Consider the following 72089-nt stretch of genomic DNA (forward strand, 5'->3'; position numbering starts at 1 on the left):
ACCTCGTCCACGCCCATGTCTACACTTCATTCATTGAACACCGCGCTGAGAACTAGTTGAATAAATGCGCAGATTTGTTTCCTTCCACATCCTATACCGCTGCATAAAAGATTCTCACATTGTGAAAAGTGGGTATTTTGATTCGTTTGAAGGAAAGTTACATTCAAAGCATGACAGATACTCAAAAAATCGGTTTCATGCAATCGCAATAAGAAAACTCGAAGCAGAGGTGCTTCTTTTTTGTGCAGCGTACAGTGTAAAAGTAAGATCGGATTCGGAAAAAGCGAAATGAGTGACGTGCGTCACTGCTTGCTCATTGTTCAATGAAAGAAGGTTTCATAAAGTATGACGTAGCCAACAACAGCAACAAACTGCTGCATCTTAAATTAAAAAAAAAAGCAAAGTGCTGCACATTCACGGTAGAACATGCAGTTATATTGAAATACGCGTTATTTTTTATGAATGCAAAATAAAAACTATTTTACCAAACGCTTACCATTCATAGGGATGTCGATACATCTGTGTAGTGTCATTTATGCTATTTGGATGAAAATCCCTGAATTTCAACGAATTGAGTAACCTGTGGCAAAAGAGCCTTTTGAATTTTCAGTTTCGGTTTCTGCGCCACCGACGCCGCCGCCGCCGACGAAAATTGGCCGCACGCCGCCGCCGATGAAAAAACCGGCGTGCGCCGACAACGCCGCCGCCGCCGACTCTGGACGACCCCCACGCCGCCGCTGGTCAAAATCGCCTCGGCGCACACCTCTATCTATAGGTAGTACTACAGTAGTCTAGCCACTGTAGTAGTACACACATTTGCCTAGTCTTCGTACTTGCGGGCGGCGAATCATACTTGCGGCTCCGTTTATTGCTGTGTTTCGGCTTTGTTTTGAAAGAAAGATTGAACCCTTTTGAACTTCGTCAGCCAATTTGGAAAGTAAGTCTAAAAAAATAAAATGATGAAGCGCAACCACTGAACATTTGCTAATACTTGTTTTGTAAGAAAACAGCTACAAGCCACACGAACACACACGGAGCCAAAAGTAGGCCAGAAGCACTAATATTAGACAAATGTGTGTACTACCCATCATTCCCATGCTCGCTGAAGCACCGTGCGTTGTAGCTTTCATAGGATAGATGGATGCTATGAGCGTCCCCTTTATAACGGGGTGGTGACAAGTATGCCACCAGGCTCGACAAAAAAAAAAAAAACCTTTTTTTTCTTTTTATGTTGGCCTAATGCCTTTACTTCGATAAATTCTATCTTAATGGAAAAAAAGGTAAATTTTCAGCTTAAGTTCTCTGCCATTTACGGCACACTGTCCATATTTTATTTTTCCAATATTTATTTTTGTCCTTTCTCTCTAATTTTCTGCCACCAATACTCTAACCGTCTCTTACTTATTTCAATCGCGGGTGTGTTCAGCTTTCCATTGTTGTCCCTAAAACCCAAGGCTTCCTGTAGGCTCGTGCCCAAACGTACACCTGGGTGGATATCTCCACATTCAATCAGAACATGCTCCGCCGTTTCCTTATCTTTCCCGCAGCATGTGCATTGTTCTTCTTCTTTACTGAATCTTGCTTTATAACTACGCGTTCTAAGGCAACCCGATCTCGCTTCAAACAGTAAAGCGCTTCCCCTTGAATTATCGTAAAATGCCTCCCTCCTTATTTCATTTTTGCCCTTTCGGTAGTTACTCAAAGCCGGTTTTTTCTCCATAGCTGCCATCCAGTAAATCCTCTCCGCCTCCCTGACTTTTCCCTTAACGCTCTTTGTTGACATAAGGCTTACAATACCAGCCGTATACTTACTAGTGAGTCTTCTAGTTCTTTTTCTCCACTGTGTGTCCACGCTCTTCCTATACAAATAACGGAACACCTTCTCTGCCCATCTACTCTCCTTCATATTTCTTAGCTTTTCTTCGAACCTTATTTTGCTCTGCGCTTCCCTCGCCTCAAAACCTGCCCACCCCATATCGCCCTTTACAGCCTCGTTTGTCGTCTTCCCGTGAGCACCCAACGCGAGGCGTCCCACAGTCCTTTGATTTACATCCATTCCCGCTTGCACCTCTGCCCTCATGCACACCACTGAGTTCCCAAAAGTAAGCCCTGGAACCATTACACCCTTCCACAGACCTCGAAGCACCTCATACCTATTGTATCCCCACAACGCTCTGTGCTTCATTATTGCCGCATTCCTCTTTCCTTTTGCTGCCGAGGCTTTTTCCTGTACCTCCATGTATTTATCACTCTCATTTACCCATACTCCAAGGTACTTGTATTCACTTACCCTCGGTATTTCTTGGCCTTGTATGGACACCGTCTGATCACAGGGATCATTGAATACCATCAATCCACACTTCGTTACACTGAATCCTAGTCCAAGAGCTTCACCTTCCCTTCCGCATATATTCGCCAGCTGCTGTATATCATCTCGACTGTCCGCAAATAAGACGATATCGTCCGCATAAAATAAACCTGGAAGCTTCTGCTCAATCATCATGCCGCCCTGTTTGTGTGACAGATTAAAACCAATGTTGCTACCTTCTAGCGCTTTTTCCATACTCACCATGTACAGCATGAATAACAGCGGGGACAAAGGACATCCCTGTCTCAGACCCCTGCTAACCTCAACGTTCTCTTTGCTACGCATTCCTTCCCACTCTATGCAAACTGTATTTTCTCGGTATATCTCCCTCAAAAGCTGTATACAGTCGTCGCCCATGCCCATTCCTTTCAATATATCCCACAAAATTTCCTGATTAACGTTGTCGTATGCCCCAGTGATGTCTAGAAAAGCCACGTACAAGGGCCTATTCTCTATTTTGGATATTTCTATACACTGAGTGAGAACAAACAGGTTATCGTCTAACCGCCTGTCGACTCGAAATCCGTTCTGAAGTTCTCCCAAAATATCGTTATGTTCGGCCCATGTTTCTATTTTCATTTTTACTGCTTGCATCGCCATCCTGTATAGTACCGATGTAATGGTTAGTTGTCTATACGAGCGAATCTTGTCCTTTTCTCCCTTGCCTTTATAGATTAAGTTCATTCTACTTTGTCGCCAACTGTCCGGTATTTGTCCGTCCTTTAAGCTTTTTTCTACTGCTTTTAACAATGCTTCTTTAGTGTTATGTCCTAGTTCGTTAATGAGGCTAACGGGAATCCCATCTAAACCCGCGGCAGTGCGCTTTGGAATTTTTCCTTCGGCCTTTTTCCAGTTGAAATTATCAAGTACTAGCTCTTCCTCTGTTGCTTTCTCCGCCACACTTTTACTCACCGGGGAGATCCCCTGGACGCTCTTTTGAAACGAATCGGCTGTTACCTTTTGGATGTAACCTAGCGCTTCGTACCCTTCCAATTGATTTCCTCCTTCATCTAGAATATGTTGTTGCGTTGTGACAGACTTCCTACCTAGCGCCTTTATGTGGCTCCAAAAAATCCTAGGCGCGGCCTCCTTTTTTTCGTGTATCTCTGTCATCCAGCGTTCACTTTCACCTTTAATTTTTGCCTCTACCAATTTCTGTACAAGGGATTTTTTCTCTAAATATATTTCCCATATTTTTTTGACTTCGTCCTGCGGCCGCTTCTCCTTTTTTGCCTTTCTATGCTCCCGTGAGGCTTCGCGTCGCTTCTCGATCGCCTCCCGGATTTCCTTGTTCCACCAACTTTTTGGCTTCCTTTTTCCTTTCCAGCAAACAGTTTTCTTCTCTTTCCCTATCTCCTTCGTCATTAGATGTAACAGCTCACTATACTCCCAGTCCTTGCCTGGTATTTCGCCTACTTCTTCCTCGACTCTTGCGGCTATATTTATTATTTGTTTGTCATTTAAATACGAGCTGCCAGACTTTGATTCCATGCTCATATTTTCAGTTTCGTATCCCATTTGTAATGTTATTCGTTTATGATCACTACCCAAGCTGTTAATGCCTTCCTCGTCTATCCTCATTTCTGTCAGTTTGTGGTAAATTCCTTCAGTCATGAGACAATAATCAATACTTGATTGCTTGTTTCCGACTTCCCATGTGATCTGGCCGTCACATTTAGGCCCCGTGTTAACTATCTCCAGACTATGTTGCTCGCAAAGATCTAGTAATAACTTCCCATTGGTGTCTGAATATCCGTCAAGGTCATGTATGTGGGCATTCATGTCCCCTAGAAGGATGATTTCGGCCCCATTACCAAATTCCTTAATATCCGCACTCATGCAATCCACTATCTCCTGATTCTTTTCTCTGCAGTTATTCCCCGTCCACAAGTAGGCTACCCCTAGCCACGTTTCCTTTCCACCTACTGTGCCCCGAACCCAGAGGTGCTCTGAACACGTCTGTTTCACTCTAACCCATTTGGCTCCGCGGTGAATTAGCATTCCTACACCCCCACCTTTCCTTTCCGATATGGTCCTGTTACACCCTTCCCAAACATAATTTTTAATATGTGGTGGCTCTTCCAAGTCTCTAAGGTGTGTTTCTGTAACCGCATACACGCCTATCTGTTCTTTGTTTAAGTGCTCCTCAATCTCTAACCATTTTGCCTTCTTTCTGCCACCCTGCATGTTTATGTAACTAATTGCAACACGCGCCTTTTTCCTTTTTCTTTTACCTTTTTTCTGGTTTTTCGCAATTCTACCTGTCAAAGCGTCCTCCTGGTTGCTTTCCCTGTTACGAGCTACCCCGGACTCCGAAGGGCCCGTGAGCCCCCCAAAAAAGCTACTGCGCGTCCTGCCAGTCGCCAGCCCACCTCGTGTCCAAGCCTCTTATCGAAATGAATCCTGTCCCTTTGGAATCCACCCCACCTGTGCACTTCCCTGTTTAAATCCACTACCTCGAAACCCTTCTCTCGACTAATCCGCCATATCTCCTTGTTTGCGTCGACAACCGCTCTTCGCAGGTTGACGTTGCGCACCGGTACTTCCGGTACTGTGCATACTACAATTTGCACCTGGGGGGACACGGTGCGCATGTCATCCACCCCTCTCGCCAAGGCCGTCGCTAGTCCTGACGATTCTTTTTTCAGGACGTCATAGACGCTAGCGCCAGAGTTCCCTCTAGTAAGTATTGTGGGAAACTCTATGGCTCCGTAGACCGCCGCCAGCTGGGCAGGTCAGGAGTAGAGTAGGTCGTGTTTTTAAAAATGATGTGTTCGTTCCAAGGAGCATAGAGTTCCTTAATATACACTAGAGAGAACTCTGGCGCTAATGTCTATGGGAGCTGCAAAACACCACGACCTCCTCTTTTCACCTTTTCATAAACTCCTCCCTGGGCGCCGCCATAGCCCTCCTTGGGCTGTGAAAATTGGCGCGTTTCCTCGAAAACGCACTGGAAACGCTGCGCCTTTAGCCTTTGTACTTTCGCGCACAGCGGCCGCGTCTGCTACCACCGGGTGGAACGAACCTTTTAGGGTCAAAACCACCTCCGTGGCCAAAACGCAAGGTTCACCCAATAGGCGCCTAAAACCGGCTTGACTTGGCCCAAAATGTATGAATAGACGGCGACAGAATCGCCGTGTTAGACATTTTTTGGGGACGTTTACGTGGTGAGAACGAAAAGTCTACCGTAAGGTTCCTCACTAACTTGTGAGGATCTTTACCGTGGGGTGGTTATTTCTCCGTGGTCTTTGCTTGGGCGGGAGCTGTACGCATTCGCGAGAACCGCCTCTGCGCATGGATACGTGGTCTCGTTCTGTAATACTGTCTATAAGCATGTGGTAACGACTTGCCCGATCATGAACACCGTGCGTCATGCTATTTGTGGATGTATGCCGTACGTGTATGCCTGGTAAGTGCGTGTGTTGCGTAAGGATCGATGTGTCGCTTGGGTGAAGTGCATGCTTGTGCCAAAACTTTCATTGAAGCTTCGTCTTGCGTAGCTGCGTGAGACAGATACGAAATGCACAAGTTGGAAGCGATGGAGTATTCGCAGGCGTTCACACGACGTTATTTTCCCAGTGGCTTAAATATGCTGTCGCCGATTACGATAATCGGTTTTATAAGCTATGTCTGTTCTTGTGGTGTATACAAAAGAAAAAAAAAGGAAATAAAATTGAAGATATATTGGGAGCACTATAAATCTCCGGTCAAAATTGCCACCTTAAGCGTTTTCTTAAAATAAACAGTGCCGCAAGGCAGTCGTGCCTTGCGGTGAAGTGCACGCTGTGTATTGCGGTAAAGCATACATATTGCGTGCGCTCGTGTGTAAATTGGAAATGTAGCACTGACATTGGGCCTCGTGTGTGCACCTGAATTGTACACGCGCTATCCTCTGTCTCATCAATGACGATGCGGCAGTCAGTATCGTCATCATCTTCAGCTTTTGTAACAAGCCCAGAACAATTTACTTAGTAAAATACATTTTGTGGCAGGAAATTCGCAAAGCATTCAGTCTTTAGTTCATTGAAGGATTAATTCAAAATTGTTCAATAGCACCTTCAAATAAACGAAACATGCATATGAGAGGCTTCAATCGTGCTTCAAAATTTGTGCCATGCCTCAAATTGAAAATGATTATAAAGGAAATATATACTAAGGCTGGGTGTAGATTACCATTCACAATTCAATTACCATTCATATTTTAGAAACTTAAAAAATTTGTAGCTAATGTTTTCCTATCGAGTAAGCACGAAAATAACTGCTGAAGAATGATCTACAATTACTCACATAGTTTGCAAGAAATAAATCTTTGAAACCTATGTCGTGCCAGAACTAAGTGCAAGGTGGTTAGAGGAAACTGGTTATGACCCGACATAATAGCGCATGTTCGAACGTCTTACATGGGCTGCTTGTTGGCAAAATGGGGTGGTGATGAGGTAAGTGCCTGCAGGGATCTGCACCAAGAGACAAAACCTGCTACATCTTTTTCAAAAATTTTATTATTTGTGTCAAGCATGCGTGTACTCTTCGTTGTTGTGTTCTCTCAGGGAGCAAGTATATGACATACGCTTGAAATCCATACGTTACCCCGGCGATTCGGAGATGTCATCACAGTGGACATGAACGTGCAATGTAGTTGAAAACGTTCCTGGCAACAACTTTCTTAACAATTTGAACCCGCTTATACTATAAAAGTTACCAGGTGACTTCAGTCAGTTTGCAACTGTTGTGGTTACTGTCAGATAGGTAATAATGAGCTAGTTGTGCTTGGACAACAGTCTTGCTTGACTGTATTAAAATACAGTAATTTAGTACCTGCATATAGAACTGACCATTTACTAAATTTTTCTTAAATTTGTGGACCTATTTGTTAGTTTACATTCAAAATATTTCATACAGGATAGTTAAGTTTTAAGTCCATACAGTGGGCAAATTTTATCAGCAGTACCGCATGCTGTACAATCACTGTTACTTCTCCTAGAAAGCATGGTGTTCCACTATTCCGGTATGTCTCGGCTTAGCTTCTCGACCTCGAGGACTGTATATGTCAAACAGTTTGCCAAGTGTAACTACTTACTCCCTCATAGCTCTAAATTTTCTTGAGCCATAATAAATAATGGCCAGTACGGGCCAGTTACAAAACCTTTTTTTTATGAACCGCTCATTAATCAGGAACCTAATAATTATGTACATAAACGATGACAGCAACCACTTCTCCACACATTGAACGATTAGGTTGTACTAATAAAAGCAATAATATTGCCACGTTCCATTTCCCAAGTTTTGTTATCATCTCAAAACACTGCACAATTCTCAGCACAAACCGCGCCTGCAGTTTTCGAGAAGCTTCCGGGCTGTAGTAGATCATTTCGATAAGATCACGCCTACTCTGCAAACTGTACAGATTATTCTGGAACCTACGCCACCGCCAGCGATAACGCTAGAACATTCGACGGCAAGAGTATAAATGCCGATGCGCTTCGCCGCCTGTGATAAGTTGATCGACGGCCGACGCTCCTTTCGCCGCTATCAGTCCAAGACTGCTACTGTAATCGGACTTTCCGTTTACCGGGCACAGGTTCGCCCAAATAAACAGTTAAATTTCAACTCAGTCTCCTGTCTTCGGCCACGTCACGACCCCGTGACATCTGGTGGAGGTGCTGCTTCTTTGATGTTCCGGACGCCCCCTTCAAGCTGCGACCCCAGCCCAAGCGGCAAAGAAGACACGGACGCTAACCCTGAGCAGCGGAACAAGCCGACTCAGCCGTGACCCGACGCCACGCCCTAACTGTAATGCGAGACGGCGAACTAGCGACCTCGACGTTCTTATCGACGGCCACAGTGTGACTGCTCTCGTCGATACTGAAGCCGACTACTCCGTCATCAGTGGGTCGTTCACCGTGAAGTTAAAGAAAGTTAGGACAGCTTGGGAAGGCCCTGAAATCCGCACAGCCGGAGGTCATCTCGTAACGCCTGTAGGAATCTGCACAGCGAGAGTCACCATTAACGGCCGTATTTATCCTACAGACTTCGTAGTCCTACAGCGTTGCTCGAGAGATGTCATCCTTGGCATGGACTTCTTATGCCTTCATGGTGCTGTCATCAACTTAAAAACAAAGTCAATAACGTTATCCACAGAAGAAGCATTACCGCCGCGCACGCCGTCAGGAAACCATGCCTTGAATGTCCTGGAAGAACAAGTCACCATTCCGCCTCGCTCAAGCGTCATTATTTCAGTCGGCGCTCCTAAATCACCTGACTTGGAAGGCGTCGTTGAAGGCAGTCAGCATCTCTTGGTCACCCGAAATATTTGCGTCGCAAGAGGAATCGCAGAGCTGCGGGGAGGCAAAGCAACGGTTATGCTCACGAATTTCAGCAATGAGTACAAACATGTGAACAAAGAAACAACGGTCGCATACATCGAAGAAATTGTCGAAGCCACCAGTGCTTTCGTCCTCGCCGATTCTGCGGAACCTGCTGAGAGAAACCAAGCCCCTCTCATAGCTTTCGATGTCAATCCCAGATTTCCGAACCATAAGCAAGAACAGCTCAAGGCCCTGCTCCTGCAATATGAAGATTGCTTTTTGTCGTCATCAAAAATTCGGCAGACCCCAATCACGAAACATCGCAACATAACCGAAGAAAATCCCAGACCACTCCGTCAGAGTCCGTACAGGGTTTCGACGCGAGAACGTGAGGCCATGAAGAGGCAAGTTGATGAAATGCTGCGGGATGACATTATCCAGCCATCCAAGAGTCCAGGGGCCTCCCCCGTGGTGTTAGTGAAGAAAAAGGATGGGACCCTACGATTCTGCGTCGATTATTGCCGCCTGAACAAAATCACAAGAAAGTACATGTATTCTTTTCCACGAATAGACGGCGCACTTGATCGGCTCCATAACGCCAAGTATGTTTCGTCGATGGACCTCAAGACTGGCTATTGGCAAATCGAAGTCGACGAAAGAGACCGAGAGAACACGGCGTTTATAACACCGGACGGCCTCTTCGAGATTCAGGTGATGCCCTTCGGTCTTTGCTCAGCGCCTGCAACTTTTCAACGCGTTATGGATACAGTACTGGCAGAATTGAAGTGGCAGACTTGCCTTGTGTACTTGGACGACGTCGTCGTGTTTTCCTCGAGTTTCGACGAGAATCTTCGGCGCCTTGAAGCTGTACTTCAAGCCATCAAGACGTCCGGACTCACACTGAAGCCAGAAAAGTGCAGATTTGCGTACGAGGAGCTCTTGTTTCTGGGGCACGTTATTAGCAAGTCTGGAGTTCACTCCGATCGACGGAAAACAGCCGCCATCGCCGACTTCCCGCCGCCCACTGACAAGAAGGCGGTGCGCCGATTTCTGGGCCTGTGCGCCTATTATAGGCGGTTCGTGAAAAACTTCGCCCGAATCGCTGATCCTCTCACTAACCTTACCAAGGCCGACGTGGAGTTCAAGTGGGAAACGCCGCAGGAACACGCTTTCCAGGAGCTTAAACATCGCCTCCAAATGCCTCCGTTACTTACCCATTTCGACGAATTCGCCGAGACAGAAATACACACTGATGCAAGCAGCGTAGGTCTTGGCGCTGTTCTTGTGCAGAGGCCTGATGGACTTGAAAGGGTTATTATTTATGCCAGCCGATCGCTATCCAATGCAGAAGCCAATTATTCCACAACAGAAAAGGAGTGCCTCGCCATCATCTGGGCTACGTCGAAATTTCACCCCTACCTCTACGGCAGGCCCTTCAAAGTTGTGAGCGACCACCACGTCTTGTGTTGGCTAGCCACCTTGAAGGACCCTTCAGGTCGCCTGGCAAGATGGAGCTTGAGACTTCAAGAATATGACATTACTGTCATTTACAAGTCCGGCAAGAAACACTCTGACGCCGACTGTCTCTCTTGCGCGCCTGTCGACCAACCACCACCCGACGACCCGGTTGACGACTACTTCTTGGGACGATAACTACCGACGACTTCGCTGAACGACAGCGGGCCGACCCGGAACTTAAGGCCCTAATAGAATACCTTGAAGGCAGGACCGCCGAAGTCCCGAAGGTATTCAAGTGCGCACTTGCGTCGTTCTTCCTGTGAAACGGTCTTCTACAAAAGAAAAATTTTCACCGCTTTGAGCTAAGTACCGCCTTGTGGTGCCTTCAGCTCTGCGACCAGAACTCCTGCAGGCCTTGCACGACGATCCGACGGCAGGGCACCTCGGTGTTTCTCGCATGCTCGCGAGAATACAAGAAAGGTACTACTGGCCACGTCTTACCACCGACGTCACTCGTTATGTGAGGACATGCCAGGACTGTCAGCAACGCAAGACACCGCTGACAAGGCCAGCGGGACTTCTGCAGCCAATTGAACCACCTTGCCGACCTTTCCAGCAGATTGGTATGGACCTACTGGGGCTGTTCCCGACGTCGTCTTTCGGAAAGAAGTGGATCGTGGTAGCTACCGACTACCTCACCCGCTACGCCGAAACAAAAGCCCTTTCCAAAGGCAGTGCATCCGAGGTAGCTAAGTTCTTCGTCGAAAATATCGTCCTACGTCACGGTGCCCCAGAGGTCCTTATCACCGACAGAGGAACGGCATTTACTGCCGACTTAACTCAAGCGATCTTGGCATACAGCCCGACGAACCACCGCCGGACGACAGCGTACCACCCACAGACCAACGGCCTCACCGAGCGGCTTAACAAGACGATCGCCGACATGCTGGCAATGTACGTCGATGTGGAACACAAAACATGGGACGCCATTCTTCCGTACGTGACCTTCGCTTACAACACGGCGGTGTAGGAGACGACACAGATATCTCCATACAAATTGGTCTATGGAAGGAGCCCGGCAACGACGCTCGATGCCATGTTACTCAACGTCACGGACGAAGAAAACCTCGATGTGAGTGAGTACCTTCAACGCGCCGAAGAAGCCCGACAACTCACGTGTCTCCGTAAATCAACAGACGACCGACAGCCGCCGCTACAATCTTCGACGACACTTCCTGGAATACCAGCCCGGTGAACGTGTTTGGGTATGGACGCCAATACGCCAACGTGGACTAAGTGAAAAGCTTCTGTGACGGTACTTCGGACCGTACAGGGTGGTTCGACGTCTCGGCCCACTTGATTACGAGGTTGTCCCCGACGGCCTCACCTTCATCTTTAGTTAAAGCATTGGGATGATGCCTTATTGAGAGGGGGGCAATGCCACGTTCTATTTCCGAAGTTTTGTTATCGTCCCAAAACACTACATCATTCTCAGCGCAAACCGCGCCTGCAGTTTTCGAGAAGCTTCTGGGGCTGTAGTAGTTCATTTCGATAAGATCACGCCTACTCTGCGAACTGTACAGATTATTCTGGAACGTACGCCACCGCCAGCGATAAGGCTAGAACATTCGACGGCAAGAGTATAAATGCCGACGCGCTTCACCGCTTGTGAGTAGTTGATCGACGGCCGACACTCCGTTCGCCGCTACCAGTCCAAGACTGCTACTGTAATCGGACTTTCCGTTTACCGGGCACAGGTTCGCCCAAATAAACAGTTAAATTCCAACGCAAAGTCTCCTGTCTTCGGCCACGTCACGACCCCGTGACAATATAATCAGACTCTTTTTTTTTGGAAAGTAAATACAATGCATAAAAAGTCTTACCAGTCCGTGCTTCAATATTGTAGCTAAGCTATCACTGAAAGCCAGAGTCATTTACAAATACCATGTGAATTCCCGGAAAGCGCTAGGTAGGTTGATATAAATTGGGGATGGATGGATGATGGATGAAAAACTTTTATTGGGGTCCTGAAGGATTCCACCCCCGTTTTATAGGGGTAGGATCGCGGGCCGCTCCCACGTTGAGACGGGGAGGCCCAGCCTCACCGCCGCATCGTGGGCCTTCTGGACAGCCTTGAGTTGTTGTATGAGAACTGGACTCGTGAGCATTAAATGAAAGGAGTTCTCAGAAAATTCTTCAGTTTTTCTTTGTAAAGAGAGGCACCTCCAGAGCATGTGGTTAAAATCACTGCGATTCTGGCAGTCCGGACAAAGTTCTGAAATATCGGAGTAATGGCTACAGGTTACGAGGCTAGGGTATGTTCCCGTCTGAAGCATGCGAAAAGAGATTGCCTGTGGCCTAGACAACTTTTCGTGTGGCAATGGAAAGGACCTACGGCCTAATTGATAATGCTTCGTGATCTCGTTAAAGGTAGTCAAAATGTCCCTAAAATGAAGGCTGGTGGCTAACTCCTCTGTCTGAGAAGCACAAGTCCCGGCGCGGTAAGTGAAGCCTCGCGCCTTGGAGTGGGCTAGCTCGTTGACATTGGGAAGGCCTCCGACCCTCAAGCCAAGGTGAGCAGGGAACCAAATAATTGTGTGGTGGGTGAGTTCCTTGTGAGCGAGAATTCTCAAAACTTCCTTGCACACAGAAGCAGAAGCGAAGGCCCTAGCGGCGGATTTAGAGTCCGTATGAATATCAGTCCTTTGTGGATCAAGGAGTGCAAGTGCAATGGCCATCTGTTCTGCTTTGTAAGAAGAAGTGGTTCGAACCGACGCCGAGGATAAAATCTGACCCTTAGTATCTACGGATACTACCGCAAAGCGAGCGGAAACGCCGTACTGGGCGGCATCAACAAAGCATGAAACAGACGAGTGTTTGTGAGCTTGAGCTAAAAGAGAGGAGGCTCGAGCGACACGCCTGCCCGCGTTGTACTGTGGATGCATATTTGTGGAAGGGGGCATACTTTGATGCGAGAGCGTATATAATCATCGAGTGGCATATTTTGCACTTCGAGCGTCAGGGGTTTGACTCCAGTGTCAACCAGAATCTTTCTCCCCGCTGGTGTGATCGAAAGCCTGGCAACCTGTGCCGTTTGTTGAGCCTCGATAACTTCTTCAAGCGTGTTGTGGACTCCAAGTTTCATAAGGTTCTCAGTGCTTGTGCGCATAGGAATGCCAAGAACTTTCTTGATGCTTTTCCTTATGAGGATGTTCAATTTGTTTCTTTCATGGAGTTGCCACCTGTGCATAGATGCGACATAGCTTATGTGGCTGATCAAGAATGCATGAAATAGTCTGAGGAGGTTGTGCTCTCGAAGACCACCCCGACTGTTGGAAATGCGTGAGATTAGTCGGATGACCCCTTCCGCCTTAGAAGTCAGACGGTCGATCGTGCGGCCATTCTGTCCATTAGCCTCGATAATCATGCCCAGAACACGTATGAAATCCACCCTTGGAATACGCTGCCCCGATGCCGTGTGCAGCTTAATGTCGATGTCAGCCAGTGGTTGCCACTTTTTGGGTTTGGGTCCCCGTCTCGTGGGTCGATATAAGAGAAGTTCGGACTTTGCTGGCGAGAGCTTGAGGCCCATTTCATTTATGTAGACTTCAACACAGTCTACGGCCTCTTGAAGAGAGCTCTCTACAGAGCCCTCCGAGCCACCGGCACTCCATATGGTGATGTCGTCTGTGTAGATGGTGAACTTGATGCTTTCTTGGTTTGAGAGCTTTGCAGCAAGGCTGCACATTACAATGTTAAAAAGCAGTGGGGAGACGACTGAGCCCTGCGGGGTGCCGAAGGAACCGAGATCGTAGGGCTCAGACTTGAGATACCCAAGCTGTATAGTGGCTTTTCTATTCCTGGGAAGCGAGCTGGTGAACTTGTGAAAGTTGGCTCCTAAGTTGAGAGAAGAGATGGAGGCAAGTATGTGGGAGTGCGAGACATTGTCAAAGGCCTTTTCAAGATCCAGACCGAGAATAGCTTTGTCTTTTGTCTCCTGATCTATGATGTGATGCTTCAGCATTTTCATGACGTCCTGAGTAGATAGGTGTGGTCTAAAACCTACCATGTTGTACGGAAACAGGTTAGTCTTCTCTATGTGCTTTAATATTCGATCGTTGATAACATGCTCGGCGACCTTGCCTATACAGGACATCAGTGAAATGGGTCATAAGTTGCTAAAGCTGGGACTCCGGCCAGGTTTAGGTATGAGAATAACCGATGCCCTTTTCCATTGCTCAGGGAAAGTCCCCGTCTCCCAAATACGATTGATTTCTTTGGTGAGGTAGGTGACAGAGTCATCGTCTGAATTGCGTAGTGTCTTGTTTGTAATGCCATCCGGGCCCGGGCTGGAGTTCCCATTAAGATTGTTTAAGATGGAACGGACCTCTGCTTCCTGAAAGGGCTTGTCCAATTCGAAGGCTGGTGATCTCGTGTATTGTGCGTAGCCAGAAGGAGGCCGGGTTGTGTCCAAAGGAAGGTATCTCTGTGCCAGACACTTCGTTATTTCCGTGTCCGATTTAGCCTTCCTTTCTGAGTGCAGTATTCGGTCTACCAAGCGCGTCTGGTTGGATTTAGATTTGGTCTCCTGCAGCAGGTGTTTGAGAAGGTTCCATTTTCCCTCAACTTTCATCTGACCATCCACCTTGTTGCAAATCTCGTCCCAATGCTGTTTTTCCAGCGTCTGACAGTAAGTCATTATTTCTTGGTTAAGACTTGCGATGCGTTTTCGCAGTCTTCGATTCATACGGTGTGCTTTCCACCTGGCTACGAGGGCGCTTTTAGCCTCAAGAAGATGAGAAAACCTACTATCCATTTTATTGACCGGAAGATCAGTCTCTATCGTTTTGGTGCTCGACTTGACGTCTTCGACCAGCTGAGACAGCCACTTGTCGAGATTCGGTGAGTCATTAATCTCTTCTGCGCTCTTCGCTCTGATCTTACGGAAAAGATCCCAATCTGTAAATTTGAAAGCTTTAGGGGGCTTTGCTTGAATTTGTAATGTCGTACTCAAAATACAATGGTCACTCCCCAAGTTTTCTCCTAAGTTTAACCATGATACCTCTCCCGTGGTTGTGACAAACGTGAGGTCTGGGGTAGTATCCCTAGAGCAAGAATTTCCAGTGCGCGTAGGAAACATGGGGTCAGTGACGAAAGTAAGATTCAGATCCAATACCGCTTGCCAGAGCTCGGCTCCCTTGGCAGTGGTGCGAGGGTAGCCCCAAGCTTGATGGGGTGCGTTGAAATCTCCCGCTATAACTATGGGTGCGTCCACTTTCCTAGCGATCACAACGGCTTTTGATAACAATGAGGTGAAGCGATGGTGCCTGCCTTTTGGAGAGCTATATATGTGGAGTATGAAAATGCTATTTTTAAGGTTGCTGCCAGGTATAATTTCTAAAAAAGAGTGTTCAGTTTTGCTATTTGCCATGTGCAAATTGTGCTCAATGTAAGTGTACTTCTTGGACACAAACGTGCAGATACCGCGGCCATCTGGAGGTTTCGTGATGTGATGGGTGTAGCCTGGCAGGCTCATTGTTTCCGTAAGTGTCTCCTGTAGCATAATAACATGTGGTCGAATTGGCTGGGATTTAATATACTGCTGGAGAGCTGCCTTTTTTGATTGGAAGCCCCAGCAGTTCCACTGCCAAATTGTGTTCCCCCATTGTTGGAACCCTCAAAAGCTCTCTCCTGAGAGACGCTACGGGTTGCCACCTTCTGCACGATCCTGACCTTAGGTATTACTTGGGCTGGAGTAGCCTCGGCTGATTGTAAAGCTTCAACTTGGTCAGCCTCGATCTTTGTGACTCTGCTGTCCAATACCGCAATCGACTCGACCACCACCCTGAGAGCATTTTTGATATCATTCAAGGTTTCCTTGACCTCTGTTTTGAAATCTCTGTCCTCGTTATTGGCCGGTTGTGCTAGCGCTCTCCTTTTTGTTGGTTTTGCCCCTGGATGGACGTCCATGGGTACCTCATCGTGACTCGCATCCGATGTGGCCTCTGTACAGGGAACTGTGTTTGAAGGAGACGGAGACGAAACCTGCTGTGATTTCCTTAAGTCGGCTATTTCAGCCCTGAGTTGCTCGACCATGGCCCTGAGGTTAGCATTTTCCCTTTGCATCTGCGCATATATATCTGAATGTTGCTCTGGATTGGTACCCCGCTTTACCTGTGGTTGGGAGCCCTTGATCTTGGATGCCCAGGTCTGGTGCTGATTTCCTTGCTGCACACGAATGCGGACGATAGGCACCCGTGAGTTAGAACGGCTCTTGGATCTAGAATGTCCTCTGGATCTCGAACGGCCCCTTGCTCTGCCTCTGGAACCGGATCGCCCTCGCAGTGGTTGCAGCTGTTGGCTGACGTCACGCGGGCGCCAGCTGCTGCTTGGGCGCTCAGTCGTAGCGCGACCGCCTGCAGCGGCTGGTAGCGATAGGAAGTCTGCAAAAAAAAGCAAAAATCCTACGTTTATGTTGAGCAGAAGTCCAAGTGAACATGCATGCATATATTCATGAACTAGTTCCCTGTAACATGTGGTGTGACAGCTCTAGCTTAAAAGCTTCAGGCGACTTTTATGCTGCTCCAAAGAAATTTTAGTTGCTCCACAAGCTCCGGAAATGCCTTTCATGAGTCACGTCACTGTGCCTGTTGAGTCTTTAAAAAAACAGGTTTGAAGGGGATGCTAAAAATTTTTTTTGAAGGGGTGAGTAGCAGAGAGCATTACTTCATTAAAGTCTTTAATTTTATTATGTTAGCACTGAGGCTTGCAGGTATGTTAAATGAGCATGGTCACATGAGTAACAGCTCAGAGGTCAATAATTTTTGGGTTGACAGCAAGGTATGCATGAGACAGGATTATGCAAATTGCTGAAGTAGAAGTAATAAAGTTGTCGAGAAGACTTTGTTAACAGTACATTTACAGGCTTCATGCAGAATTTGCTTTCTAGCAGGGTGAATTCACTTTGTCTGATGCTTCCGATGGCATCATTGCACTTCATAAGCACTGGTTTTATGCACTGCACGTGACGATCTTCTTTTTTCAAGGTTCATGTACTTATTAAAAAGTATAGGATCAAGAAACTTACATGCTGTCTTAAGGCGTAATCAGGCTCACCATAGAGGTAATTGGTGACATTTTAGTGAGTTGTATGTGGGAGGTCTGTGTACATAACATCATAGTAATCTTGCAATGCTGTAGCTTTATTTGTGTAACGATTGAAGCTTCTTTTCCTGTTAAAAATTTCTGCCAAGCAAACAAGTTCCATTAGCAGGATTGGCCCTTGGGTAAAGCAGGTGGTGAAAGTGAGCTTATTCACAAGCTCTTCAAGAGTACCCACTGAAGGAATTAGTACCTATAGGGCGAAAATTCCAGTAAACCAAGAAGGGCAAGGGAGGACGGTGCAGGTTAACATTTCAGGAGGGTATCTTCTGGACATCATCCTTCTCTAGCCACAAGCTTGTATGGCCAATGTTTAGCAGACTCCTACTAACATAAACTAGGTATAAATGTTGCTTCTCTATTGCAAGATGACACACCATATACCTTTTGAGAGTCTCCTCACCATAAGCCCTTATATTATCCTAAATATATTTTTTTCTACGGTGCCCTTTTTTTGTCCTAAACAGTTGTCTCAAGCAACAATATGCACATTGTGACAGTCTAGCTGGTGACCACAGAGATGGCTCCAGCCATCATGATGTATACTCCTTTCAAAATGTAAGACACTGCAAAATCATAGTCCGGTGTGCGTGCATACGACCTTGAACATGTAAGCAGTGACCACTTCTCTTGTGTTCTCTGCACTGGCGCATGCTTGTCGCACACCTTTTCAAGATTGTGACAGTGAAATTAGTTCTGGCAATGCTGTTTCAGAGGTAAGACTGTGTACACCCCCAGGAACATCATGGTGGAGCGAGCAGAGGTTCTCATCAAATGTAGTAATAAACTGGCAACACCATGGTGACATAAGCACACTTGCCTTAATTTATTACATTAATTTATTGAGGCAGACATAACACCGCTAAGCCTAATTGTTATATCTTTTCGTTATTGTCTTCATAGTTTTCCTGTTGGTCACAGCACAGGAAGAACCATTTCTTTGTGGGAGCACCATATTTTAAGCTTGCATGACTCCAATGAAGCACTGTGCGAACAGATATATTGAAAATGTCAATACTTCGGGTCCTATAAATGGTAAACTGGTTGTCACATTCAGCCGGTGATCCTGCAGGAGCTCTAGCATATACTCTAAAGTCATTTTGCATCAACAATGTCACATACAATAGTTTAACAATGGTTGTTAATGGGCAAGATGATGCATAGCTTCAGGGAGGTAATTAGGCTAAGGGGGAAAATTCTAGATGCCTAAGCACCACTGGAAAAATGAAAAAGCACAGGGAAAGATCGTCACTCGCAGCTGAACTACAGAAAATATTTACACCGCACCACACATTTACATCGTCTAGAATTTCCATAATAATGTTATACCAACCAGCCCAGCAACAAGTAATAAAGTGCAGAATTACACTTGCATAAGACAAGAAACACAGTACGCGATTTAATTGCCATCTATCTTTATTTGTGCAGGGTGTCTACCAACCTGGAAAAGTCGGGGAATTGGGGCCTTGCTGGAAAACTGGGGGAACTTTGGTAAAACCTGGCTAATTCATGGAAACTGGCGGCAGTCTGTGCCACCATCACAAAAATAAGCATTACCCTTGATCAATACTCAAAACGTCACTCCTTCGAGTGCAACTACAGTGAACAGCTAGAAGAGGCCTGAAAAAAAGGCAATGCATAACTCTTTCTTCTTAGTGTACAAACAAAAAGGTGCACCGACCAAAATAACAAAGTTTATTGACGTTTGGGCATATGATATTGTTCTGAATGACAGCCATGAGAAAGGTACATCGTATTTAGGTATGACAAGGTGCATGATATAAGCACCAAAAGTATATGGTCAGCGTTCCATAAATCTTATTGAGGATATGTGCAGCTGTGTGCATGTGCAGGGATTCCAGGTGCCGGCATGACGCAAGCTTGTTTTCTTCAACCAGAACACGAATGCTTGACCAGTCAATTTGAAAGCCTCTATATTCCACATGTTCAGCGAGGGCATTCAAGGCCACCCTTGATTTGGTGACTTCATATTCATGTTGTTTAACTCTTTCATTGAAATCACAGGTCTCATAGAGTGACATGTCACACTCGTGGCAGACTACAGTGTAAACAAGACTACGGAAATTTCCGCTCGGCAGCTTGTTCTTCCCATTGACTAAAGCATTCCTTAGCTTCCATGTTGGTACATGCACTATTTTGATGTATGTTCCTTCTGCATATCACGTACCATATCTGACTTTCCAAGCACAGCATTTCTCACATCGGTAAATTTGTGCATATTTGTCATGGCCACAATTTCGGCTTGGCTTGAAGGACCTTTAGTTAGGTGCTTATGTTAGAACTGCCATCACAAAAGGTTTGCTGGGCTATGTCTTGTCTTTTATAATAATACTGCTATTATTATTATTATTGGCGATGCAGCTGCAAACGTCCTCCGCTATGCACTTATTGCAGACATTTCAAGGTAGCACACTCTCTTCTCATTTCATTTTCTTATGATGGTGTTATTAAATTCATGAGTATTTTTTAGCATTATGTTCATAGAAGACTACGTAAACGAAGGTAGCACGAAAGTAACCAAAACACGCAACTTAGCTTCACAAAAAAAGCCTACTGGCTTTTTCAGCTTGCCTTTGTTGTACATAGCCTGGTCACTCTTCACAACGGTGTTCATGCTGTCTGAGACGCATCTGGAAGCTAAGTTACATGTTTTGGTTGCTGATAAGGAAGGCTTCTTTTTAACTCTAGATGGCTCTATGTATAATGATAAGGTAGCCACTGGTTTGGAAAAAAGCTGAATAAATCATTTTCTGAGCAACTGCAGCCAATCAGTTTATGTGAATGGACACGCATCTTCACTTTCACATGCAAAGTCTGGTGTTTCCCAGGGATCAATCCTGGGATCAGTTTTGTTTTTAATTTACATCAATGACATTGGACATGGTTTATCATCTTCTATCAGATTATTTACATACAATTACATCATTTGTAGAAAAATTGACAGCACCCAAGCTAACAAGTCGTTATGGTTGGACCTTAATAAAATTGCATTTTGGTGTCACCAGTGGCAAATGCAAATTAACACTTCCAAAACAAAGGCCATGACATTTATTAGAGCACATAAAACAGAAATGAGTCACAAAAGGATCAAAATGTGGGCCAGTTGGTAATTCATTTTTTTTTTTTTTTTTCGTTCAGCGAACTGGGAGCGCAGAGAAAACACAAAGGACGAAGCGAGGAACCACACAACACGAGCGCTCAACTAACAACTGATTTATTTTCCACATCGGAAGGACATATATAAACACAAAATGCGCATGTCAAAAAAAGATTATGACGAAATCAAGGGCAGCATGCGAAGCGTGTAATCAAGGCACATGTCTAAGGGTTATCTAGGTAGCTGAATTCACAGTCAAGTAGTGAGAGGGAAGGATGACTTATACATTGGTCCGTATTCCTGGAAATGTGATAGGCTTCAGAAATTTCGCGCGTAGTTTGATGAGGATGCCGGAACAGAACAATTGTATTCTCAAACAGAGGTTGGCACTTGCACGAAACGCAATGTGACGCTAAATGGGAGTAAGGTGTACTTTTCAACGAGCTTCTGTGTTCCCTGAGACGCACGTTCACACATCGGCCGGTCTGGCCAATGTACATCCGTCCGCAAGAAAGGGGTATCTTATATACTACTCCGGTGATGCACTTAACAAACTTAGTTACGTGCTTCTGGAGGCATCCTCTACCTTTAGATGCATTATGTGCCCTCCTGTGCACCATTGAACATATACTGGCCAATTTATTGGGTGCCGAGAAAACCACGCGCACACCGAACCGGTTTCCCACGTTTTTTAACCCATGGGCCATTTTATGAATGTAGGGGATTACTGCCGCGCGCTTCTTATTCCCTTCCTTGTTCTCTGAAGAAGTACATGTGCGTTTTTCATTATTTTTGACCGTACGCAAGAGCTTTTCACAGACTGAGGCTATTACGTAGGAAGGGTATCCCGCACCTATCAGCCGTTCGAACTGTGCTACGAAACCACTTTGCAAGGTATGCAGGCAACTTTTTCCGAGGGCTGAACGTAAGCATGACATTACGATTCCGCGTTTAACAAGCTTGGAATGTCCGGAAGAGTAGTCTAGAACGGGTTTTGCAGAACGAGGATTATATCGCCAGCAAAGGTGCTTATCACCAAAAAACAGGGAAAGGTCTAGGAACTGCAATTTGTTATCTTTTGGAAGCTCGGAGGTGAACCGGAGGCCCATGCCTTCCTTCTCGAAGCATGCCTTCATACTTTCAACGTCCACTGCTGAACACTTCGTGATGATAATCAGATAATCGTCAACATAACGGAATACTTTTGTGCCAGGTTGAAGTTTAGTGCTTAAGGCTGCATCCACCTTCCCAAGAAAGATTTGGCTTAAAACAGGGGCCACACTTGAACCTATACACACACCTGATTTTTGCATGTACAGGTTCCCAAGCCATACGACGAAGGTGGACTTCAAATAGAACGTCAAAATTTCTAGAAAAGACTGAGTCGAAATTCCCGTGCTATTCCTGAACAATATCTCATCATTGTCTTCCACAATGCACTGCTCTACGCTGTTTAACAGTTGATCATGCGGCAAAGAATAATATAAGTCGACTACATCAAGACTAAAAGCTGTAACACCGGAGCATTCACATGTGTTGAGGTATTCAACCACGACACCAGAGTTTTTTGCGTGAAAAGGGTCATTTACGCGCAACGCAGAAAGATGTGCTTGCAGATACTGAGATACAACCAACTGCCACGTATCCCTTTCTGAAACAATCGCGCGCAGCGGCATTTCCGGTTTGTGTGTTTTAATGGAGTAAAAAAGTTCTAGCTCTACACCTTTCGCCTTTTCTACTGAAGAGCCGAGTTTTTCCAGGTTAAGCCTTTTCAGCAGCGATATCGCTCTAGTCTTTACTTCCTTGCTTTTTACAGAGAGTGGTTTAAAATTTCTTTCTAAGGCTTCCTCAGCCTTCTTGAGAAAATCTAGTTCATTAATGATAACGAAGAACCCTTCTTTGTCAGAAATGAGTACCCTTAGCTGATTGTTCAAACAAAACTTAACAACTGGTTGAACACGCAGTCTTCTACTCACATCGCTAACATTGCTCGAAACTGCTTGAACACATTCTGTTACACACCTATAACGCTCTTCCTCCTTGGCCAGCTTGGAGACAGTCCTTGCTGTGGCAATCTTTTCTTCAGGTCGAAGGGTAGGTTCTACGGAGAACTTCGGGCCTTTTTGCAGAACCTGCTGAATTTTTTCCGGCACAGACACATCACTTAGGTTCAAGAAACGTCCCTCACTTGAAGCTTGTTTTTTCCTGGCAGGTAGTTGTGGTCTGATCCAATTCCACAAAGTTTCCGTGACGGATTTCGAAGTTTTGCACCAGTCGCGATACGAATCGCGGTTGTTACGTCTATGAACGTCTTGGTCACACATGACCCTCAGCCAGTCCTTATAACACCGGACTTGTCTGTACCATTCCGAACGAAGGATTCGGCACATCCTTTTGGTATGCCCAAACAACGGACTCATCATTCCAAAAAGCATTTGTACCTCTGCCGGACATGTTCCTTGACGAAGGTGCCACGATGCTACTCTTGCCCGACATGTTGAGACAGCAATCCACGATGCCAAAATGGCAGGGTCTTGAAAAGAGGGACTAAAACAGTTAAAAGAGCCCTGTGTACTAGAAATACATTGCAAAAGGATCAAAATGTGGGCCAGTTGGTAATTCATTTTTTTTTTTTTTTCGTTCAGCGAACTGGGAGCGCAGAGAAAACACAAAGGACGAAGCGAGGAACCACACAACACGAGCGCTCAACTAACAACTGATTTATTTTCCACATCGGAAGGACATATATAAACACAAAATGCGCATGTCAAAAAAAGATTATGACGAAATCAAGGGCAGCATGCGAAGCGTGTAATCAAGGCACATGTCTAAGGGTTATCTAGGTAGCTGAATTCACAGTCAAGTAGTGAGAGGGAAGGATGACTTATACATTGGTCCGTATTCCTGGAAATGTGATAGGCTTCAGAAATTTCGCGCGTAGTTTGATGAGGATGCCGGAACAGAACAATTGTATTCTCAAACAGAGGTTGGCACTTGCACGAAACACAATGTGACGCTAAATGGGAGTAAGGTGTACTTTTCAACGAGCTTCTGTGTTCCCTGAGACGCACGTTCACACATCGGCCGGTCTGGCCAATGTACATCCGTCCGCAAGAAAGGGGTATCTTATATACTACTCCGGTGATGCACTTAACAAACTTAGTTACGTGCTTCTGGAGGCATCCTCTACCTTTAGATGCATTATGTGCCCTCCTGTGCACCATTGAACATATACTGGCCAATTTATTAGGTGCCGAGAAAACCACGCGCACACCGAACCGGTTTCCCACGTTTTTTAACCCATGGGCCATTTTATGAATGTAGGGGATTACTGCCGCGCGCTTCTTATTCCCTTCCTTGTTCTCTGAAGAAGTACATGTGCGTTTTTCATTATTTTTGACCGTACGCAAGAGCTTTTCACAGACTGAGGCTATTACGTAGGAAGGGTATCCCGCACCTATCAGCCGTTCGAACTGTGCTACGAAACCACTTTGCAAGGTATGCAGGCAACTTTTTCCGAGGGCTGAACGTAAGCATGACATTACGATTCCGCGTTTAACAAGCTTGGAATGTCCGGAAGAGTAGTCTAGAACGGGTTTTGCAGAACGAGAATTATATCGCCAGCAAAGGTGCTTATCACCAAAAAACAGGGAAAGGTCTAGGAACTGCAATTTGTTATCTTTTGGAAGCTCGGAGGTGAACCGGAGGCCCATGCCTCCGGTTCACCTCCGAGCTTCCAAGCTGTACATGCAAAAATCAGGTGTGTGTATAGGTTCAAGTGTGGCCCCTGTTTTAAGCCAAATCTTTTTTGGGAAGGTGGATGCAGCCTTAAGCACTAAACTTCAACCTGGCACAAAAGTATTCCGTTATGTTGACGATTATCTGATTATCATCACGAAGTGTTCAGCAGTGGACGTTGAAAGTATGAAGGCATGCTTCGAGAAGGAAGGCATGGGCCTCCGGTTCACCTCCGAGCTTCCAAAAGATAACAAATTGCAGTTCCTAGACCTTTCCCTGTTTTTTGGTGATAAGCACCTTTGCTGGCGATATAATCCTCGTTCTGCAAAACCCGTTCTAGACTACTCTTCCGGACATTCCAAGCTTGTTAAACGCGGAATCGTAATGTCATGCTTACGTTCAGCCCTCGGAAAAAGTTGCCTGCATACCTTGCAAAGTGGTTTCGTAGCACAGTTCGAACGGCTGATAGGTGCGGGATACCCTTCCTACGTAATAGCCTCAGTCTGTGAAAAGCTCTTGCGTACGGTCAAAAATAATGAAAAACGCACATGTACTTCTTCAGAGAACAAGGAAGGGAATAAGAAGCGCGCGGCAGTAATCCCCTACATTCATAAAATGGCCCATGGGTTAAAAAACGTGGGAAACCGGTTCGGTGTGCGCGTGGTTTTCTCGGCACCCAATAAATTGGCCAGTATATGTTCAATGGTGCACAGGAGGGCACATAATGCATCTAAAGGTAGAGGATGCCTCCAGAAGCACGTAACTAAGTTTGTTAAGTGCATCACCGGAGTAGTATATAAGATACCCCTTTCTTGCGGACGGATGTACATTGGCCAGACCGGCCGATGTGTGAACGTGCGTCTCAGGGAACACAGAAGCTCGTTGAAAAGTACACCTTACTCCCATTTAGCGTCACATTGCGTTTCGTGCAAGTGCCAACCTCTGTTTGAGAATACAATTGTTCTGTTCCGGCATCCTCATCAAACTACGCGCGAAATTTCTGAAGCCTATCACATTTCCAGGAATACGGACCAATGTATAAGTCATCCTTCCCTCTCACTACTTGACTGTGAATTCAGCTACCTAGATAACCCTTAGACATGTGCCTTGATTACACGCTTCGCATGCTGCCCTTGATTTCGTCATAATCTTTTTTTGACATGCGCATTTTGTGTTTATATATGTCCTTCCGATGTGGAAAATAAATCAGTTGTTAGTTGAGCGCTCGTGTTGTGTGGTTCCTCGCTTCGTCCTTTGTGTTTTCTCTGCGCTCCCAGTTCGCTGAACGAAAAAAAAAAAAAAAAAGAAATGAGTCAATATGAAATTCAAGCTGTCTCCATTGAAAAAGTATCCCTGTTCAATTATCTTGGAATTCACTTATCTTCTGACCTGCCTTAGAATAAGCGCATCGATATCATAACTAGTGAGGTGTCAAAAGCACTTGGATTTATTAAAAGAAACCTTTACTAGGTGAACTATACCTCTAAAATGCTAGCGTACACTACACTTGTCCGTTCAAAGATAGAATATGCATCCATCATCTAGAACCCACATCAATCATATCTCATAGATTAACTAGAATCAATACAAAATAAAGCAGCAGTATTTATCACCAAGTAGTATTCTCGCAACTGCAGCACTACAGATATTACACACTCACTTTCATTACCCCTTCTTGAAAAACGCAGACTGTCGTCACTGTTGTTGCATTTTCATACATTTTATCATAGTAAATCTTCCTCCGTAAAGCTTGCACAAACACACCTCATAATATTTTGAAACATATTGATCACCAATTCAAAATACAGCCTTTTTTGGCACGCACAATTATGTATCAACACTCACCATTACTTCGAACCACACAACACTGGAACACACTGCCGGGTGACATTGCTTGATTCATTGATGATGCCGCCTTTGTAAACCAGTTCAATATTTTCTTGGACATAGGACTTACCTATCTGTGTGAGTTTGTAAGGGCATGTATGTGCTTATTTTTACTCTTCTTTCATTGTAAATATATTTTCTCCTTAAACATGATAGTCTTCCTTGGGATATTTCAATGCAAACATTTTGGTCTGTCTGTCAGCAAAAAGGCTCAAGCACGACAACATCCGCAGCATCCGCCAGTATTGCTCAAGTTTCTGCGTTCATACTTGTACGATTGTCGATAAAAAGCAAATATTGAGCATATTTGAGGCACAATATCAACACGTCGATATTCTGCACTGTGTTTAATTATACTAGAAAAGGTATAAAGAAGTAATTCTAAGCACTGCAGTTGACAATGCGACACTTCGCACGAAAAGGCGAGTCTCCTACGCTTTGCTAAGACGATACTGTGCTGCTATCTATCTTGAAATCTACAAAATATGGCCTTCAAGATTGCACGCATGCTGCGTGCTCGCTATAACAAAGGCCATCCTTTCGTTTTCTGAAATTACCGCCAGATTGCGCTCATGTCTCACGCAACACGTCCAGGATCCCATTCACCAGTTTTCTCGTGCAAAACATGAAATAAATATTTCTGTCTATTCACTCTTTTCAGGCAAAAGACAATAGTCTTTTGATGTCATTTTTAGTCAAATATGCAGATAGGGGGCAATTTTTTTCATGGCAATTTTCCGTATATATATTTTTTCGCACTATAGCTTTGTCTCTCTTATTGAGTTTTCATTCCTGCCATAATTTTTTTTTCCTTTTGCATCTTTGTCTATAGAACTGTATTTTACTTTGTTTACCATTTTAATTTTATCATGGCAATGTTCTGATTTGCAAATGTATTGTATAACTAAAACCCCCTGTGTAATTCCCGAGTGGGCCTTTAGGGTATATATTAATGAAAAAAATGTTGATGCAAAAAGCGGGTGACTGAATGAATAAGTTTATGCCCTGTTACTAACGCTTAATCGGGAACGCCTAGCGGCAAGTGTGAAAAAGGCAAAAACTATCAGTTTTTATTTCAGTGAAGATTCATGTTGCCACTAAGAGCTGTTGTTTCAGAAAAAGACACTTGGTAAATAAATGTTTCAGAGTATCTTCAAAGAAATTTGGAGCGTTTGAAGACTTCTGACCCGCTAAAAATTTCCAACTCAGAACCTGTCATCTTATCACTAAGTGAACAACCTTTTTTGTGCCGCAACGCATTTGGCATAGACGTAAAAGATTTATATTATTGTTCGCCCCAATGTGAAGATTTGAAGTGTATAAAGCAGTGCATAAGAGAAGATAATGATCAGTTGTTGTTTCAGTGCCAGTGTAGCATCTCTATTGCATCGTTTTACAGCTCATGCAGGCCACCTAAATTCTACCGTTGTGTCTTGGAAGGGAAATAATTTTGTCCAAAAATCTGGTATCTGCATTGAATCATGAATATAGCTGTAATTAGGTACATTTTTCTTGGGTATGTAGACGGGCAGCTGCAAAAGCATTTGAATTGGTTATCATCATACGCTGTTTGATATGTCCATGACTTCTTAGTTCTACTGGACATTAACAATTGCTCTGTACTGGTTGCTAATATAAAGAAAGATGTTAAGGAAAACGGGATGTCAGCATTTCACTTTGGAGTTGCCAAAAATTGATCAGCTACAGTTTCTCGATTTAAGACAGGCTTTCGTCAAAGATCACATATATTGCAATACCAACCTAGATTCATAAAGCCAATTATGAATTTTAATTATGGCCACTCAAAACCATACAGGGAGCCATTGCGTAAACTGTGCTGGGTGCCGCTCTTCAGAAGTTACGCCAGCACCTTATGGCTCATGCATTTGATACACAAGTTGCTCGCCTTGCGAATTCTGGCTTTCCGGGTGACGTGATTTGCTCCTTGTCGGAAAAACTTATTTCAAAGCTCAAGAAGTTTCATTGTTGTGATTCTAGTGCACCAGAACTTAGCAAGAAAAAGAGGCAGGCAGTTATCCCGTGCATACACAGGATAGCACATGGTTTGAAAAATGTTGGTGCTCGTTATAGCATAAACATGTCAGCACGTAATAAAGTGCATAATGTGTGTACTTTGGTGGATAGAGCGTTGTGTCAGCAGCCAGGGAAAGGGAACAAATGTGTCTCCAGTCATGTCCACAGATATGCTCCTTGCACTACTGGCGTGGTTTATGGGATTCCACTGTCTTGCGGCTGTGAATATTTAGGTGAAATGGGGCGTTACATAAACGTGCGCTTAAGAGAGCATGAGCTAATGCTATCAGATGCTGAAATCATGTCTATTTTGGCAGCTCGTTGTAGGTGATGTGAATGTGTACTCAGGGCTGGGCAGAGATGCCCGAAAAAGTATTCTGGAATACAGATAGCGAAATGCGTGGTTTGGAAGCATAAAATACAGATACTGAGATAAATTTGTAATTGATGTGACAGGATACTTCAGAGATACGTTTGCAAAAAGACAAAAAAGTATTCCGGAATACAGATACTGAAATACTTTTCTCTATGTCGGGGATAGTTATACTCCATATAGACATTTGTTATGTGCAGCATAATATCTAAAATGTGCAGCGCATTGAAACTTGCGAATGAAATTGATTTATTATATTTTAACCATCCTCTGAGTGCCATTAAGGCATTACAAAGGATGCTTACACTGCTCATAATTGTTAATAACCACATATTTTCAGATATCAGTTGCAATAAAAAATTATGCCATATGAGAGAATCAGTCACACGCATTGTACACCGAAATCCGGAACTCAACAGCAACAGTATCAGTTATGCAAGAAGGAGCATAGTTCAAGCGAAGTGCTGGAACCATAAACAAACGAACTTCCAGTTGAAGGTTTAGTGTTTTCTAGAAACATCTTAGAAAAGGCAGAAAGAATTTAGAACGGACAAAACAAGGAATGTGAAAGGAAACTCAAAAAGACCTCCTTCGCATCGCCGTTTGGCCATGCTGGCGTTTTTCAGAAATGCTCTGCAGAAATAAGTATCGTAGATGGAACACGGCACCACGCACCAAATTCTTTGGGTGGTTTGTGGTTTCCGCAATAAGCTCCAGTTTTTCAAATGAGCGCCGCAAAAAAAAAGTGGAAAAAAAAACGAGAAAAAAAACACTACTCGTTCAATTGGCATGAGGAAATGCATTTAAAAAATGGCGCCCATTGTGCAGTATACAATGCTCCTCACAATGAAAATATCTGCGCTGGAATTCAATATGGCAGTATAACATTGTTGGCACGCTGAAGCAGGCCATCATTCAAACACATTCCAGTTCTGTCTGAAGAAGCACAATGGGATGCGGGTAACAAAGCAACTAGCTCACTTTCAAGAAGGTAGAAGCCAGTTTCACCCTCAGCAGAAATGTAGAAATGGTGAGTGCATATCTTGCCGTGGACTGCCAAGGTCACAGCAGAGATTTTTCCCCCCATTGTCAATACGTCTGAGCTCATTTACGAAAAAAAAAGTAACGGGATACCCGTGTCCTGAATAGTATCGCGATATATGCGATACACCGTAAAAGTATTTCACTACTGAGACACAAATACATTTTTGAAAAGTGTCTCAATACAGCAATACAGACACTCAAAAGTATCTCTTAAATACTATTGTGATACTACCCAGCCCTGTGTGTGCCCCACTTGTAGAAAACAAGTATCAAATATTGACATGTTGATTAGCGCATGTGTGAAATAGCCAAAGCATTTTTCATTAAATCTAACAACAAGTGCATAAGTATTTTATGTAACATTCTTCTAGATGAAGAACATAATGTCTTAAAGAAGACATGAATCATTCTGTGTTGTAACACATGTGTACATGTGCACAGTGTTGATGAGTCAATATTTTCTATATATGTTCTTTCCTTTTCCAAATAAACTTCAGTTGTGAAATCAGCGCTGTGACCCTCTCGGACTGCTTCTAACCCGTTCCTTTGTAAATTATTCTACGGTGAACATTCACCAATTTGCCTAACTCACTATTCTGCATCTTTTATTTGCTTATGGAATCGGGAAGCTATTGTGGTCTGACAGATTCCTTTTTTCCACCCCATATTCAAACATCAGTGCTTCAAACGCTACCCCAGCTTTTATTGCAGGTGTCTGAGAACTTTCATTGTGCTCCATGTGTCAGAACCCAGAGAAATAAAACACCAACAAGCATGTGTGCATATTGTAAAAAAATAAAGCGACTGAAAGAAACAATAAAGTAAATTTTGCTGTACGCTTTCCTTTTGCGACATTGTTGTCAGTCGTTGTGAAGGCAAGGTTGCATAAAATGTGTAAGTACTTCTTTTTGCTGAAAAGTATATTTTAGACATGTACAAATTAGATGGCGCTGTAAATCATTAGTAAATACAGCAGTCTAGGTCAAGGTAATCTAATCCAATCCTAAATGGCCTGCAGGCTATAGCCATTATAATGAACTAGAATGTGCCCCAGTAAGCCAACTGGTCGGGTTGCCGCATCCTTGTTTTTTATGAATGCTGCGAGATGGCGCCACCTTTACGTTTCCGTAGCAGCATTGGCTCCACTGTTGGACTATCACAGGCTCCTTCAAACTTGCAGCTGCAGTTGATTTTGTGTGGTTGTGTCCTGGTTGTTCCAAAAATCAAACAGCCAACTTTCTCAGTGCCTGGGTCACAGGTTTTATTTTTACCAGATACACACATTTTTTCATACTTACCACATACACTCACAACATTATGGGTGTGTGTGCAAAATGTGTTCATTTGTTTTATATGAGTGCCTCATATTTTATTTTTTTACCGGTAAAGTGTTCTTTTCACCACACAGCAAACATTATGGTCATGGAGTTTGCTTTTAATCTGTGTGAAAAACCTGGAAAAGTCACTAAATTTGAAAAAAATTAAATTGATAAACACCCTTTTGTGGCTTTGCTAGCAAATATGTTAGGAAATATAGACACATGTGCAGTGTGAGAGTGTGCAATGTCACAGTCATGTACTGTCAAGAAACGTCACATAACTATGCTTGAAAAACTTTTCTGACCTTCCAAGTTTCAACAGATGTGTCAATGACACATCACTTCTTTCCTAGCATGAAATGCTTTCAAGAGTCCACATCTATCAGGACCCCTGCCTGTGATCTTTTTCAGGTATTTAATGTGAACTGACATGCCCTAATGCTTGCATACTTGCACAACAATCTGTCAAATTTGTCCATCCATTCTTAACAGCCTGTAAATCCACTCCTAACAGCACCCCCTCCACTCTTCCAGTATAGGCCAAAAGGGTGATTACTTACAAAACCATGCTTGTGGAACATTACTATATATGAATTTTACAATTATTTGGTGAAAAAAATTAGGGGACCCTCAATGTTTGAGTAGAACACGACAGTCATATCCTATCCCTAGTGCATACTCCAACTACCTATAGCATACTTTTTGCGAGATAACATTACTTGAAAATTTTATATTGCAGATTATTACTACGTAATCAATCTTTAAAGTGGCTTATGCCAGTAAGGGTTTCGCATATAGCTGCAGTCTGTGTAATGGATTTCTAAATGGTGGCTAAGCGAGCTTGTTGATACGTACACATAGTTACTTCGAAGAGCGCAGAGATGGGACACAGGATAGACCACGCAATACAGGTACTGGGTAGTATGCTTTAAACCACAAGCAACTATGTGCATGAAATGTTTTTAAACTTGTTATGCACCCACTACGAGGTCCTTGGAGAATACTCCAGTAGCATTTGTGCCTTTTGTTATTCGTGGCTGGCTTTAAACAACGAAGTCATTATGTTAATCACACGTTCTGATGGCCAGTGACAATGCACATTTGTACCATGAAATACTGCGATATTACATGTTGCATTGTGAAGCGTGTATACAAGACGCATGTATTTGTAAAGCATGAAAATTATTTTTGAACAGGCACGTGGCTTTGTGGTAGAATGCCTGCTTGCCACACAAGCAGCTTGGCTTCTATTCTCACTCAGACCTAGAAGGTTTTATTTGTTATTCTTTTTATTTCCATCTTTTCATGTTTCTATCTTTCCATACATGGAGAATTTCATGCACCAAAAAAATGCCAACACTGCAGCTGTACAGGTGGAATCACACTTGTCCAGAGCAGTGGAGCGCATGGCTCTTGTTAGCGACGGCTTCTATGTCACCTTAGCTACATGCTTCTGTTCAAGCTTAAATTATCGCACAAAGGCCTAGCACGCCGTATGCCATGTTAAATATTCATATGGCGTCGGCGTTAACATATTTCAGCAGAAAACAGCAACTGGAGCGGTCGACTGGGTGTTTTAGACAAGTGTGATTCGATCTGTGGAAATATTCAGTGATTTGACACTCCAAATTTAATTTTTTGTGTTTGATTCAACGGTCATGATTTGCAAAACTATATATGTTTTTATAGTTAACTTATGTTTTAAGATGTTAAGTACACCAAAATAAAAGGAAAACTTGTGCAACAGTATGATACACAGCATCCGCCCTGGCACATTATAAGAAAAGACTTGAGAAGTTGTGTAGCGCAGCTGGCTACTTAGCTCCAGGAATGTGCTTGTACCAATGAATACTTACCCTTTCTTAACGGTTCTGTGGATTTCGAGGGCCTGATTATTTCCAACAGCCAACCAATTTTTTAATGTACATTTCTTTTATGTCACTGGATAGCTCGTAATTCAGAGTGTCTAATCACGTATTGGCAACACAAAAAAGGCAATGAAACAGTTTTCACCAAACCTTGTCGCTGATGGAGTCTTCTATGCAACACATGTTGCAAACAGTGGCCTACAGCTGTTCACTGCATTGGTACCAAATTCTGCCATGACACAGTGCATGAGCGAAATGCTGGAGAGATGGTGTGTGCATGCACTGTGGTTCAATGCAGGTTTTTTGTTGCTGCGGAGGAAGCTCCACTGTTGAGCATCCATTTCTTATCCTTTTGAGGGTTAATAGGATGAATGCATCCTACTTTTTCCTCAGTAAAACTTTCTCTGCCACTTTACGTTGTCATCAGCACAATGCCTTCCAGCTGTGGTGTACCAGAAACATTAAGGAAACTGAGAAACTATATATTGCACATTTACATTGAATGGTATGAGGGATACGTTGAGCTTAAAATCATTTATTCTGTTAATATTTTTTCAGCCGGTGTCATATTGCGTACTAGGTAGCTAAAGTTCCAAATTTATGGTATTCTTCTGTTCAGAATTTTGAGAGAATTTTGGCGTGCAGCTATAGATTTTCTTTTTAAATTGTAAAATATATCTGCCTAAAATTGTTGTGAAAGTGTACTCGAATGAAAAATGAAGCAGTTCCTTGTATAGCCTAATAACATAGCATACATGCATAACTGTTTTTTCATGTTTGATGGATGTCACAAAACAGCACTTTCTTTTAAAGTTTTTACCATTATGAGGAGAGGCAATGAGACCAAAAGCTGTGGCTAAGACACTGTTGCTAAAATTTCGGGCCAAAGGAAAAAAATGGCAAAATGGCTGCTTCATACAGCCAAGAAGCCAAAGAGAACACGAATATTGAAGATCGTCAAATCATGCAAGATATACGAAAAAAGCAAATATGTCACACCTGAATAGAGTTCACGAATATGATGCAACATTTGTAAACACACTTACAGCATTCAGTGCATTGACACCACGTCGAAGTGGCTTGCCATGATTCATTACCGCAATTTTAATTATGTGCGAAAATGCAGGCTTAACTGAGATGTTCGCCCTTATCCGTTGCAGATACAAGACAAGACATGCATAGACACAGCTTCGTTGAATGTGAATAAAAACCAATATTCTCCTTTATCTTTATTTTCATATGAATGCGTGCACTCTTCTATGCCTGCTGTTTTTTCCTTGTCTTCGTCAAGTTTCAATATTATCTACACCTACCGACAAGACAGACACAAGCTGAAAGGGTTTGTGTATGTGAAGACCTTGGGACAGAGCCGCTAGACTCAGTGCCACCGGCAGAGGCGCAGAATTGTGTAGAACATCTGAAATTAAGGTTCACTGCAATTTTTTTCCCACAGTTTTAGCAGTGTTCCTCTGCACTGCTTCCATTGGGCCTTTTTGGGCAGGAATTTGGCAGCGGAATTACAGCTTAGTGCCCTTATGAGACAATGTGACAGATGTTGCCCCACTTATTCAAAGATGCTTCATGGGCCGATGAGCCACATGCGTCCCACTTTTTTTTCATAAATTGATGGCCATATTTTTGTGAAGATTGTGTCACATTATTTTTAGGCATGAAGTTCTGCAAATTTCTGTAATTATGTGAAAAATATCGATGAACCTACGAAGGGTAAGTTAAACTGCATAATAAGCAAAACTGAAAGTGAGAATGCAATATATATACTATATAACTTTAAGCCAAATTAACAATTGTCTGAGCTGCAGCAGGCAACGTGCAGAAATTCTCCAGAACCCGATACTAAGCTTTTGCCACGAAGCGGTGCAATGGCACATCTGCTGTGATTTTCAAACACCATTTTAAAATACATATACAACTCAAATTACTCAAGGGAAAGGGAGCTTGATTTTATCATACTTCTGCATGTTTCCAAATAATGAAAGATCTATTTACACTTTCTGGCCAGTTAATTGCTGTACCCCTAAACAGAGATAAAAGTGAAAGCCATGACATTTGGTAGTCTAACAATGGACCTAGGGATTTCAACGTCATATCAATGTGATTTGGGATAAGCTGTAAAAGCTTATTCAATCAGTCATACATTGTTACCCTTCTATGCCAGTTTTAATGCGATAGTTTTAAAAATCTCGTGGGCATCGTTGATTGTGAGTGATGAACCTTGTGAGCAACCGGAAAATCAAGAAAGATGCAAATAAAATAAGTAATAAAATTTTCCCAGTTTGCGGGAGGATCGAGCCCAGGCCGTTTGCATGGCAAGCAGGCGTTCTACCGCACAGCCACACATGTGCTTGGAAATTCAGGAAAAATAACTTCATCTGCTTGAAAATGCAGCGGAAGTAACGTTAGGCTTTGCAAACACATATGTGTCCTGCATACTGCCTTCACAATTCAATATGTAGTATCACAGTAATATTTCTTGGTACAAGTGTGCAATGTAATCAGGCATCAGAACATGTGATTATCTTAAGGACTTGATAGTTAAAAGGTGGCCAGCCATAACAAAACGCACACATTTTGATACACACATTTCCTTTAGACCACATAGTGAGTGCATACCAAGTTCGAAAAGATTTCATGCACCAAGTGCTTGAAGTACGCACTAGGGCCAGGGTGTCATTATCGTGTTCAATTCTTGAAAGCGAACCTTAAGGGTCCCCCCATTTTTCTTCTTTAAGGGAGGGAAACGAAGCATTATTCTAACCATGGATATTTTTATGCCAGCAATTAGACTAGTAGGTTAGCTCAGTGAGCCATTTTTGCATTTATATCAGGTTTATTTGACTCAAAGAAAGCAATATTATTTTGAAATGGCACTGTATGCCAAAGACCTGGCATGGTGTCTATTGTTGGACATTAATCTCCTGGTATCCTCGGCCCTCCCTCTTTCCCTCGTTGAAGGGCCTGTTTTTTTGTTTGAGAAAAGGTGGCAATCCTGGTGACAGCAAAGTGGAAAAAGAGTATAGAAATATTGAAGCAGGTTGTGTAGACAACAATTTACGGACAGTGAGTGGCATACAGAATTGACTTGGCTGTCTTCAATGTGTGTGTGGGGGGGGGGGGGGCATAGAAAAAGCTGCCACAAGGCCAAAACAGATGCCTTAATTGCAGTGGCAACTATGCAAAGGGGCAGTTGGAAAGTCTACTTAAATGTTCCAAACATGAGCATCTTGAATTCGCTGTAGTTTTATCTCGAACGAATTAGGACTTGAAAAAAAAAAAAAAAGAAAACCTAGCCCTTATATATTTGAAACAGGCACATATTGCAAGAAGGCTGGTGATAAACCAGCAACAAGTTTAGCCATGCCTTCATTGTTGTCAACTGTGAGCACACAATACATACAACAGCGATACTTTTGGGAAGCACACCTTGATGTGACCGAGGTTAGGGGCACAGGCTTTCACCCAGGTGCCGGGGAAGGAGACAACTTTGAGAGGCTTCTTGATGACAGTAACACACATTTTATTTACTTATTTACAGGTGTGAAAAACACAAGGCGTCGAGATGCGCTTTTACAGGAGACAGGACTGGCCGTAACGAAGGCCACAGGGAGAGCTCTGAGCGCACACGCGACGCGCTTTTCATATCCTCGGTCCGTGCATGCGCCTCTCCTCAAACGCGAACTGTCTGTCCCAGCAACGCTGATGCGTGTTCCCTGCAGCACACCCAGACACTTCTTGCGTTTCTGCTGGACGCGTACCACATTTGGCAGGTACGCCAATGAGCGTCTATTGCAGACTGGGTCCTTGCACTGCCAGTCATAACATTAGAATGGATACTGGCAAGCTAACTGGCACCTCCGAGCCTGTGCAGTTTTAGAAGACGGGCCCCATCTGCAATGAACCACTTCTTAGCAGCAGAAAGAAAGAAAACAAGAATACTTGGTCTTTTTTTTTTTGCTTACCCGAGGCAATATTCGAACCAGCAAACGTACAATTGAAAGCTGAGCATAACTCTTCAGCTATTTACGCACGGTGACAGAAGAAATCATAGCCTTAAATAGTATAGGGGGTGGGAAAGGCAAGGGAGGATGCAAAAGAGAGAGTGAAAAAGTAGATGGGAGAACCATTAGAAAGAGAAGAAAGAGAAAAAAAGAAGGGGAGAAGCCGATTGCGTAGACAGAGCAAAAAAGACAAATATATTAGCTAAAAAAAAGCAGGCTTGTGCAAATATGAAGGAACAGTACTGTATTCAAACTCGCTTCGACTTGATTTTAAATTATTGAAAATTTTGAAGTATTTGCAATGAACATAATTAACATTGGTCTGCACATAACCTCCTCTAAAGATAATTTCACTACAGCATAGAATGCTATGCCATGAAAGCACCTATCCAAGGGAATTCGCACTGCCGCAAAACCTCTTCGAAGTTTAAGGGGCATTGCAACACTTAATGAATATGGTCGGAAAACGTGGCCAATCGGTAGTCAAGACTCCCGAGAACACGTGAGCCAAATATTGTTGTGCAGCACGAGGCCAGAATTTCTCAATAAATGTTCAAATTCACCTGAAAATTGCTTTCCTTTCACTCGATAAATTGCGCTACAAGCTCAAAAATTACCCGTCACAGTTATTGTATCAGAGATTGGCTGATTTGAGCATGGCACGTTGGACGTTACTGCGGCCAGGCTCACTTGGAGTATAATCGAGTCGTGAGTTTGAGTGAGTACAGCTGAGTAATATTACATGAGTTTGAGTTAGAGTGAGTCTGGCTAAGGAAAATTTTAATGAGCTTGAATCCGAGTGAGTAAAATATTTGCGAGTCTGAGGTGGTGAACCCTAAGCTCGACGTGTATTTCTTGGGTGAGCCTTAGTGAGCACCACCTTTTATTTCTGACCTATGTTCCTATATACCCGCCTATCAGCATAACTATCGACGTTATATTTGCTTACATTGGTAATCAAGTCTGTTCAGGCATACGTCAACACACAATCGTTTATGCGGGTATTGAACAGAGGCGCAAGTTAGGAGATAAGGGGGTCGCCAAGACTTCTCTTCACAAACTCGCTCTCGGGACATTCATGGCAAAAATTTCTGATGTGAGCAGCATATTTCATAAAAATATTCTTGTTGCATTGCGACTAGTGACAGCTGTTTGCTCACTCAGACACAAGTCAAATCGCGAGTCTGAGCATGCCGAACTGAGTAATATGTTGGTAAGTTTGAGCCTGAGTGAGAGTGGTTGACAAACAGTTTAGCGAGTCCCAATCAGTTCTGTTGAGCTAAATTTCAGTGATTTTGAGTCCGAGTGAGTTTCCATGGGGAAACTTATTTCTTGAGTGAGTTTAATTAAGTTCCACTTTTTCTAACGGCCTATGGCTGCTGCTCTCAAACATCAACACTACATCCTTGGGCAGCATTGAAGCAGCTGCAGCCATTCAGTCATCATGCCTGCGATTCAGGATCGTTTTACTGAGGCAGGGTCTCGTTTCAGGAAAGGATAAACCAGTTTTTCACACACAAATGTCAAACATTTAAAACGAAACTAATTTTAAATAAAAGCAAAACAACCACACTGAAACTGCACCCATTACCAAACTACTAAGACAAGCAAAGCTTTGTAATTAAATGAAGTTCTGCTGAACATTTGAAACAAAAACAGTCGCTAGTAGTTCCAATGCTGGTGTCATCCACAGTGGCAGACTCACTCTTTGCAGGTGTATTTGTTGGCTGAAGCAGATGAGAAGCCCAATTCACCCATAAGTCATGGACAGAAGCGCTTCAGTCATAGTGTGAAAACAATCTCCAAATGTGACCAGAGAGATCAGAACATCTGATAGATAGAGCTGCAAGAGACAGGATGTCCCTTGCAGCTTCTGTTTCTTCTTTCTTTGTCTAGTCGTAGTGCTGTTTATAGCAAGTTCACAACGTATTAACAAGCGTGCATTAACACTTTATACCAGACAGATCTACCCATGCATGCACCATGGTGGCTGGTCACTGCACCATTGTGGCTGGTGACCAGAAACAGGAACCCGCTCGCCAACCTAGACGGCTGAGTCAGCCTCTCAAAGGCAGGCCAGGACCAGGACATGATGGCTGGCAGCAGGACCTTGTTATGGTCTTGTGAATGGTAACCAACATGAGCACTGCACTGATGTTACATGCATATCACAATGTCTAAGTATATGCACTGACTTAAATTCAGGTGATGTGTAAAAACCACTGGCCACTAACAGCAGCAAAAATATGGTTGTTACTAATATGAACCATGACTATATGTCTGTTGGTCCGCGGGCATAACTGCCTGTACCATGATATGAAGCAGCTTTGTGCAACTTCACACCATGGAACGTTTCTCTATCCGCCACCCGAGAACGCACTCTGTTGTGGTCAGGCTTTGCCCAGAGACCTAGACAGTATGAAGCTAATACAGGCCATGCTGAACTGCTGCCAGCCTAATGGAATCAAACTTTGCCATAGCAAACATTTAGACTTTTACTAGAAATAATGCTGTTTTCTAGGGAATGTTAAGAATATGAACTATTTGTTAATGCATTAAGAACATCTTACTGTGTAATACAATTACATAAAATTTATTTACAGTTGGAAAAGTAAATTTTCACCAGCTGCCCGCATTAGCTTTCATTTTGCCGAAGTATGTGTTTCCACATAGCACAGCTTGGAAAATGAAGTCAGGCATTCAATCACAAATGAACAAATCTTCTTCATCTGAAAGGGACGCTAAAGGCAAAAAATTTCTCCCGTTCGAATGATGAGTGAAAGTTTAAGAATGCCTAAACGTCAGTATTATCTACAGGGCTTAGTTCACTAAAAAAGAAGTAAATGTATGATAAGGCTCGAGGCACCCATGCAATATTCTGCGAACTCTGTAACTCTATAAAATGACATGGTTGAGTCCCAGAGAAAGTAATTACTGAAACTGTCCACAGTAGAAAAGATGATTTCAGCGCATTAAAATCTGGTATGAAATGCTTATTTTTTTATATGCAAGGTATAACGTCTCGAAACCAGCATAGGATTATGAGAGACGCCGTAGTGGAGGGCTCTGGAAATTTCTACCACCTGGGGTTCTTTAACGTGCGCCCAAATCTGGTTGAAATGCTGCTTAGTTCTTTCTATTTCATTCTTTGAACTAAGAGCTGCCGACGAGACTCATGGCTAGCTTCAATCATCACCCAAAAACAAGGGGGGGGGGGGCAGTGAAAGTTCTTTCAAATTACCTACCTGTGCCACAGAAGCTTCTCCAAAGCTACTGACTGGTGTCTGCTCATAACAGCTAAACTTTCCTTCTACCACGCCTGCTACTACTGTATTTCACGCCACCTAAGGGACAAAATGTCAAGAAGACCTACTTGGAAAGTTGTTTAAATACCAGATGTAGCATGCTGACTACTTAATATATAACTTCTTTTTAAACAAGGCATTTTCTTAGCACGGAACAAACAGTGCATCACAAACAGTGCACCAACAGTTGCCTTTAGGGCCCCTTTAAAAGGTTTCATACATTTGTATACTTAAACATTTAAAAAGGTTGCAACATGCTAGGATGCTCATGGTCCCTAAAATATACCACAAAAATAATAACTTTCTGGCCTGCATTTTTTACACAGATCATTTTATTGACCGATAGGCATCATAATTTATTAGCTTTTCCTCAAACCACTTAGTTTTTAAAAGCAAGGTGCATAGAGTGTAATGGTTTCCAATATTTTCTGGATAAATAATGCCTGCAGAAAGTTATCTCGCTAAATAACACGGACCAAAGAATGTCATTTTAAAAGTATTTGTGAGGCAGAAGAACTAAGAATGCTCATGATGATGACAGAGTATATTAATAACCTAGAGTTGGAATCTATAGAAAGGTCTCAAATCAGCAGCTATAGAACTATATGGTTTCAATTTAAGGCTGATTTTTTTTTTAATGGTTTAAACATTAAATATTACTTTGGAACAAAAAAGCAACTTGATTTTGGTTTTACCCTGGGCACTTGCATTGTAGCAATAGGGAAATGCACCATCTCATTGTCTGCAAGACATGATATCAAATGCCTGCGCATCAAGGTCTTATCAAAAGCAACGGTGCACGGGTCGATGCCAGATGCAATGGTGAATGCATTAGCAATGGCAAAAAGGCCATAGTCATAAAAGTTCTCTTGACGCTGTACTGCCTTAGCGTGAATGGTAAGAGTGTTTGAAGCTAGACTCATTATGTTCATAACTTGAGTTGCTACACTTGGCATAATGTCCTGGTCTAACAAATCGTACAAAAATACACTGTTTGTAGGGGCACCATAATTTGTCACTGTAACCTAACGCCCAGTAATATGCAGTATTTGAATAAAGTTGTCTCGCTTCTTATATTTCAAGCTCTCCCCAAGAACATCCTGATAATTGCACAGACCAGGAAACTGATGCGAAATAATAAATTGCGCTGCATTTATGATTGCATCTGACAGCCATCCCATGCCTCGTAAGGCCACTAAATCAGAGAAACTTATTTTGTACGGTTTGCAATTATTTGGACCTCAAATTGCATCAGCTATGGGGTCACTAATTTCTTCCACTACCAACGACTGTCACAGATGCCTTGTCTTTAAATTGAGTTTTTCAAAACATGCAAACGTATTCTTTTTTCTCCCCGCTTCGTATCATGTGCACATCTCTTACGTGGTCGGCTGCGAGCGGATTTAACTTGTGGTATGCAAAGCGCTTTCAGTTGCTGTGCAAAATCACAAGGTGAAGAGCTAGTGCCCGATGTCTTTGCTAGAACCTGACATACTTTATCATCATGCGAGGCTATAGTAAAGTTAATTTCATCTTTTGAATCAGACTTAACTTGACCAGATTGCTCTTGCAGTTCCCATTTATCTTTTGTGGAGCCCTTCTTCGTAGTGTCATTATCTGCAGACTTGGCCAATAGATAGTTGTTCAGGTCTACACTCCACGAATTACTTACTTCTTTTGACTTTTCTAAGCCTTTTCCTTCCCCACTAACTTGTTCATTACTTTGTGCTATTTTAGGAAGGGGTGAATCATGTTTCTTATTTCTAGGGTAAGTAACAAGATTTTGGAAAAAGTCCTCACACTCGCTCAATTTTTCGCAAAGTTCAGTTGCGCTACATTGGGCTAGTACATTAGCTGCTTCCTTTGAAAGTTCCAACAGACGTGCATATGCATATTTATATCTGGCCTCTGAGTTATCAAGTTTTGGCTGTACCTTTTTTACCATGCTTGTGGTTAAAATGCTTAGTTTGTCTGGTGACACTGTCTGGTCGGTCTGCACACAATCAGGTTTAAGCCAGCGCTTTGACGCACAACTTTCATCAAACAGTTCCATATTATTTTTTGATTTAGCTGCAAGAATGTGCCTGCAGGGCAGCTGGTACTGCACGTTAAATGTGCATATGCATGTCCTCATATTATTAGTAACTTCATAAAGCTTACTGCCAACAAAAACGGTGCATTTGTCATCAGAGACAACACAGTCTCCTGGATATTTCATAAACAGCCCATATTCTTTACATACCAATTTTCTAGCATATTCGGTGCATTTTGCTGACACCTCAATGCAAGTTCTCATTTCTTTATATTGCGTATGGCTGAGTGCTAGAGCATTATGGGTCACATACCTTATCAGAGCTTTCACTGCTTCCACTAAGTGCATGTCACGTGTTAGATAATTTTTTAACTTCTGATTATGGCTTTCCATTCGATTGTTAGAATTATTTCTTAAACTACATGCATTTGCACAATAAGCATGAACCCACATGATCTTGCAGCTGTGCCAATTTTTATAAAAGTACTCCAGGAGGGCTTTGTCATCTTCAAGTGCTTCTTCCAAGTCCTACAAGTGCTCTTGATATATATCTACAGTATGTGCAAAAACCAGTTTCGTAATTATATCTTTAACATACTTCTTATTTAGACTGTTTGACTTATGCTGCATCACTTTGGCGTGTAAGTACTTTAACACATGCCACGAACACAACAAGATTCTACATTTGGGCAGAAGCTGCTTAATTATATTCATTTCATTTAAATCTTTGTCCATTACCACAATTTTCACTTCTCCTCTATGACAGGATTCAAACAAAGGAATGTCTCTAGGAAAGAATTTAATATTTCTGATGTCTCCCGCTGAACAAATGCATAACATACAGGCCTCCCATGGCTTGTTCCATCTTCACATAGAATCGAATGCAAGATATACCCTTCTTTATTAACTTTATACGTACCATCAACGAACAGCACTTCAGGGTATTTTTCTAGTAACTGGACCATATGCTCTTATTGAAGCAATGCGTACAAGAGACCATTTTCTGTATTCTTATCAATATGAATCTTCCACCCAGAGTTTTCAGAAGACAATTCGTTGATTTTTTCTAACAGAAGGGCTCCATGATGAGCATTGCCCTGAATTTTTTGAACTGTTCTATGCTTCAAGTTTGTAATATCACGAGAAGTAACATGTTTTCCCGTTTTCCTCAGAATGGCATCCTTTAGGTCTTTAGGTTTCACATTACAAGAAATCAATTCCTGGAGTCGCTCTTCTTCAGGAGCACTTAATGCACGATTATTATTGTACCATGCCAAAATCTCGGGACCTATTTTATGCTTGTGCACATCCGCTAAATTTACAACTTCATAATAGGGCTGTAGAGAAACCCGCAGTGCAAGCTCAAGTTCAACGTTGCAACCTGTACCGTTGAAGCGTTGATTGGGCCGAATATTTTGTCCCCTCGGATTTGGATACCCTGCGTGGCAACAGACAAACTTAACTCGAACATACGGAAAGTCTGGTTTGTTTAAATCTTTCTCAGTACACAATGGGTTTTTATCTGATCTTTCAATATGCATCGGATGCAACCCTTCACTTTTACATCCTTCAAAGCTAGCTTTAAACTCCTTATAAGTGCTGAATTAGCTTCCTACAGAAAGATTTCCTCTACCTGTGCAAATATGGCTGTGTGACAATTTTGCTGATGTTGCTTTCTGCTCCTGTTCAGGGTCTTCACCACGAGGTGAGGAAGTACAGGTGTCAGCCGCACTGGGGTCCTTGCGCAGAACCACACCTTCTGACTGGGGGCTCACCGTGGATGTTACGCCGCAGGCGTCAGGTGGCCCACAGTCAAAAGCTGGGCTCTGCTGAAAAGCAGCAGAGCACAGTGGCACGGCAGTACACCCAGTCCTCTTCACTTTGTGGTGCACACTTGCACCACTGACAAGAGCAGGAGAAACTGGTTTCTTGTTACTACACCCTTTCTTATTTTCGACTTCAACCTCTTTTTCTACACAGGGATCACCACGAGGTGTGGAAGCGCTGGTGTCAGCCGCATTGCTGCCCTTGCGCAGAACCACACCTTCTGACTGGGGGCTCACCGTGGATGTTATGCCGCAGGCGTCGGGTAGCCCACAGTCAGAAGGTGAGCTCTGCTCAAAAGCAGCAGAGCACAGTGGCGCGGCAGTACGCCCAGTCTTCTTCACTTTGTGCTGCATCCACACACCACCGACAAGTGCAGGAGCACGCACAGGGTGCCATTTTATTTCAGCAAAAACAGTCACAGCTGGAGCCCTGGTGATTGCCACTGCAGTTATTGGCAGTGAAGGATACCCATGAGCAGTGTCTGTTTCTGGGACCTTAGGTGTCACTGACATCGCACAGTGGCATTGTATGGTAGCAGAATCAGACTTCCGTGCAACGTCCGACCACATTTCCTTGCATGGAGATGCAGGGGCTACAACAAGCATGGGGTCTGTGGAAAAAGCTGGGAAATTAGTTAAATTATTCCAGTACTGTGCCAGCCCTTCTGACTGATCACTGCGCTCGAATCGAAGCTTCTTGTGGTCCTTTTTTTTCTGGTGCTGCTGCTGTAATGCTCCATTGTGGCTTGCCTCAAGGTCCTTGCTTTCTTGCTTGATGGCTGCACGTAGCAGGCACCCCAGTAGCTGGAACACAGAGGAGCACTTTTGCAGTTGAACCCCTCCATAACGGAAGCCCTGAAGAATGAAGCTCTCATAGCAATGAAGAAATATAACGTCCATGATGAACATTCATTGAGTACAAGGTGTTTGCTCTCTCTCAACAGCGAAGAAATTTTAAAAGCACTCCCACAATACATGTTAGTAATATGCGACTTTTTTTAGACTCCTAAACTAGGTGAGAAAGTAGACGTAAAAAATTGCAGTGCCACTAATTTCACAAACCGGGCACTTGAGTATTTGCCAAAAGGCATTGGTGCAACCATTGCTGTTTACGTTGTTGAACAATGATGATAGCAAAATCATTTCTTTTTCTTCAAGAGAATACTTTTTGCTAATGCTTTTTTTGGCAACTACGTCAGAACATGACATATAAAGTGCCATTATTTCAATAGATGTTCTGTAGACTGCCTAACTTCTTGCTGATGTGGTTCTGTCTAAACGCATGCCAAGACCTCACACAATTTGCTTACGTGCAGTGTTGTTTGGCATTTCAGCTTCAATGGAGCGACACCAGGCTCTGTTAGTCTACATGACTTTGTGTGAGCTGATGGCGACCTGATTGCATGCGAGGAGTTCTGCAATGTTGCTAACATCAGAAGTACATGCCACAGTGGAAAAGTAAGAAGTGTATGAATTGGTCTCCAGATTTGGTAGACAAATCAATAAGGCTGTGCTCTTTCTGCAATAGATGGCACAATACGTAGTGAGCTGTGCACCAGGGTCTCGCTGGCTTGCTATATGTGTATATAAGGAAAGGGCAGCTGAACCATTGAGGGCAATAAAATGGATTTGTTGACATTTTTTTCCCTGTGTCGAAGTTCTTGCGATCATCTGCTCATGCTGTGAAAGTATAAACGAATGTAGGCTGTCGCCACAGGCACGGCTGTCATGCACAGATACCTATGCGCGCACACCAGTCACATGAAAATGCCTGAAAAATCAACATACACATTTGTATAATAGGCACCTGCAACATGTATGCTCCACTAGAGGGATGGTTTTGTTCTGTAGCACAATGAAGCTACAGGGAGAGTCAAAGCTGGTTTTTATTTGGTTTTGTTTTTTAAATGAATATTGGAATTTAGTTTCCGTTATCTAGACGTGTACTCTGTCAACACTGAAAGTGTTATTTACGTACGTCAACAACTGCAGGCTGCGGTACCCACACTTACTTTTGTAAGGGCCTGTGATGCAGTGGTTTGTGTCGTCTTGAGTTGTAAAATAGTGCCTGTACATCCTTGCAGGACCAGTGGTTTAGCTGGACTCACATTACTCACATACTCAAGCAATTTCTATTACAAATATATTTTCTAACTTTGCCAATTGTGTCATTGCTTATGTGAGCATGCATGAGGCACCACAGGAGAGTATGTCACATCACATAAGCTGCACAGACTGCAGTGAAACAAAACTATGGTTAACTAAGACGGTAAAATACATGCAATACCTAGAGAAGAGCGGTAGTGACACTCTATTAGAAACCTCAGCAGAACCAATTGCTTCACAGCGCTTAGCAGCTTGGCATTTAATGAAATGTTTTCTCACATTGGTCGGGTATGCCAGGTAGGGAACTTTACTGGCACAGTGTCCCTTGACAATGTCCCCCTTTGCGGCATGTTCCTCAGGACGTGTTCATTGTAGTGTGTTGTTCATTCTTTGCACATGCATTTGAGCTTGAAATGTTTTTTGTAGCCAAAATCAGTGGAATGAAGGACCTGATTGTTCATGAGGACTGCTCACCTCCACTTGTCCAGAAGATCACAATCTTTTGTTGCACAAAACAAGGAAACCTTTTTCTCACATCTTATACCCCAGGGTGTATTGCAGCAGTGTACAAAACGTTTTCTCCCAATTATGAACTTCAGACTGTGATGCATTCTTACGAAACCATGGGTTAAATAACTGGGCAGCAACCGATGCTACTTATCATTGAAACCCAACAATTACAGCGAGAGCGTGTCACACTCTTTTCACAGTGCTCCCATGCAGTCTTCTTTACATTATCTTTTTGAATGTGGTGTCGCCTGCCTTGTTCTTGCATAGCAGATGCCCTTTCGTGGAGAGAGCGCTGGCTTGCCAGGCAGTGCTATGAGAGCTTGCACACCAGCTGTTAAACTCACCATAAAGTTATCTAAATGAGTGTCACGTTGGCCAATGAGAGCTCTGTGAAGTGCCGCATAAGGTATACAACATGTGCAGAGAGCACGCACATTGACTGCCACTAGAAGCAACAGCTCGCATTGATGCCGCCGACATACGGCGGTGTGGTTGTCGACGGCCAATATTAGTGTTTGGGGGAGGCATCTAAGGTTTTCACATTAATAATGCACCAGACGGCATACTTGACAGTTTTTTTGGTCCACATAATTTATAGCTGATACATTCGAACGACAGTAGTTATTTCGTTAAGTGGTTAGATGCACCAGCCATATTTTGCAGGAATGCCTTGTGGAGGTGTCTGACACACAAACTATACCGCTGAAATAACTAGCTAGCAAATTAATGAACTAGCATGCCAACATGAGCGATTCCTTCACAAGAGCTCCAGTCATGGATATAAATCTTCACATTTAATAGCACGAAGACCGCCACGTGAAATAGCACGTCTACGTGAGGTTCCTAAACGGTGAACGCACTCAACGACTCAGTAGGTCATGTCTACAGTGTTAAAGCAGGCTTTAAATTAAGCAAGCCTTGACATAACCCATACTCATAGTGATAGACTTGCAACTTACATCCCAAAGTCGAGTGGAAAATGCCTGCCTGAAATTCTGATTTGATTAATTTGATTGATATATGGGGTTTCTACCACCTGGGGTTCTTTAACGTGCACCCAAATCCGAGCATATGAGCCTACAGGATTCAATCCCACGACCTGCAGGTCAGCAGCCGAGTGCCTTAGCCACTAGACCACCACGGCGGGGCTGCCTGAAATTCTTAATTCTGATTCTATGCAACCGTGTCTTTTGTCGCAACTCGTTACACTTAACAGATGGCATCATGAAATGCTTTCGGTCGACACGACTTATTCTGGCATGAGAAGGTGCAACAGGCACCGATGGCATCCAACAGCAAGGTCATTCTAGGGTGAAAGGTATTTCACAGCTCAATGCGCACTAAAGGACAAGTGCATATCCAAAAAACAGATCTGTTGTACATCATCGAAACCGTGCTTCTAAAGCAAAGTTGGTAATCGAGAGCGGCTGTAAACAAACGAGGGCTGCGAGCGGTCCCACGTGACAGCATCTAGCCAAAACCAACTCGGCGCCAGCCTCGGAGAGGTTCGAGGAGAGAGAAAGAGGGAAGTGTGCTTTCAACCACATATCTTGTGACTTAGCGAAGTTGCAGGGGTGTTCGCACACCTCTCCTACTGGGCGCAAAGAAAAATGAGGATGACAACAAGAGTGAGGAAAGCCGCAAAGCAAGTTTGGGTGAAGTTGTTGATGCTTTTAACAATGCTCGCACATTCTTTAGCACCCACGACTATGACGAAGTTATGCAAAGCGTATCAAGCGGTCAGCCTTCAAACTTCTTCAAAGCAATGTCATTATATAAAACAGAACAAGGTCACCAACAACCTTAAATAAATTTTAATTGTGCTGTGTAACTGCAAGATTTGCATATTTTTCAGTTCTCGCTGCAAAGAAATTCTGTCAACAAACAGAGATTAAGGGGCTCGACTGTACCGCAGTTGCAATAGTTTTCTTAGCACCTTTCTTAGCATGCACACATTGAATACATCACTAACAATGCTAACAGATCTCTCTGCAGTGGCGTACCAATTCTTTCGTGAGTGGGCGGGAAGCTACCTCACTCGTCACCAAGAATATATATATATATGTATGTATATATATATATATATATATATAAATATATATATATATATATATATATATATATATATATATATATATATATATATATATATATATATATATATATATATATATATATATATATATATATATATGAACCTACAAGGAAAGTTATCAAAGCGGAAATGGCAAAATTACACTACGTTGTAACATATCCTCGTAACCATTTCATTCTCCTATAGAAACACAATTGGGTAAATGCTGATGTGATAAATAATTACACCTTACGTTTCCCCAGCGTGCAGCCAAGAGTGACCACTGTCGAAAGTGGGGTGGCTCAGCCCCCCAAATTTTTTTAATGGGGGGAGGGCTCGACGTCTTCCTTGCTCCCCCACCGGCTGGTACGCCTACGTCTTTCTGGTACATTTGCAGAAGTTTTCCCAACGCTTCATGTCATTTAAAATTACAACTTTACAAAACATTAATTACACCCTAGCTGGAATATGCTGCTCATCTTTGGGATCTGGTCAAAAGGTATTAACAACTATAATTGAATCAGTTCACAAAAATTCAGCGCGTTTCACACACTCAAATCATTCCCACTCACTTAGCATTTCACTGACAAAACCAGACCTTGGACTAACAAATTTGAAACTTCGAAGAAGAATGTCTCGTGTATTTCTTTTTCAAAAAATCAGCTACCATAAATGTTCACTTAAACAGGAAATCATCTCGGCATCTTCATACGTATCATTGCATCTTCATTTCTTTTTCATTCAAGGTTTTCATTCCTTTTTACTGCTCTAATTTTTTTCACACTCCTTTTTAGCAAAAACGAGCACTGAGTGGAACCACCTTTCGTATTCTATCGCCTGCACGGAGGATGCGTCATCATTCAAGGCGGCACTAACAGATTACGTCTTCAGCCTATTGTAACTTTGTTTGAGCATGTATTTTCATTAATATGTTGTATTGCTACGATGTGTTTATTGCCTTTTTTGTTTTTGTATAACCCTACCCTCTGTAAGGCCTTTATGCACCCTGAGGTTAAATCAATGAAATGAACCGCATGTGCCCTGCGAAACATGCCACGCTCAGTCCGTTTTGCAAAAGAGAAAAAGGCTTCCTGCCACATATCTTGGCAGATTGCTAAGAGCTCGAGACCCCCCTTCCTTCCCTTTCCCCTAACAACCTCAATACCCAACCTCTTTGGCCTAGGAGACCTTGATATCCAGCCCCCTCCTACCAGCTCGGCTTGCATTGATGAACAAGGGCCAGGATCTGCTGAGAAAATATGGGTCCTGTAACTAGTGAACCACCTCGTCTGGTGCCCGCGTGCACCACCAACATAGTTGGGCTCAATGAAAGTTGATTCATCTCTCTGATTCTCATAATCTATTTTTGGGGCTATGTGGACTCCCCAGTTTTAGTTTATTGTAATGTGTCACACAGCATCCCACAACAGGAATTTCTTGTGACCCATTCTTACACGCTTTCTCCAAATAAAAGAGCAGTCCCTTTCCTGTTCTTGGGCTAGCTTGACTTTCTTTTCAGCACATCGGCATTAATACACCTTTTGCCTCTACCAGATAATACATCTAGTGCCAAAACAATCAAAGAATTGCAATTGGTGAACAGACCCTGGCACTCACTTAATCTCTTGGTTTTCCACCCATATGGGTGTGGACGTTCATCAGCACGTATCTAACCTCAACAAGCTTGCCCATGACCGTGCGTGAGATCTAACGCGCCGCGGCGGCATGGAGGCCTTATGGGGTCAGGATGAAATCCAGCATAACGATCCACTCCTTACGTTTAATGAAATCACATCTCACTATCGGCTAAGTAGAAGGGCCTATCCTCTTTATCACCCGAAGTTAGATAGGTCTCAGTCAATTACATTCTGAATGCTCCAGACGGGTTCGTTCCCCTCGCGGGGCCTTCTCAGTCGTATCTCCACAGACGTTGACTCAAGTTGTCTGGAATGTAATAAAATTTGTTGTTCCTTAGCGCACATGCTTTGGCAATGCCCCGTGTTACCTAACGGCCCTCTATCCAGCGAAGCCGACTGGGAAGAGGCACTCTGGAGCCCATCGCTCCAGGCACAAATCCAGGCAATACAGAGGGCCCAAGAAAGGGCGGAACATCACGGTGTCCCAGCCCCGACTTGGACGCGGCCAGCGGCTTCCGCGGGTCCCCGATAGGGGTTCCCGCGAATGCTCCTCAGGATCACATAAAGTTCATTGTCTGTCTGTCTGTCTGTCTGTCTGTCTGTCTGTCTGTCTGTCTGTCTGTCTGTCTGTCTGTCTGTCTGTCTGTCTGTCTGTCTGTCTGTCTGTCTGTCTGTCTGTCTGTCTGTCTGTTTGGGTCATTCTATGCCAAACGTCCCAGCCATTTTGGCGACCATCTCAAATGTATTAAAAAAAAAAACAATCATGCTGATTCACTGCGTTGAAAACAGTGAACTGCTAAAATTTTTCTGAGAGAAAAAATTTTTCGTCATGTGGCTGCCTTCCGAGTTTCCTGAAAATGTTGTTTGGGTGTTGTTTGTGGAAAAGTTTATTTTAAAAGTACCGCTCCTTTCTATACCAATATTGGTCTACATGTTAAGCAAAGGTGCTTGAAGCTCAGTAATATTAGTGCAGTTTTACTTGTGGCGCATATGCCTACAAGAATTTAGCGGAAATGTCTTATGTTTGCAGTTTTTTTTATTTCAATACTGCAGTTTGTATGAATACCTGAGTAGGGAATACTTTCTCAACAAAAGGTATATTTTTAGTAAAAAATATTTTCAGACCTCTCAAGCAGCTAAACGTTACGAGAAAAAATCACAAATTTTGCAAGTTGTCCTTTTTGTCCATATCGAAACTCAATTTGCACTTTCTGGTGCTATAATTAAGTCACCTTTATACCTAAATCAAAAGCAAATAAGCAGTTGTTTTTATATGCAAATTTCATCATTACATTTTTCGTTTCAGGGAAAAAAGTAATTTTTGAACTTTCTCATTGGAGCCCATCTTTCAATCTGGTCATACAACAGCTGCCGCTTTGAAATTCCACATTGCCACCAATAGGAAAGTTTCAAAATTATTTTCTTCCTTAAAACAAAAAATTTAATGATGAGCTTTGCCATTTGAAAAGAAGTGCTGATTTGCTTTTAATTTAAATATTAAGGTGACTTTCAATTTGACCACCGCAGGGTGCAAATTGCATCTGAATATAGACAAAAAAGACAATTTCGTGAAATTTATGTTTTTTTCTTTTAAATTTTATCTGCATGAGAGATCAATAATTTTTCCTCAAAATACACCTTTTGTAGAATAAGTATTCTCTATACAGGTATTCATACAAACTGCAGTATTGCAATAAAAAAACTGCAGACATAAGACATTTCGGCTCAATTCTTGGAGGCGTATGCGTCAGTAAAATTGCACTAACATTACTGAGCTTCAAACACTATGCACAACCACCTTTACTTAACATGTAGACCAAATTTGGTATAAAAAGAAGGAGCATTACTTTAAAAAAAATTTACATAAACAACACCCAAATGACATTTTCAGGTAACTCAGAAGGCAGCCACGTGACCAAAAATTTTTTTCTCTCAGAAAAATTCTACCAGTTCACTGTTTTAAACGCAGTGCTCCAGCAAGATTTTTTTTCCGAATACGTTTAAGATGGTCGCCAAAATGGCTGGGACGTTCGATGTATAATGATCCAATTACATAGATGACTTGCAGAATTTTTACTTTATATATCAGATATTACTGCCCTGTTTTGGAAACAAGTAAGGCATATCAGACATCTCATTTTCAGTATTTCAATTAAGAGAATAGAATGGGCTAATATGGGTTTCATGAAATATGATCTGTGTTTATAACAATAACAGTAACAGTATTATTAATCTCTCCTGTGATGCACGATAGGGAATTCACATTTACACCAGATGCTTGTCAACTCATGGCAGAGATAATGCAGATAAGGGAGATAACCTCACTGGCCTCCTTAGTAGTTCTTGTCAGCTTGCTTATTCTGCACTTCTGAGTAAAGGAGCTGCTGTTGCATAAAGGCTGTGCACCAGTGAGCTTACCCGTTGGCGCCTCTCAAGTATACTGTGGTAATGAACACACAGTAAAACCCGCTTATATCATTGATTGCTGAAGTCGCAAATAGTCCCACTGCACGCGTCATTTCACTCTAATCAAATCATTTCAGAAGGCTCTACGTGTGCAAAACATGACCAACAGGCAGCCGCTTGATTCCGACGATCTAAGCATGCAAGTTATGTTCAAAGGTCGTCCGTGGACTTGCAGTGCCAACATAACGAATTAACTCGGGAAAAAAACGATAAAGGCCGCAGCGGAATGCCGCTAACTAAATTTTCCAACGTCTACGTTTACGTGGCCTTCACTGCGCGGTACCACACTGCGCGGAAATTATACGTAGGACGGCTATCACAGCTACACACGCCTAATTTCGCCTAATTTTATCTTTCGCGGGCACTTGCGATGAAGCACGTGCACTGTAGCGCTGCATGTACGCCTGCATTTTCTTGGAGGATTGAATTCGTCCCTTCTAAATGCAACAATTGCAATATATGTCGTTGACTCGTCGCTAACTCGTAACTTTGATTGTCTGCAGCTACTACCGACTAGGCAGCTAGCCCCTACGTAACATCCACATTAATTGCTTACCTGGCTACCACGTTTCGTCGGGTGCACGCCGTCAGCCTTCAGCATGATGATTAGTGGAGTTTATTGGCACAAGAGCCAGATGTGGCCAAAGAGTGCCAGAGCGATGATAATGAACTGTGCAATGTGCAGTGTAGATAAAACAGATGTGACGTGGCTGTAAATGGGCCTAAAAACAGTCGCTGTAGGAGCGTAAAAATATATAGATAGTAAAATTATGACAATGACAAATGATTGTGCTATGGAGACATAAAATGGTTTAAAAGTGATATGTATGTGAAATAAAAACTTGGCATGGAGCACCAGTGCCTCGACAGAGCCCTTGAAACGAGAGCATGGAGGCCTGGGCTCATTGAAAGCTGCTATCACAGCGGCATCCTCTGAACAGAGGATGCGCTATGAACCTGTTGGGCAAAAAACATTCAATGTTGGGCTAAAAATATTCAATACTACATCCTTTAAAAAGCTTAAAACTGATTTTGCATCAAAAAGCGGCTTTTCATCGAGAAACATAATCCGATGTAAAGGAAGATTATAGCGGTATGCTAAAGCAAAATATTTCTTTCTCTCACTTTCAGCTTCCGGACACTCCAGGAGGACGTGGAGGACTGTTAGCCTCTCACCACATCTACCACAAGTAGGAGGTTCATCGCCAGTCAGCAGAAAGCTATGGGTACCATAAGTGTGTCCTATTCTGAGGCGACAGAATAGGACATCAGTTCGTCGTGTTCTTGTGGCGGAGGGCTAGTAACCCAACCGCGGCTTAATCAAGTGAAGCTTATTATTTATGCGTCCCATAAGCGTTGCCAGTGGTTTCGCAGTTTCTTACGTAGGAAGGGTTTTAGATCTGTTGCAGGGACAGTAGTGGTGGGGTTAATAGCGCGCAATATAATTGATCTGGCCATTTGGTCAGCTAACACATTACCCTCGATGCTTCTATGGCCAGGAACCCAGCAAATAGTAACATGCTGGTTGGACATATACGCTGTACACAAAACAGAATACAGCTCAATTATTACCGGATTTCTGAATCTGAAAAGCGATCTTAATGCATTTACGACGCTTAACGAGTCTGTGAATATAATTTATTTTTGTATGTTTGGTTTCCGTATATGCTTCACAGCCGACAATAGTGCATAACCCTCAGCCGTAAATATACTTGTTTCCGGGTGCAGCACACCGGATTCCGAGAAGGATGGTCCGACGGCTGCATAAGCCACCCTGCATGCTACTTAGAAGCGTCGGTATAGAACTCTACGCATGAGTAGTTGGACTGGAGTTGTCGGAAATGCATTTTAATATGTGCTTCTGGTGCGTGTTTAGTGATCTCGACAAATGAGGTGTCACAGTGTATAAGCTGCCACTGCCACGGCAGTAAAAGTTTCGCTGTGGGCATAGGACAAAGTTCTAGCAGCGGAACACCCACTTCCTCACTTAAGCTTCTCACACGCAAAGAGAACGGCTTTCTCGCTGCGGGTCGATTATGGTAGAGGGTGGCAGTGGTCATATCGTTTATAGCTGAATAAGAAGGATGCTTTATGTTTGCGCGTACCTTTATAAAATAAGTGAAACTGCTATAGGATCGCTGTAGGTGAAGTGACCACTGATTCGACTCTACATAGAGACTCTGGATCGGACTTGTCCTGAAAGCACCGGTTGCCAGTTGGATACCCAGATGGTGAACGGGGTCTAGGATTTTTAGTGCACTTGGCGTTGCGGAATGATAAATTATAGCGGCATAATCAAGGCGCGACCAAACAAGGCTTTTGTACAAGTTGAAGAGACACTTCCGATCACTACCCAAGTTGTACGTGATAGGAGCTTTAGGAGGTTCATCGCTTTCAGACATTTCATTTTTACATGTTTAATGTGAGGAATAAACGTGAGCTTAGAATCTAAAGTGGTTCCTAGGAATTTATGCTCGCTGCTCACAGAGAGTTGGTCTCCCTTGATCGCAATATTTGGTAGTGGCAGTACCCCCCGTTTGTTGGAGAAGAGTATGCAAGTACTTTTCTGGGTGTTTATTTTAAAACCATTCTCATCCGCCCATTTAGAGAATTTATTCATACCAAGCTGCACTTGTCGTTCACAGATAGACATATTGCATAAGTTGAAACTCATCTGCACATCATCAACATACACAGAATAAAACATCGCGCTTGGAATGACTGACTGCAGGGAGTTCATTTTTACAAGAAAGAGTGAGCAACTAAGCACTCCCCTTGCGGAGCACCAGTCTCTTGGGTAAATGATCTAGAGAGGGCATTTCCCACTTTTACGCGAAATGTTTGGTTAGACAGATAACTTTTAATTGTGTTTAGCATGTTCCCATGGATGCCCATGGCGGCAAGATCGTGTAGAATCCCAAATCGCCATGTGGTATCGTACGCTTTCTCCAGGTCTAAGAATACCGAAAGTACAAACTGCCTATGAATAAATGCATCTCTGATGTATGTCTCTATGCGAACAAGGTGGTCTATTGTCGACCTCCACTCTCTGAAACCACACTGAAGGGGTCTAGTATACTGTTACTTTCTAGGAAGTGGGTTAAGTGCCGGTTTAACATTTTCTCATATAGTTTGCATAAAGAGCTTGTTAACGCTATTGGCCTGTAGCTGGCGGCCAAGGACAGGTCTTTGCCTTGTTTAAGTACCGGGATGACTATCGCTTCTTTCCATGACAATGGAATATATCCAGATTTCCACATGATATTGAAGAGGGTTAGGAGCGTTTTTAGTGCTTCTGGGTGAAGATACTTGATCATTTCGTACGTTATACGATCGCTACCTGGCGCCGAGTTGTTGCAGTACGCAAGAGATGCCTTATAAATTTCAGCTAATGAAAATGGGCAGTTGTAAGCCTCCCTGTATGGACGTTTAGATTTAAGGGGTTGCTTCTCTTCGCGTTCTTTGAATCTTAAGAACGTTTCTGTGTAGTGCGATGCACTTGAGACGTATTCAAAGTGTTCGCCTAGGCAGTCCGCCTGCTCCTCCAGGCTCTCCCTTCGGCTACTTACCAAAGGTAGGGTGTGCGACTCCCGACCCACTAACTTGTTCACCCTATTCCAAACCTTCGTTTCGTCGGTGTAAGAATTTATACCGGAGATGTACCTATTCCAACTTTCTTTCTTTGCAAGACGACGCGTTCTTCTGGCTTGGGACTTGACCTGTTTGAAATTGTTGAGGTTTTCAGCCGTTGGGTAATTTCGGAGTAGTCTCCAAGCTTTATTTTGTCTATTGCGCGCCTTTCGACAATCGTCGTTCCACCATGGCATGCGACGTTTATTGGTCATTCCGTTGGTTTGCTTGATACATTTCACTGCAGCGTCAATAATCAAACCTGTTAGGTATGCTACAGCATCGTCTATATTAAAATCAGCAATCTCATCTCCGTCTAAAAATGTAATTTCTCGAAACAGTTCCCAGTTGGCTGACTTGGTGTTCCAGCGAGGAAAGTCAGGTGAGCATGTATCTTCTTTTGTTAACTGTAACATAATCGGGAAGTGGTCACTCCCAAAAGGGTTCTTGAGAACGAACCACTCCAGATATGGAATTATAGCATTCGAGGCAATACTCGGGTCTATAGAAGAGTATGTGTTGTGTGTAGTGCTATATTACGTTGGTTCTTTTTTGTTTAGTAGACATGCACCTGACGAAAACAGAAAGTGTTCTATTAGGCGTTCTCGCGCATCTAAACGGGAGTCGCCCCATAGGGGGTTGTGTGCATTTAGATCACCAACGACCATATATGGCGGAGGAAGTTCATCAATGAAGCTTTGAAATTGTGTCTTTGAAAGTTGATAGGACGGGGGAATGTAAATAGAGGTAATTGTTAGTAGCTTCCCGAACAGCACTGCTCGGACAGCAACTGCCTCAAGAGAAGTTCGGAGGTTTAATTGCTTACAGGCAACGCCTTTATCAACTATTATAGCGACACCGCCCGACGAAGCGGCAGCGTCGTCACGGTGTTTGCGGAAGATGGCATAATGCTTTAGAATGTTTGTGTGGACTTGAGATGTGTTTCCTGAACACACAGCACCTTTGGAGTATGTTTATTAGGAAGTTCTCTAATATCATCGAGGTTATGGAGAAGTCCTCTCACATTCCACTGTAAGATCTGTGTATCCATTTTAGATGTGTTTTGTGCTGTGTGCTCAAGGATGGAAAGTTAGCTCACGGACCCTTTCCAGGGGCCGTGACACGAGATTTTTCTTTTTCGACGGAGTCATGCCGATCCTTAGGCGCTGGCTGCGCCCTCACGCTAGGTGTTGTGTCCATTGCCTCTTACGAGGTGATGGACACGCGCTCTTGCGAGCGCTGCGTTTGTTTTGAAGGCCTCGCCTAAAAAGACGAGACCTTCGCGGCCCTCAGCCCGGAGGTTGGGGGGTCTTTCTTCGATGGCGGAGCAGCACTGGCTGCAACCGCCGAGGGGGCGGATGGCGTCACCGCTGGCTCACTACGCGTGTGCCAGACAGGCGCCGGGGGCCGTCGTGGCGCTGCCCCCTGACGCGCCACTTCGGCAAAGCTGGTTTCTGGTAGGCAGGACACCTGCCTTCGTGCCTCCTTAAATGAAATGTTTTTGTTTTACTTTAATTGTGACAATTTCCTTTTCTTTTTTCCAGCATGGGCATGACCACGAGTATGCGGCATGCTCCCCATTACAGTTCGCACAGTGAAGAGAGTTTTCACAGGCATCTGATGTGTGTTCTTCAGCACTGCATTTCGCGCAAGTTAGGCGGCCTCGGCAGTTCTGTGAACTGTGGCCGAACCGCTGGTATTTGAAACATCGGAGAGGGTTTGGTATATATGGCCTCACTTGAAGCCTGATATACCCAGCCTCAACGGAGTCGAACAGTACACTTGAATTGAAGGTGAGTATCAGGTGCTTAGTCTGGACTTCTTTGCCATCATGCCTCATCCTAATTCTTTTCACATTGATGACATTCTGTTCGCTGAAACCCTCCAGGAGTTCAGCCTCTGTCAGCCCTAACAGGTCATCATCTGAAACAACGCCACGGGTGGTGTTCATGGTTCGGTGTGGGGTTACTATTATTTTGGTATCTCCGAATTTCACTAGATTAGGCAGTCTCTCATATTGGTTCTTGTCGCGGAGCTCCAACAGGAGGTCACCACTTGCCATTCTCGATGCTTTATATCCTGGGCCAAAGATTTCCGTCAAAGACTTTGATACTAGAAAAGGTGAACGTGTTCGCACTGATTTGCCGGATGTGTCAGCATGGATAACATTGATTGATTGATTGATATGTGGGGTTTAACGTCCCAAAACCACTATATGATTATGAGAGACGCCGTAGTGGAGGGCTCCGGAAATTTAGACCACCTGGGGTTCTTTAACGTGCACCCAAATCTGAGCACACGGGCCTACAACATTTCCGCCTCCATCGGAAATGCAGCCGCTGCAGCCGGGATTCGAACCCGCGCCCTGCGGGTCAGCAGCCGAGTACCTTAGCCACTAGACCACCGCGGCGGGGCCAGCATGGATAACATGGAATCGGGGAAAAATACTTTCTGGTTACCAGAAAATTGAAGACTTCATCGGTGCGCCCTCTTTTCTGAGGGAGATCAGAGAGGGGGGGGGGAAGGAACTAGCCACAAGAAAAGGTTTATTTCCGGCAGCGGCGCCAGCCACCCACCATGGAGTCCTACAAGGGAACGCTGCAGGGTCTGTAAGCACAGGCCCTGCAGATGCCAGCTGTACACCACCACTATAACCGAATATGGTGTATCCAAGGTAGGATAGCCACACAGGGTTATATCTTGCCGCCAGGAAGCACGGAAGTCAACGGATGAGAGTAGAGGACAGGAAAGATTTAAAGTAAGAGAAAAGGCGAAGATGTGAGGGAGAGAAAGGAAAAGGCGACTGCCGATTCCCCCCAGGCGGGTCAATCCGGGGGTGCCGTCTACGTGAAGCTAGGGCCAAAGGGGTGTGTTGCCTCTGCCGGGGGGCCTTAAAGGTCCAATCACCCAGCGTCAGCTCAACCAACAGGATCCCCTTTTCCCCGGACACGGCAAAGCCACGCACGGCTAGGCGTGGGAGGGAGTCAAAACTCCCCCGTTAGCTCGGATCCGTGGTGTCGCTACATACCAAACGCCTACTTGCGCAGGCGCCCCTGCGGGGGCCTTCAGCATCCCCATCAGCTCGCGTGTGCCGTCCATGAAACCGTAGCCGTTCTTGTGGCACAGCGCCTGCAAAATGGCATTCGTCTCCCCGGCATCATTGTTGAACACCTCCGATTCTCCGACAGACAGCGCCCACTGGCACTAGCGCAAACTCGCTTGTTTCGGCAGAATTACAGACACTACCACACGGATTGACGGATCGACATCAAGAATTCTCGAGATCAATGATCGGAACCGGCAGTCAGCACGAGGGGTTCTTCACCGATATTGTTAGTGCCAACGTGAAGAACGACCACGTGCACATCTGCGAGAGCATGAGCAATTAAAGAGAACAATTTCTCGATCCGCGCACCGCTGAATGAGCGAACCTCGACATGTGTCCTGGATCTCGATGTGAAAGATCATGCGAGGTCCTTCAACATTGAGTCTCCGGCAACGAGTGCACGGGCCATGTTAGGGTTGGCTTTTCAGCAGCCGCTCACAAACACTCCAAGCACACTTAAACAGAGAAATAACTGCGAACAAACTACAACGCAAAATGTGCAAAAGAATTGACAGGCACAACTGGAAGATCACATGCAATGTCCAACACGATACGGTAGCAGAATCCGCCGGCTGTCAACGTTTATAATGGTCCGCACAGTCAACCGTACAACTGACCACCACTGAACAACGAGGGCACAGTGCTAGGCAGCAAAGTTCCAAATTGAGAGCTTTTGCCGGTATGCTTTCTGCGCACGCGCCAAAGGCGGGCGCAAGGCAGTGTGGGAAGGCGAAGCGCAAGCTGCTGCGGGGCTTCGGCCGCCAAAGTTTCGGCCGCTCGACTTGCACCTTTGCTTGCAGCGCGTGGGAGCGTGTGGCGCTGTTGCAGCGCGTGCATGCCAAGGAGGATATAAAAACCTGCTGGAGTGGAAGCCGCCTATGCTTACCCATGGGAGGGAGTGAAGCCGCGCCGAGCCGCCGGCGGCCATCTTGGCAGAGGCAAGAAACAGCCGAGTACAGCTGCGCTCGCGCTTATCTAAGCAGCAGGTGCAGTTTCTCGCGTCTTCAAAGCAATAAAAACAGTTGTGTCAGGTTGTAAGCATTTATTCTTTGCTTTTTGGTGGCGAAATGGCCTACGATAACACTTTGAGAAGCTCGAAAATGGCAGAAAAAACACAATCACACAAACATTAAAGGTATATGCGAACAGTATAGCCGAAACGAGCAGTGCGGGGAGACTCACTGATGTTTGAAAATGATCATTCTTGAAAGAACTGGCCTGACCCTGTCCTTGATGATCTCGCGGTTTCTTTATTTTGTCATATGGTGGATGCAGATTCTCACATACAGCTCCGCAACTTTTTTGCACAAGCTGTAGATATGATTGTCGAAGGGATCAAGGTCAAGAATGTGCTGCTCTAGCTTCTGAAACCAGTTTTCCTCTACAGACAGTCGTAGCACTTCCAAAACGAGATGCTTTGACTGGGAGGTTACTGCTTGAAGTGTTCCACACTCAATCTGTAGCCGTCGCAGCCCCTTTTAAACGGCTTCACACAAGCCAATGACATCCTTGGACGGGGACACAAGCCCACCTCTGTTTTTCTGCTCAACTAGGGGAACTAGCTCATCTGAGTACAGGGCTGCAATGCACTCTTCGCATGTTGTTGTCTTGCACACTTGGCGTACAACGAAGCCTGCGATATAAGGCACCACCGCAAGAACTACGGTAGAAAGGTTTTCAGGGTGCGTGTAGTCGTGGTCATCGTGAGGCTCCAAGATCGAGGACCTGCGCATGTCTGTGAGCGCGCTTGTTGCGTCTACCTGGGCGACAACAGTAGTGGCATTCAGGATGGAAACCATGTCTTTGGTGCAGTTTCCCGAGCTAGAAGACGTCACTTCTGTTTGCACCAGCAAACGCTTGTATGCTGCCATGAACTGAGCAGCGGTTCGGTTGTTGTTATACCCACCTCGGCCACAAACAGATCCGAAGAAGTTCTCAGCGTGATCCTGGCTCAGTTTGTGCGTCAACAAGTACTTCAGCTTACCCTGGCCAACAAGCTCGTCGAACATTTTTTCAGTGCTCGCCATGCAGATCAAGAAGCCCACAAAACCAGTTTTTTTCAAGCCTTCTGAAACTGGCCGCCCAGCCGGATCTCTCAATCCCTTTATATACGCTTGGGTGTAGGCAAAGAATGGCTTCCAGCAGGCTTCATTCTGCTTCCGCAGAGGAGCCTTGTACGACCTTGCAAAAGGGTTCCTAGAATTAAAAAGGTCGAACAGGTGATCGAAGACCCTCACGAACTTCGATGTTGCACTGGCGCCCCGGAACTGGGGTAGCTTCAGCACATTTTCACAGAAGTCCAAGGCGTCGGCCACAGAGGAACTCAATGCTTGCGCAGCATATCGCACCTTCATCTTTTGTTTTTCCCATTGCACGTGGACTTTCGTGAGTTTGTTGCCCAGCCGCAGCCCTTTGGAACGCTGCAATGCCTCCAATGCCACTATGTAGGCCCATTTTATGTGCTTTCCTTCAGCATCAACAATGTAGCTTAAGTTCGCCAAGGAATTGCGAATAACCTTAATCATGTGGCAGGCGTCTAGGATAATGTAAACATTCTTAGCATCGTCAGCTGGGTTCACAAAGCTTGAAGAAATTTGCTCACAGTCAACACGAAGTTGAGCACCTAAACACCTGGCCATAGTGAAATTCGACGAGGCTCCGTCAAATGTGAGAGAGACTACTTCAGCCTTCACCGACGCAAGCTTCTCAATGCACTGTTTGGCCAGCTCGGCCCTCTCTGCTCCTGTGAGTGAGTCTATTAAGAAGTATCCAACTGGCATCTTAAATCTGACGTTGATTCCAACGATCATGAAGACACACGCATTTGCAGCTTCAGGAAGACCGTCATCGTCAAGCCCAGTTCCGAAGTCAACATACCCTACTACCTTATCTCCAACTAGCTCTACGTGTTTCCTGATGGCCATGTCGTCTACAATGATAGCGCAGTAGAAGGTTTCATCACGTGCTTCCGCAAACTTCTCAAGGAAAGCAAATGCTTCGGCTGTGAAGCCAGGAGCTCCTTGAATCGACTTGTACCAGCCCCTTAGTGTTCGCTGGGATGGGAGGGCTTCGTTTAACTTGGATCGTACATACTCGTACGCGGCTGGACTGTAAAAATGCAAAGTCAATGCAAATGCTCGCAGCTCAAGTGGGTACTTGCCCTTCTGCTCATTGCCCACCCTGCAAAGTAGTTGCTGAATGTCATCCGAGAAAACAGATGAAAACACATGCGAGCCTTCTTCTGACAAGAGTTTTTGCTCTCTGATTTCTTGGGTGGTTTCATTTCTCTTGGCCAGCCTTCATTTAGTTTGTTGCAGTGTTTTGACCTTCTTCTTCAACTGGGTTATCTCTTCTTGTGAGGAAAGGACCTTGTCTTTGTAGAACTGTTTGGTTGGCGAGTCTTCAGGAAAATTTTCAGCTCCAGGCAGGTCGCACAACCCAGAACACTCAGGACCAGGCGGGGCCGGGAAATCTCGAGACTTGGGGTCGGGACGCTTCTGTTTGACCTGGGTTTGAAAGCATACGTTTTCTCAGACGAGCTAAAAAGGCAGCAAGCGCAAAAACTAAATGAAACGTCACACGTATAATGTGGGTATAATTAAGCTACACATTTTCTTTGAAGAAATAATAAATGTATTAAGTAACAAGGTTTTTCATAATCGTGCACGAGACATTGTATGCCAGCAAAAAGGACATGCACCCGCTCTGGTATAACTTTCCATTCGCCGGATGTGCCTTTAAGTATTGAATTGTAACCACTGTCAGTATGCTGTGGATGTCAATAATGTTTTTGTAGTAAACATTGCTGTATGCCCATTCCTGCTTAAGACCTGGTAAACAGGTCAGCAGTAATAAATAAATAAATAAATATGTATCTTGATCACCAGTTAAAGCGAAAGTGAAGCAGTTACCATTACCGGTAACTTCACCTTCGCCGGCGGCGTCCGGTAATGCGGTAAACGGTAACGCAAACACGGTAACGATATGCTAAAACTACAGCTACTCCTCCACAGTAGCGCCAATTCTCTGCACGCAATCAATGCCACGTATACCCGCAACAACATTTCGTGGAACAAGTATTATGTAGCGGCCGTAACGCCACAAGCGTTATGAACGCTAAACATTACGCTTCTCGTCCAACGATGGCAGTAATACTCACAGGTTTCTACAGATGAGGCGGAAAAGCTGGAAACGACTTGGGCACACTTCCCACCCGCAGTCGCGTCGTTTGCCCAGTGCGGTCAAAGCACTCAGGAGTGAAATGTACAGAGCACAGGCGGTCTCCATCCTTAGCGCGCCACCCTTCACGGCGAACTGCCCGCTCCCAAAGACTCCGAACTTCTGCATTCTTTGGAAACCTGTCAAGAAATATACGACAATCAACTGCGGCACACGTACACACAATGCCATTTTGCTGCCCTTTCATGCGCGGGCCTGAAAGCAACTACGATGCGGCTGAAATGACCGCGAGTAGAACACGCTAAATTTCATGCACTTACAGGTGAAATGTGAGGCCACAACCTTTCTTCAGTCTGTTTGTGCATCCGTAGGCAACGCAGGAGGTAACCATTATCCAAGTGCAAGACTTGCACTCATTGAAAACTTTGAAGAGAACAGCGTGCACCAGCAACGAAGCGTGGAGGCGACACACCGGCAGCGCGCTTTCTGCCTCCGGCAAGATGGCTGCCGCTGGCGTCACCTGACGGGCGTCGCTTCCACTCCAGCAAGTTTTTATATCCTCCTTGGTGCATGCTAACACAATGTTGCAAGACTAACGCGGGTTTCTGAGTACGCAACGTACACATACCGATAGCTCCACCGACAATAGACAGGATGCAGTATATTTGGTTCCTAAATGAGTGTTCAAAAACTCCTTAAACAGGAATGGCTGTGCAGCTGGGCTGGGTCGTCTGGTACTTCCTTGGTAATTTTTCATGGCAAACTCTGGTATCGATGCGGCGTCGGCATTAAAGAAAAAGCAGCGTTGGGTGTCAGTGAAAATTCGAGGTAAGAGCTATCCGGAGGACGTTTGCACCTTTATGTTTTCCTTGCGGCACACAGCCCTTGCAGGAGTGAAACAGCTAGGCTATCAATACAGAGTTTCAGTGCGGCGACTCCAAGCGGCGACTCCAAGCGGCTTGCGTACGTGTGGATGGGGATGCTGCTATCGGGTTTATATATATATATATATATATATATATATATATATATATATATATATATATATATATATATATATATATATATATATATATATATATATATATATATATTGAATTAACTTGCAGATAGCACATAAGAAAAGGATCGTATTTACTAACGTTTCGGCCGTGGCACGGCCTTCGTCAGGGTAAGTAGGTATGATACAATGCAGCCGCTTTTATAGGCTCACGTGATGAACTCTCGGTATAGCAGCTAGGACAACCAAAGTAAAAAAAATGGTAATCTGTCAGAACCTTGTGTTGACATGACTGACATGTGCCCCATGTGTCGATGCGCAAGGAAATTTGAGACTTGTATATTCATGCACCCGTCACATGTCAGTCATGTCAACACAAGGTTCTGACAGATTACCATTTTTTTACTTTGATTGTCCTAGCTGCTATACCGAGAGTTCATCACGTGAGCCTATAAAAGCGGCTGCATTGTATCATACCTACTTACTCTGACGAAGGCCGTGCCACGGCCGAAAGGTTAGTAAATACGATCCTTTTCTTATGTGCTATCTGCAAGTTAATTCAATATAGAAAATACCCGGACCTGTCGTCGTGCCTTCCCTTCAAGTTTTATATATATTGCTGCGTGCATAGCTGCATTTAGCGGCGAGATAGCGACGACAACGAAGAACGCGGATTCGCTCGAGAGGCGCAGCGCAGCAGAGTGAAGAAGAGGACAATCTTAGCGGCCTTCTCTGAGAGCGTCTCTACAAGTCCTACTGTCCGTGTTTTTAAATAAACCCCCCTGTCATTTATAACCCGCGACACTGGTGGAGGTGCTGGGTACTACCACCCCATGATCAGCACCCCTGTGAGAAGCCCCGAGTCCAGCCCTACGAGACAGCCACGCGTGGAGACGCCTGTGCACCGCTCAAGCTGTCGCCTTCAAGGTCTTGAACCAGAATTTGGCCTTTAAAGGGAGCAACACTTCCGGCAACCACCCCTACTCAAGAAATGGCAAGGAGTCCTGCACAGGTGACGGTCCAGAATATGCGCATTCCTGAACCATTTCATGGCCGGCCGAACGAAGATGCACAAGACTGGCTTGAGCAGTTCGAACGGGTAGCTAAATCGAACTACTGGAGTCTCGATGGAAAGCTCTTCCACGTATACTTCGCCCTTGAAGACGGCGCGAAGACATGGTTTATAAACCGGGAGGCAACATTGACGACATGGGAGGAGTTTTGTCGTCGGTTTCTTGACACCTTCGGTAACGCGGACCGACGCGAAAACGCACAACGCCTTCTTGAAGGACGCACCCAACAGCTGCATGAAAGCGTCGCCATGTTTGCTGAGGATATGGTGCGCCTGTGCCACCGCGCGGACCCCAACATGCCCGAGGCTCGAAAGCTAACCCATCTCATGAGGGGTGTCAAAGAGCAGCTATTTGTTGGTCTTGTGCGCAATCCACCGACAACAGTGGACGAGTTCACCAGGGAGGCCACCGCAATAGAGCGTGCACTACAGCAACGGTACCGACAGTCTGATCGCCCGGCCACCGGCGCAGCTGCAGGCGCCGCCGCACTTACCGCAAACGACGAGTTTGCTCTACGCCACCTGATTAGACAGATCGTGCGTGAGGAGATCGCGAAGGAGAACGCGAAATACACATTGCAGTCACAGGCGCCCCCGCAGCAGGAGTCCACGGTAGCCTCCGTCGCTGAAATAGTTCGCCATGAACTTCGACAAGCGTTTGCCTCTCCTCAGCAATATTCTGCTCCACCGCACCGTCCAAACTCGTATACTTATGCAGATGCTGTGCGTCGTCCATTGGCTCCAGAAGTATCGTACCAGCCGAACGGATACAGCTATGCAGACGCTATTCGTCGACCCACGCCCATGCCAGCGCCGCAGTACCTCGAACCGTATCCTGTGGCAGCCTGGGCTCAGCAGGATTCTGTCAGGCGACCCTATATGCGGAAGACCGACATATGGCGCACTGCGGATCGTCGACCACTCTGCTACAACTGTGGAGAGCCAGGGCACATTTGCCGTTTTTGCCCACATCGCCGAGCTGAATACCGCGGTAGTGCACCTACAGCTACGCGCCGACAGTTCGACGAAAGCCGTGCCCCCATCGACGACGACCAGGCTGGCAGGCGGGAAGGCTCTTCTACCTTCCGGACGCGGTCACCATCACCGGCTCGCTTTGGTTCACCAAGCCGCCGTAGTTTTGCTGACGCCGTCAGAGGTTGGTCTCCCAGCCCACGGCGGGGAAACTGAAAGCAGCGACCTCTGGGGGGAAGGTTGCAAGCCGTCGAATTGCCGAAAAACCTCACTGCTGCCGAAACACGTGAGAGACGACGATGAAGACTTCGCCGAAAAAACTGTGACTGCCGACCTTGTTGTGACGATTGACGGCGTTGAAGTGACGGCCTTAGTCGATACGGGTGCAGACTTCTCCATAATGAGTGAACGATTGGCAGATGAACTCAAGAAAGTCAGGATGGAATGGACGGGCCCTTATATCCGAAGTGCTGGAGGCCAGATAATGACTCCCACGGGAAAATGTACAGCAAGACTCACTATTGAGAATGTGGCTTTTGTAGCCACATTTCTGATCCTACCGGAGTGCTGCAAACCTATGATTCTGGGAATGGACTTCTTAAGAGAGTACGGTGCTGTGGTCAACATACGCGACGGTGTGATCACATTTGCCGCTGACAAGTCTGTGACCACTGATCCAGACCAAGAACCCAGGGTGTTACGTGTGGTCGACGACGACGTCTGCGTGCCACCACTGTCATGTAGTCTTGTTTCCGTGTGTTGTGCCGTGCACTGTAATGAAGACGCCATAGTCGAACGCATCACTGACCTTCTTTTTCACCAAGGCATCGCCATCGCTCGCGGTATTGTCAGCTTAGTGGATGGGCGCGCAGACGTGCTTCTGACCAACTTCACGAATGAGCGCCGGCACATCGGTAAAGGCACGGCTGTGGCGTACCTCGAAGAGCTGGACTACTCTCACGACTGTCTTCTAATGCAAGGGGAAGCCACAGTTCAATCACCTCCACATACACCACCAGTTGATATCGGTCCGAGTCTAACACCGACTGAAAGATGCCGTCTTATGGAGCTGCTCGACCAGTTCAAGGACTGTTTCTCATCGACATCACGAGTGGGTCGAACGCCTCTGACTAAGCATCGTATAATTACAGAAGATACAGCAAGACCGATCCGACAGAACCCTTATCGCGTCGCTCAGAAAGAACGTGAGGTAATCCAGCAGCAAGTCAAGAAGATGCTAGAGGATGACGTTATCCAACCATCAAAAAGTCCTTGGGCATCTCCAGTGGTACTCGTGAAAAAGAAATTTTCATGCAAATTTCATGCAATGAAAAGAGCATGCAAATTTTCAACAAAAACGCGTCATACACAAACAGCCTTCTTGTGATTGATTAAACCTAAGAAAGGTACATCATTTTAACTGGTATAGCGCACCACGACAAGGACACACACAAAGGAGAGATGCACACACACACAGCGCTAACTTGCAACTAATGTTTTATTTGCGATCACACACGCTGTTTATACAACAGTAGACCGATAAAACCTGGATAATGTCACGTCAAGAATACAGCACAGCCCATGCACGTGTCATCACCGATAGCGACAATCTACACTAGCCCGTCAAAGTGAAGATTCTAGATACTTCTTTTCTTTAGATGATAATGCTATGGAAGCCACACTCACACATTTTTATTTCATTTTGTCTATTTTAAAAGCTTCAATAATTTCACGTGTGGTTCTGTCACGGGCCTTAAAGAGTATACGGGTGTTTTGGAACATAGGGACGCAACCGCACCTCTGACAGTGAAGGGCCAAATGACCACATACAGCTCTTTCTACATTGTACTTGTGTTCCCTTAGTCTTTCATTCACACACCTTCCTGATTGGCCTATGTATTCGCAACCGCAAGTCAAAGGAGTGCTATAGACAACACCACAACAACACTTCACAAATTTCTCCCGGTGCTTAATCTTACAATCCTGTTTCCCGCTACTTTCTGCATTGACCTTTTTGCACATTCCTTGCAACTTTTTGGGAGCAGAAAACACTACATCCGCACCCGCCTTCCTTGCTATCCTTCGCAAGTTATGCGAAATGGCATGCATGTAAGGCACTACAGCAACCTTGCCTGCCTTAGTGGCGGTTGCCTGGTCTTTGACGTTTGCCCTTCCTTTCCTGCTTATACATTCGGCGACAGCGGCCAACAAGTGCAAGGGGTAGCCAGAGTTCAATAAACGTCTTGCTTGAGCCCACAAGCTCTCATCAAGCTTGTGGTGGCACGACTTCATCAGTGAATTCTGAAAACAGGATTTTATCACCGCACGCTTTCCCAATTTCGAATGAGCGGACGTGAACTGAAGAACCGGTTTATTCCCTCGCGGTTCATAGCTCCAGCATACTCCTGCTGGCGAAAAATACAGCCCGAGGTCAAGGCATCTTATGAAATTGTCATTTGGTACTTCATACGTCAGCGCCAAGGGAGATAACACTGTCAAAAATATGGTTAGCGTTTCAGTCACAACTGCGTGAAAATTGTTATGATCGTTATTGGCAACGATCAGATAGCCATCTACATATCTAAAAACAGCAATAACGTCAGTGTGCTTCATACGTTCGTCAAGGACCTTGTTTCGTTTTGCTAAAAACAGGTCGCCCAGGTACGGGGCTATGCAGGAACCTATACATATCCCGTTCTTTTGTTTTACGGTGTTTCCATTCCACGTGGCATAGGTCGAGTTATGATAAAAGTAAAGGAGCTCTAAAAACTGATCACTCGATAGACCGGCAGTATTTTGAAAATCAACCGCTCCTACTCTGTCTATACCTTCCGACACACACGCCATCAACTCTGCCTGAGGGAGGGTGTAATAAAGGTCCTTAACGTCATTCGAAAAAGCTAAAAGGTCTGCGTTTTCCTTGCCTGCGAGAAAGTCTAGCACTTGTTCCGACTTTTTAACCAAAAAGGGGTCGTCAAGAGATATCAACCTCAAATGTTTTTGTAGAAATAACGCAATGCACTTTTGCCAGGATTCATTCTCCGAGATGATCACTCTGAAAGGGCAGTCAACTTTATGCGTCTTTGCCGTGAAAAATATATCAAGATCCACTTTTTTTGTCTTCTCGATCGATCTAACCAGGCCTTCAAGATTAAAGCTTTTGCATAGCTTCTTCGCGGTAGTTCGCACTTTTTGTAACGAAATATTGTTATGAGTATCATATACAGAATCGACGGCCTCTGACGCCTTCGCTCGATAAATTGATTTACACATAACCGCAAAGCCACCGTCTTTATCGGCTGGTAGCAGCGCGAGGGAATTGTCCTTCAAGTGCCTAATGGTCTCCTGAATAGCACATCTGCCACCCGTAGGACGGACACGCATGAGAACGTCGACACATTCAGATACACACCTGTCAACGTCACCTTCAGGTACTTGTTTTGAGACATTCCGAACCATCCCTAGAAGGCCTACTGTTGGTCTACTGAATCGGTCTACTGTTGTATAAACAGCATGTGTGATCGCAAATAAAACATTAGTTGCAAGTTAGCGCTGTGTGTGTGTGCATTTCTCCTTTGTGTGTGTCCTTGTCGTGGTGCGCTATACCAGTGAAAATGATGAATCTCAACCAACTAGCCCGGCAACATGCCTTAGCTAAGAAAGGCAATTCATATTTATTTGACTGTTGCTGTTTTACAAATGTGAGTAAAGATATTACAGGCGAAGCATATCTATCTATCTATCTATCTATCTATCTATCTATCTATCTATCTATCTATCTATCTATCTATCTATCTATCTATCTATCTATCTATCTATCTATCTATCTATCTATCTATCTATCTATCTATCTATCTATCTATCTATCTATCTATCTATCTATCTATCTATCTATCTATCTATCTATCTATCTATCTATCTATCTATCTATCTATCTATCTATCTATCTATCTATCTATCTATCTATCTATCTATCTATCTATCTATCTAGCCGCTCACGTTTGGGTGCTCTCGTGATCACGTCCTTAACTTGGCGTAAACCAAAATTAGTATGGGAGGGTTCCATAGTTTGACAAATACGACGCGCCGGTTAAGACATGAATAAGGTAACAATCCTGTCACACGCGTCCTCAAACGCTTCCTGCTGAAGAGTGACACATGCCCGCGGGCGGGTATGTGCCACATGTAATTGACACTTAAATTTTTGCATCTACCCAGGAATGACGAGAACACGTGGAAAATTTTGACGCGTGAGCATTGAGAAATTATGAACCATATCCCCGAAGTGAACCCTGCTGGGATGCGAAGCAGCAGTGGTGCGCACGTCGTCGACTCAGTTGAACGGGCGTCGACGCTGGCGCTGGAAGAATGGCTTGAAGCGAACTCGTAACGTTTACTCAAGTAAACATTTGTTTGAAACGCAAAGACATGGGAGGCGTGTTGGGTTTCGGGTAAGTTTCATCGCAGATAACGAGCTGAAAGAGTGTTTCCACTCGACGTGCGGTCGAGCGTTGCGGGTGGTGGAGAGGGTGAAGCGGGAGAGATGTGTGTTATGAGCGGGTGGAGGAGCCAGCAGCTGCTACGGGTGAGACGTTAACGCGCAGCTGTGACTTGACCTACTTGGCACTGCTCCAATACCTGCGGCGAGAGAAACGCGCCGCGGTGCGTTCGCAATGACGTACGTACGGCGTTACACAAATGAGTCAGAGATGCTTCGCATATAAAAAGCCTTACATCGGCAGTGCTGACCCGACGAATGCAAAGAATAAATGTCGCGGTCCCAGTGTATCGTTAGCGCGATTGAGCAAGGCATGACGAAGGGGTGCGATGGGAAGAAAAGCCACTATCTTTATTGCAGCAGTGCTTATATACCGAGCGAGACAAGAAAGGGTGCGTACCCTCACCGCACTATCGTATCAACGAGGGCGGGTTTGACACGAGGCACATGCTGCGCAAGATATGATACATCCTCCTTGGTGTATAAAACAATTGACAGGTGAACACAACTGGAACGCTGGAACTCATTCACGGCAACTGGAACTCATTCACGGCACTTGAACAAAGTTCTCGTTGTAAGCCAGCCGTCTGGGCGCTTTGCGTTGTCGCTGTGATCTTCTTGGAGCTTGTGTAGCTGTTGTGCCCGGGATCGGGGCCGCGGGCATGTACCCCGGCAACGCGACTGGAACCTCATGCGCCGTAGCAGATGGCGCTACGTCCTCACTGTTCTGCTTTACGCGCTCAGCAAAGACACAACCACACGAGACGCTAGCTAGCAAGGGACTGTTTATTGATGGCTGCCGCGCCGCGCGCGCGCCCTCTCTCAAGGTGGCCAGGTGAGGTGGGATCATCCCGATTTATTAAGCGGTGGCCCGCCTGGTACATCCTCCTTTTTCTTTAGGTGATGTAGTCGGCAAAGCGCGTCGGTGCTCTACGTGGCCTAGTTGATCTTCTGAGACTCGAGTCGGCTGCTTCTTGTGCCTGGCAA

General features: G+C 44.5%; 1 long non-coding RNA gene across 1 annotated transcript; it reads left to right on the forward strand.

Moving 5' to 3' along the window:
* The first annotated feature begins 5532 nt into the window (after positions 1-5532).
* LOC142814733 (uncharacterized) lies at positions 5533-33899 on the forward strand. The gene is made up of 3 exons (XR_012895063.1): positions 5533-5777; positions 18721-18923; positions 33834-33899. It is a non-coding gene; the product is annotated as an uncharacterized LOC142814733 (long non-coding RNA).
* The last annotated feature ends 38190 nt before the right edge of the window (positions 33900-72089 follow it).

This window comes from Rhipicephalus microplus, chromosome 1 (genome assembly GCF_043290135.1).
Source record: "Rhipicephalus microplus isolate Deutch F79 chromosome 1, USDA_Rmic, whole genome shotgun sequence".
NCBI lineage: Eukaryota > Metazoa > Arthropoda > Arachnida > Ixodida > Ixodidae > Rhipicephalus > Rhipicephalus microplus.